General features: G+C 45.2%; 3 protein-coding genes across 4 annotated transcripts; 1 reads left to right on the forward strand and 2 right to left on the reverse strand.

Annotated features, from left to right (window-relative positions):
• The first annotated feature begins 24,404 nt into the window (after nucleotides 1–24,404).
• LOC109769948 (probable protein S-acyltransferase 1) lies at nucleotides 24,405–27,536 on the forward strand. 2 transcript variants are annotated; one of them, XM_045228850.2, is made up of 5 exons: nucleotides 24,405–24,731; nucleotides 24,858–25,119; nucleotides 25,346–25,660; nucleotides 26,176–26,409; nucleotides 26,779–27,536. In XM_045228850.2, exons 2-5 carry the CDS (start codon nucleotides 25,036–25,038, stop codon nucleotides 27,361–27,363), a joined length of 1,218 nt encoding a protein of 405 aa, XP_045084785.1. In that variant the 5' UTR covers nucleotides 24,405–24,731; nucleotides 24,858–25,035; the 3' UTR covers nucleotides 27,364–27,536. The 2 variants fall into 2 exon arrangements, with proteins under 2 accessions (XP_045084785.1, XP_020184243.1); XM_020328654.4 differs by having other exon boundaries at nucleotides 24,410–24,731; nucleotides 24,934–25,119.
• A 357-nt stretch (nucleotides 27,537–27,893) lies between these two features.
• LOC109769952 (uncharacterized) lies at nucleotides 27,894–30,567 on the reverse strand. Its single transcript, XM_020328658.4, has 2 exons — nucleotides 30,216–30,567; nucleotides 27,894–28,252 (listed from the first exon to the last, which is right to left on the reverse strand). The coding sequence occupies exons 1-2, from the start codon at nucleotides 30,414–30,416 to the stop codon at nucleotides 28,139–28,141; spliced, it is 315 nt and encodes a 104-aa protein (XP_020184247.1). The 5' UTR covers nucleotides 30,417–30,567; the 3' UTR covers nucleotides 27,894–28,138.
• A 3,054-nt stretch (nucleotides 30,568–33,621) lies between these two features.
• Nucleotides 33,622–36,986, reverse strand: LOC109769947 (uncharacterized). Its single transcript, XM_020328653.4, has 2 exons — nucleotides 36,560–36,986; nucleotides 33,622–36,364 (listed from the first exon to the last, which is right to left on the reverse strand). Exons 1-2 carry the CDS (start codon nucleotides 36,702–36,704, stop codon nucleotides 34,311–34,313), a joined length of 2,199 nt encoding a protein of 732 aa, XP_020184242.1. The 5' UTR covers nucleotides 36,705–36,986; the 3' UTR covers nucleotides 33,622–34,310.
• Nucleotides 36,987–72,089: the final 35,103 nt, after the last annotated feature.

The raw sequence follows: 72,089 nt of genomic DNA on the forward strand, positions 1-72,089 counted from the left end.
CAAGTATAGGGTATCAATGGTAGTCCTTTTGATAAGTAAGAGTGTCAAACCCAACGAGGAGCAGAAGGAAATGACAAGTGGTTTTCAGCAAGTTAATTTCTGCAAGCACTGAAATTGTCGGTAACATGTAGTTTGATAGCAAGATAATTTGTAAAAAGTAAAAAGTAACAATAAGTGCAGCAAGGTAGCCCAATCCTTTTTGTAGCAAAGGACAGAATGGAACGGTCTCTTATAATAAGCCAAGCGTTCTTATGGGCACATGGAATTTCATCTAGTCACTTTCATCAGGTTGGTTTGGTTCGCGTTCGCTACTTTGATAATTTGATATGTGGGTGGATCGGTGCTTCGGTGTTGTTCTTACACTTGATCATGAACATGTTGCACAATCTTGGGAGAGGATGAAATTGATGATAAGAAATTGCCCTACTCATGGTTTAAGTTTATGGATGATCATACAAATTTTTTATTCTGGATTGAATTTTGCATCTAGAAATCTTTTTGATTCCGCCGCAGGAGTTACTTTTATGGATATCACACTACGAGAAGCTACTAAACTCCTAGATAATATTATGGCAAATTACTCTCAATGGCATACCGGAAGATCGTCTACTAGTAAAAAAGTGCATGCGATGGAAGAAATTAGTACTTTAAGTTGAAAGATGAATGAACTTATGAAATTGATTGCTAGTAAGAGTGCTCCTATTGATCCTAATGATATGCCTTTGTCCACTTAGATTGAGAATGATAATGAATCTATGGATGTGAAATTTGTTGGTAGGGACAATTTTGGTAATAATGCGTATAGAGGAAACTTCAACCCTAGGACGTTTCCTAGTAATTCCTCTAATAATTATGGTAATTCCTACAACAATTCTTATGGAAATTATAATAAGATACCCTCTGATCTTGATAATAATTGTAAATATTTCATTAATTTTCAAAAGATTTTCCATGCTACGGTTGAAGAAAAATTGCTCAAGATGATGATTTGGACAGAAACGTTGATAGAATTTCTCATGAGATTGATTCCTTTAAGATTATATCTATGCCACCCAAGATTGATATTAATGAATCTCTGAAAGCTATTAAAATTTCTATTAATTAAAGTAGAGAGAGAACCGCTAGGATGCATGCTAAGAGAGATTGGCTAGAAAAAGCTTGTTCTTCTAGTTTTTTGATAATAATGATGAAGATCTTAATGTGATTGGTGTGACTCCTATTGAATCTTTGTTTGCTAATATAAAACTTGATAAAGAAGGGACTGGAGATGAGTCAACTTTAGCTAGAAGGCGTCCCAATAATTTGGAGAGTGAAGATCTTAATGAAAAACTTGATAAAGTGGGATTGGAGAGGTCAAAAGTTTAGGTAGCGATGAGCACACTATTTTGGATTTCAAAGATTTTAATTATGATAAGTGTTCTTTAATAGATCGTATTACCTTGTTGCAATCCATGCTTAATTCACCTCATGCTTATAATCAAAATAAGGGTTTTACTAAACATATCGTTGATGCTATGATGAAATCTTTTGAAGAAAAACTTGAGTTGGAAGTTTCAATCCCTAGAAATCTTTATGATGAATGGGAACCTACTACTAAAATTAAGATTGAAGATTATGAGTTCAATGCTTTGTGTGATTTGGGTGCTAGTGTTTCCACTATTCCAAAAACTTTATGTGATGTGCTAGGTTTCCATAAATTTGATGATTGTTCTTTAAATTTACATCTAGCGGAATCCACTATTAATAAATCTATGGGAAGGATTAATGATGTTATTATTGTTGCAAATAGGAATTATGTGCCCGTAGATTTTACTGTGCTTGATATATATTGCAATCCTACATGCCCTATTATACTTGGTAGACCTTTCCTAAGAACGATTGGTGCAATTATTGATATGAAAGAAGGAAACATTAGATTTCAATTTCTGTTAAGGAAGGGCATGGAACACTTTCCAAGAAATAAAATCAAGTTACCAGATGAATCTATTATGAGGGATACTTATGGATTTAATACCAAAGATGACAATACCTAGATCTTTGCATTATGCCTAGCTAGGGGCACAAAATAATAGTGCTTGTTGGGAGGCAACCCAATTTTATTTTGTGTTTTTTGTTTTTGCTTCTGTTTTTCAATAAATACACAATATTACTTCTGTAGTAATTGTGTTTTAGTGTTTTAATTAGTGTTGTACCAAGTAAGACCTTTGGGATGGTCCATGGTATAGTTGATTTCATTTTGCTGAAAAACAGAAACTTGTGCGCCCAGTAACAGAATTGATCTGATCTGATCTGCTGGAGCGACGAAAAATTCTGATTTTTTTTCACTTTGTTGATATACAAATTGCTAGATTGTCCTAATTTTTCATAATATGTAAAGTTAAATAAGTATACGAAATTTCCATATTACTACATATTGTTCTGTTTTTGACAGATTCTGTTTTCCTTGTGTTGTTTGCTTATTTTGATGAATCTACGGGTAGTATCGGGGGGTATGAACCATGGAAAAGTTGGAATACAGTAGATATAACACCAGTATAAATTTAAAATGAGTTCGCAACAGTACCTAAAGTGGTTATTTGCTTTATTATACTAACGGAGCTTATGAGTTTTATGTTGAGTTTTGTGTTGTAAAGTTTTCAAGTTTTGGGTAAAGATTTGTTGGACTACGGAATAAGGAGTGGCAAGAGCCTAAGCTTGGGGATGCCTAGGAACCCTAAGGTAATATTCAAGGACAACCAAGCATCTAAGCTTGGGGATGCCCCGGATGGCATCCCCTCTTTTGTCTTCAATTTATCGGTAAATTTACTTGAGGCTATATTTTTATTCACCACATGATATGTGTTTTGCTTGGAGCGTCTTGTATTATATGAGTCTTTGCTTTTTAGTTTGACACAATCATCCTTGTTATACACACCTTTTGAGAGGGATACACATTAATCGTGAATTTACTAGAATACTCTATGTGCTTCACTTATATCTTTTGAGCTAGGTAGTTGCTCTAGTGCTTCACTTATATCTTTTTAGAGCACGGCGGTGGTTTTATTTTGTATAAATAGATGAACTCTCATGCTTTACTTATATTATTTTGGGAGTCTTAAAAAGAGTATGGCAATTTGCTTAGGTTATGAATTTGGTCCTAATATGATGGGCATCCAAGAGGGATATAATAAAAACTTTCATAAAGAGCATTGAATATATGAGAAGTTTGATTCCTTGCATTTGCTTTGAGATATAAAGATGGTGATATTAGAGTCATGCTAGAGAGTAATTGTGTATTAGTAGAAATACTTGTGTTAAAGTTTGTGATTCCCGAAGCATGCATGTATGGTCTATCGTTATGCGATGAAGTTAGAGCATAACTTATTTTTTATTGTCTTCCTTATGAGTGGCGGTCGGGGACGAGCGGTGGTCTTTTCCTACCAATCTATCCCCCTAGGAGCATGCGTATCAGTACTTTCCTTTGATGGCTAAGAAATTTTTGCAATAAGTATATGAGTTATTTATGACTAATGTTGAGTCAACGAATTATACGCACTCTCACCCTTCCACCATTGCTAGCCTCTCTAGTACCGCGCAACTTTTGCCGGTGCATTAAACCCACCATATACCCTTCCTCAAAACAGCCACCATACCTAACTATTATGGCATTTCCATAGCCATTCCAAGATATATTGCCATGCAAATTCCACCGTTCCGTTTATTATGACACATACCATCATTGTCATATTGCTTTGCATGAGCATGTAGTTGGCATAGTATTTGTGGCTTGGCCACCATTATATTTTTTATACATGTCATGCTAGATCATTGCACATCCCAGTACACCGTCGGAGGCATTCATATAGAGTCATATCTTTGTTCTAGTATCGAGTTGTAATTCTTGAGTTGTAAGTAAATTCAAGTGTGATGATCATCATTATTAGAGCATTGTCCCATGTGAGGAAAGGACGATGGAGGCTATGATTCTCCCACAAGTCGTGATGAGACTCGGGACTTAAAACAGAAAAAAGGGCCAAAGAGCCCAATAAAAAAAGAGGCCAAAGAGCCCACAAAATATAAAAAAATGAGAGAAAAAGAGAGAAGGGACAATTTTACTATCCTTTTCCACACTTGTGCTTCAAAATAGCACCATGTCCTTCATGATAGAGAGTCTCCTATTTTATCACTTTCATATACTAGTGGGAATTTTTCATTATAGAACTTGGCTTGTATATTCCAATTATGGGCTTCCTCAAATTGCCCTAGGTCTTCCTGAGCAAGCAAGTTGGATGCACACCCACTTAGTTTTCTTTTGAGCTTTCATACACTTATAGCTCCAGTGCATCCATTGCATTGCAATCCCTACTCACTTGCATCGATATCAATTGATGGGCATGTCCATAGACCATTAATTTCCCTAGTTGATTGAGACTTCTTTTTTGTCTTCTCCTCACAACCTCTACCACCTTCTATTTCCACGTATAGCGCTATATCCATGTGTCGGTGGTAACGACACCTATGGGATCACGTGGATCCCTTCTACGGTTTGGCAGGGAAGAGGGGTGGTGCAAAGAGCAGATCTAATGATCAACACGATGGATTTTTACCCAGGTTCGGGCCGCTGAGAAGCGTAAAACCCTAGTCCTGATTGAGTGTGTATTATGTGTTCTTGAGCTTCGGCTCGCTGCTACGCATGCAAGCTGGGCCGAGAGGTTCAAAAGTCCGAATCCTCCTCCAGTACGCCGTGGGCCTCCTTTTATATGTCCAAGGGGCTGCCATAGTGGCATATAGGAGGTGTAAAGTAGTTACAGTTTCTATGTTTATCATCGCCGTCTTAGGATAAAAGCATTAAATGGGTTGCTTACGTGCCCTTCAGCTTTATCAGGGACAGGAGGAGAGCCCGTCCCATCCGTTTCCGCCCCGCTCCGTCTCGACGCGCATCCATGCCGATGAGGCATGCAGTGCCAAGTTGGCTAGCCAGCTGCTGCGCTGGAGAGGTGGCAGGATCTTCATGAAGATCTGCATGCCACCACGCAGGTGCTTGCCAGGCTGGCAGGTCGGCCATCGCGCTGGAGCGGTGACGGGGTGGCAGAGTCTTGCCGTGGTCTTGGCGATGTCCCCGACAAGGATCTTGTCGGGGCCCCGCGGACATCCTTGACAAGGATCTTGCCGGGTACTTCGTCTTCTAGCCTTCACAAAGATCTGCACGCCACTACGCGCGCCCCTGGGTCTGGGCCTTAACGTTGTCGATGGTGTCAGAGCTCTCAACCCCAAGGGTGGCGCTCTTGTTAGTGTTCTGTAAGTCGTTCCAGCAAGGATCTTGCCGGGGTCTCGCAAGCCGTCCCGGCAAGGATCTCGCCGGGGGTCCGGCTTGTCCTCTGTTCTCTGGCTTCTGGCTTGTCCGCTTCTCTTCATCTTGTATCGGTCCTCGATCGCCCCCTTCAGGCCTCGCCGCGGGTGTGGCTACGACTACCCGTGCACAAGTATGGGGTGCTAAAGGGCCCAAACTTTAGTGCACCGACAGGAGCCCCCGGGCCTGGGCCACACATGAGTGCGAAGCGTCGTTGGGCAAAGGCCCAAACAGTGCACGGGCACGCGTGGTAAGGGATAACTGCTATAATCTTCTCGTCTGTCGTGCTTTTCTGGCCCGTGAATAGCCTTTATTCACGGGATGATAATCGTCGTTTCACGCTTCCAACTATGCCCGCCTCTTTGGCCACGTACGCCGCATGCATGGCACGGGGTAGGTGGCAGACGCGCGGGATATGGGAAGGCGTGCCATGGCAGATACCCGTGCGCCTTTGCTTGGCGCGGGGAGGGCAGTCGACGACCTCGCTCGTTGCCAATGGCTTTAATGAGCCGGACTCGAAAGGGCCCTTCAGAGAAGGTATAGAGCCAGCCCCTAGCCCTTCCTGCTTGGCTATAAAAGGGGAATCATGAGGAGAAGGAGGGGCATCCCCTTGCATCTTCTCTTCTTCTCCGTTCTCCATCCACCATCATGCCGAGAGGGCACGGTCGCGGCCGTCCCTCTGCGGAGGCGACTAGATCTTCCTCTCGCCAGAGAGCCGCGGCGGTCAAGGAAGAGCCAAGCGCCCAAGGCGGAGGTGCTGGACGGGGTCGCGGTCGGCAAGGTGGTCGAGGCAGAAGTGGACGTGGAAGTGAGGCACCTGCGGCGCTGCCGTCTCCTCCCGCTTCGTCAAGCGGCCATGTCGGAGACACGGCGCCGGAGTTTATCTTGCAGCTGTGCGAACCGCTGCATAGCCGTCTTCGCCTTCTAGAGCCGTTCGCGAGGGTGCTGGAGGTTGACCAGCCATCGAGGTTGAGGCTTCACATGAAGGGATGTTGCAATGGCGATATCTAGGAGAACGTGGAGTTCCCCGTCCCTCATGTAATGCTTCTTCGTCGTGGTTGGAAAACCTTCGCACGCGCCCACTGCCTGATGAAGGGACACGTCTTTCGCTTCAAATTAGTGGAGGCTGACATGCTCTCCGTCAAGGTCTTTGGGTGCTCGGGAATCCGGTTAGGGTGCTGCGCGGAGAGCTCGACCGACGATGAAAGCTCCTCCTCAAGCGATAGCGACGAGGAGGAGACCGGTGGGGAGGACGATGGGGGCGGGTCCGACTAGACGTCGGGCGCCTGCAGCACCACCATCTGCACCTGGCCTTCTCCCCGGCGGAGCGATTGGCCAGGGGGTAGTTCTTGGCGGCGGCCCCTCAAGCCGACGCCTTTGTCTCATATTGCTGGCCCGCTGCCTCATCTTTCAGCTCCTCCCCCGGCGCCGTCATCACCAGCCCTCTTCTGGACGGCCGCCGGGATGTTCTCTTGGTGTCTTCTGCCACGTGTACCTCGCCTAGGCACTCTTTTTGCCCTCCTGCTATCTTGATCCACTTCCTGAGGAGAGGGACAAGAAAGGGATTACAGGCATCTTATCTTTTTTTAGAACTTAAGCCCGCGGGCACTTGCCGAATTTAAACTTTGTAACCCCTTGCTTATGCTTATATTCCGTATGAATTGTACTTGTTAATCGACGTATTAATGAAGAAAAAGGGTGTTTGTCAGGTTCTTTTGTGCGTGAGCAAGGCTCACACCAAGGAACGAATCCTTGTTATTATATTTTTTAAATAAACAACGTCACCCGGCAACAGGCCTTGCCGTCCTCCCGCTTCATACCACGACTACGCTCACGCCCTTGGCGGAGGTAGGGGCAAAGTAGGATTAGGCCCTTCGCCCATTCCCTTTCCACCGCAACTACAACCAAATCCCGGCCCAAAAAAGGGATTTTGGGCACAGGAAAGAGGGAGCACGGTGGCATGAGATAGAGCGGAGTTTCATACGTTCAAGTTTCATACGGAAGTACGTAGCTGGGGAAAAGGACTTATCTGAATCTGCTGCCCCCGACAGCCTTGGTTTGCTGGGGCCGGAGTGTTAGTTCGTCTCCTTTCCTCCAAAAAGTTCCGCTGAAGCGCTCGTGCGGCCTGCGAACCAAAAAGGGCTGGAAAGGACAAAAAGACGCATACAGAGTCTTGATAACCCACAAGTGTAGGGGATCGCAACAGCTTTCGAGGGTAGAGTATTCAACCCAAATTTATTGATTCGACACAAGGGGAGCCAAAGAATATTCTCAAGTATTAGCAGTTGAGTTGTCAATTCAACCACACCTGGATAACTTAGTATCTGCAGCAAAGTATTTACTAGCAAAGTAATATGGAAGTAACGGTAACGGTAGCAAAAGTAATATTTTTGGGTTTTGTAGTCATTGTAACAGTAGCAATGGAAAAGTAAATAAGCAAAGATCAATATGTGAAAAGCTCGTAGGCATTGGATCAATGATGGATAATTATGTCGGATGCGATTCCTCGTGTAATAGTTATAACCTAGGGTGACACAGAACTAGCTCCGGTTCATCAATGTAATGTAGGCATGTATTCCGAATATAGTCATACGTGCTTATGGAAAAGAACTTGCATGACATCTTTTGTCCTACCCTCCCATGGCAGCGGGGTCCTAGTGGAAACTAAGGGATATTAAGGCCTCCTTTTAATAGAGAACCGGACCAAAGCATTAGCACTTAGTGAATACATGAACTCCTCAAACTACTGTCATCACCGAGAAGTATCCCGATTATTGTCACTTCGGGGTTGTCGGATCATAACACATAATAGGTGACTATAGACTTGCAAGAGAGGATCAAGAACTCACATATATTCATGAAAACATAATAGGTTCAGATCTGAAATCATGGCACTCGGGCCCTAGTGACAAGCATTAAGCATAGCAAAGTCATAGCAACATCAATCTCAGAACATAGTGGATATTAGGGATCAAACCCTAACAAAACTAACTCGATTACATGATAAATCTCATCCAACCCATCACCGTCCAGCAAGACTACGATGGAATTACTCACGCACGGCGGTGAGCATCATGAAATTGTTGATGGAGGATGGTTGATGATGACGACGGCGACGAATCCCCCTCTCCGGAGCCCCAAACGGACTCCAGATTAGCCCTCCCGAGAGAGATTAGGGCTTGGCGGCGGCTCCGTATCGTAAAACGCAATGAATCTTTCTCTCTGATTTTTCTCTCCGCGAAACGGAATATATAGCGTTGGAGTTGAGGTCGGTGGAGCATCAGGGGGCCCACGAGACAGGGGGCGCGCCCCCACCCTCATGGACAGGGTGTGGGCCCCCTGGCCTTGATTCTTTCGCCAGTATTTTTCTTATTTTCCAAAAATAATCTCCGTGGATTTCCAGGTCATTCCGAGAACTTCTGTTTTCTGCACAAAGATAACATCATGGCAATTCTGCTGAAAACAGCGTCAGTCCGAGTTAGTTCCATTCAAATCATGCAAGTTAGAGTCCAAAACAAGGGCAAAAGTGTTTGGAAAAGTAGATACGTTGGAGACGTATCACATACTCGACCTCTATGCTATGGGTTACTTGCCGCTAAGCACTATCAACCCTACCAGAGAGAGACTCAACCTAACATGCATGCTAATTCTTAGGGCACCAGCGCTTCGTCTATTCATCTGTTGGTCAGGGTCTGTGCCTGGCTTTGTACAAAGGGTCACATGCCTTTCCGGCAAGGCTCGTACGAAAGGTGGTCTGCCGGGGGGGCCCGGCAACTGCGCCTCACGGGTAAAACTTGCGAAGATGTTCGATGTTCCAGGAGTTGCTCACTGGGATACCATCTTTGGTCTCCAGGCGGACTGTGCCGGGCCTGGTGACTCGTATTACCCGATAAGGGCCTTCCCACTTTGGCATCAACTTGTTGGAATTCTTAGCCGACTCAATGCGCCGAAGAACAAGGTCGCCTTCCTCAAAGCTTCGGGCATGAACCTTGCGGCTATTGTAGCGGCGCATGGCTTGCTGGTAGCGCGCAGCTCACATAGCACCCTGAAGACGATCTTCCTCAAGGAGCATAGCGTCATCTTGCCGCAACTGCTCTTGCTCAAGCTCATCATAAGCGAGCACTCGAGGTGACCCGTATGTGAGTTCCGTGGGGAGAACTGCTTCTGCCCCGTACACGAGGAAGAAGGGCGTCTGGCCGGTGGCTCGATTTGGCATTGTTCTGATTGACCAAAGAACCGCTGGCAACTCGTCAATCCAGCGTCTTCCGCACTTGTGCAGCCTGTCAAAAGTCCTCATCCTGAGGCCCCGCAACACTTCAGCATTTGCCCTTTCCCCCTGGCCGTTGCTTCATGGATGTGCAATAGAAGCAAAACATATCTTGCTGCCGAGGTCTTGGACGTATTGCATGAAGGTGTGGCTTGTGAACTGCGTGCCGTTGTCGGTGATGAGTCTGTTTGGCACACCAAAACGGCAAACTAGTCCTTTGAAGAACTTGACGGCTGATTGTGATGTCACCTTTCTCACTGCTTCCACTTCTGGCCACTTTGTGAACTTGTCGATCGCAACGTACAAGTACTCAAAGCCCCCGACAGCACAGGGAAAGGGGCCCAGTATGTCGAGCCCCCAGACCGAAAATGGCCAGGAAAGAGGGATTGTCTGAAGAACTTGAGCTGGTTGATGGAGTTTCTTCGAATGGAACTGACACGCTTCCCACTTGGTTACTAGTGCAGTTGCATCCTGGAGAGCAGTGGGCCAAAAGAAACCTTGCTGGAATGCCTTGCCGGCAAGGGCTCTTGATCCTATGTGAGAGCCACATATGCCTCCATGTATCTCTGCCAACAGCTCCAGTCCGTCCTCCCGGGGAATGCACTTCAATTTCACATCGTTCGGTCTTTTCCTGTACGCTTCTTCCTGTTCCTCAGGGAGTTCCCCTGTTTGGAGGAACTGAACGGTGTGTCGCGCCCATGCCGGAGCCTGAGGCTCGACGACAAGGACTAGAGGCATGTCTTCTGCCGTGGGAGCAGTTGTCTCTACGGCAAGGGCTTGAGGCCCTGCCGGAGCCTGTCGCTCCCCGACAAGCTTGGTGTCCCCGGCAACATCCTTGCCGGTGGCTCCTAGGAGCTCGGCGGGAAACTACTTACCGGGGTATGATTTTCTTCGCTTATTTTGTCCTGCCGACGGTTCAACGGATGGCTGAGTCAATTGGAGCACAAAGGTCCCTGGTTCCACAGGTAACTTGAGGGCAGCACATTTTGACAGGTCGTCAGCAATGTTGTCTGTGCTCGAGGAACATGCTCTGCTTGTAGACAGTCAAAATGCTCTTCCAACTTCCTCACTTCATCTACATAAGCTTCCATCAGTGGGCACTGGCAATCCTTGTCCACCTACTTCACTACGAGTTGTGAATCCCCACGAACGATCAACTTTCTGATCCCAAGGTCTGCCGCGGTCCTGAGACCGGCAAGCAGCCCCTCATACTCCGCGGTGTTGTTCGTCAATCTCTCCCGGGGAAAATGCATTTGGACTACGTACTTGAGGTGCTCTCCAGTGGGCGCGACAAGCAGCACGTCGGCACCGGCACCTTGCAGCGAGAAAGCCCCATCAAAGTACATAATCCAGTTGCGACTTGTTTCCTTGCCGGGGAGAGTGGTTTCTTGAATTTCTTCGTCAGGCGTTGAGGTCCATTCTGCAATGAACTCCGCCAAAACCCTGCTCTGGATTGTCGAAGTGCTTTCAAACCTGCGACCAAAGCTTGACAGTTCCAACGCCCATTCCACAATCCTTTCGGTTGCATCTGGGTTGTGCAAGATCCGTTGCAACGGGAAGCGAGTGATGACGGTGATCTCATGTGCTTGAAAATAATGACGTAGCTTCCTCGAGGCCATAAGGAGGCCGAAGAGCAACTTCTGCACACCAGAGTATCTTGATCTAGCCTCCTGCAAGAGGGAGCTGACAAAGTAAACTAGGTGTTATATCATCTTCTTCCTCTGTACCACTTCGTTTGCTTGTGTAGATCCCGCCTTGCCGGCGCCAGACTCTGTCGGGGCTCCTGCTTTGCCGGCACCACATCCTGCCGGGGGGGGCTTTGGCTCGTCATCCGACAGTCTTGCCACTACTACCGCCTCTTCGTTAACTTCCCTCTGCACCACTAGCGCAGCACTGACCACTTGATTCATTGCCACTAGATACAGTAGCAATGGCTCTTGCGGTTTAGGCGCAACTAGTATTGGCGTAGAGGAGAGGTACCTCTTCAAATCCTGCAGCGCTGCCTCGGCCTCCGGGGTCCATTTCATGGGCCCTGCCTTCTTCAAAATCTTGAAGAAGGGAAGGGCGCGCTCAGCAGATTTGGAGATGAACCTACTTAAAGCAGCAACGCAGCCAGCAAGCCGACGCACATCTTTGACTCGCCTTGGTGCTTCAATCTGTTCAATTGCCTTGATCTTGTCAGGGTTCGCTTCGATCCCGCGCTGAGACACAAAGAACCCAAGAAGTTTGCCGGATGGAACACCGAACACACACTTCTCAGGGTTGAGTTTGAGATTGATCTTGCGCAAATTTGCAAATGTTTCTTCCAAATCTTGCACAAGTGTTGCCCTGTCCTTGGCTTTGACCACTATGTCATCCATGTAAGCCTCCATATTTCTATGGAGATGGGGCTCAAAACCAATCTGAACTTCTCTTGCAAATGTCGAACCAACACTTTTCAACCCGAAAGGCATTCGTATAAAACAATGCGTACCACATGGGGTGATAAAGGCGGTCTTCTCTTCGTCTTCCTTCGTCATAAAGATTTGGTGGTATCATGAATAGGCGTCAAGGAACGACAGTAGGTCGCACCCAGCTGTGGAGTCCACGATCTGGTCAATGTGTGGCAAAGGGAAAGGATCCTTTGGGCAGGCTTTATTGATATCTGTGTAATCAATGCACAGCCTCCATTTCCCATTTGCCCTGCGCACCACCACCGGGTTGGCCAACCATGTTGGGTGGAGCACTCCTCTGACCAAGCCTGCCGCTTCTAACTTCCTAATCTCCTCGATGATGAACTCTTGCCGCTCCAAAGCTTGCTTCCTGACCTTCTGCTTGACGGGCTGCGCATGAGGACAGACAGCAAGGTGGTGCTCAATCACCTCCCTGGGAACGCTGGGGATGTCAGATGCTTGCCATGCAAACACATCGACATTCGCCCGCAGGAAGGCGTCCTCCTTGACGGGCACCTTCTTGCTCTCTGGTGGTGCAGCCTTGGATTTCTTGCTCTTGTTGGTGGAGCTTTCTGGCACGTCCTCAACGGGAACGCAGCACTCCGAGGAGGCGCATTTGCCGGAGTGGGTGCAAGAGGCTTGGCCGGGGCTAGAAGCCTTGCCGGCGACTGAGGTCTTGCCGGTCTTCTTCCCCTCGGGGGCTCTAGTTGCAGGAGCAAGTGCCTTGGCGGCAGGTGCTACCACCGCTTCCCGGTAGATCTGGCCGGCACAGATGAGTGCGTCCTTCTTATCGGAGCCGACAGTGATGATGCTCATTGGGCCGGGCATCTTCAGCGTGTTGTAGGCATAATGTGATGCTGCCATAAACTTGGCCAGTGCTGGGCGGCCAAGGATCCCGTTATATGGCAACGGGATCTTGGCTACATCAAAAACGATCTTCTCTGTCCTGTAATTCAGCTCGCCACCAAGTGTAACTAGTAGTGTGATCTTACCCTTGGGCTGGCTTCTCCCCGGATTGATCCCTTGAAACATGCCCGTCTCCTCGAGATCTCCCTTGGGGATTTGCAAACTCTTAATCACTTGGGGCGAGATCAAGTTCAGACTGGCCCCACTGTCCACTAGCATTTTTGTCACCTTGAGGTTGCGAATTGTTGGCAAAACCAACAACGGCAAGCACCCGACCACGGTTGTGTGATCAGGGTGATCCTCGGCGTCGAAAATGATAGGCGTCCTGGACCATTTCAGTGGCTTCTGGGCGTCGATCGATGGCTCCGCCGCATTGATCTCGCACGCCCACTGTTTAAGCTGGCAGTGAGAAGAATGCAACGAGGCGCCACCATCGATGCACATGGCTTCTGTGGCCTTTTGAAATTCTTGGTCACTGGACTCGTCGTCCTCTTCGTGGTCATCATCCCCCTCTTTCTTGTCACGGCCTCGAGTAGGCCTCTCTTGTTACTTTTCCTTGCCGTGGCGCCCCCTCGGCTACCGCGCTTCTTGCCGGACCCCTCGGCACCATCCTGGCCCTTCTCCTTGTCCCGTCTTTCATACTCAGCTTTCTGCCTCTCCACAGGCTGCTCAACTTGCCAGTAGTTCTGGAGGTCATGGCCCTTGGTGCGATGGATCTTGCAATATTGCTTGTCGGAGCCCTCCGACCTGTCAACAGCCGCCAAGTCCTGGCAGGCGGCACACCCGACAACTTCCTTGCCGGGGATGTCAACCTTGGCCTTCTTGGCGGTGCCGGGGTTGCCAGATTCCTTGAGGGCAAACATGGTCTTGCCCCTGCGTTTCCTATTGCGTCGTCGGCCTTTCTTTGCCGGGGCGACTATGTCTTCGTCTCCAGAATCGCTTCCCATGCCGGCATCTTTGCCGGGGTACTTCCTCCCTTCTTCAGCACGAGCACATCTGTCGGCCAGAACATATAGTTCGGCAACATCCCTAACCTTGTTCATGGACAGCTCTTCACGCATCTTGCGGTTGCGCATGTTCTGATGGAACGCGCTGATGACAGCGGCAGGATGAACATCTGGGATGTTGTATTGCACGCGGCTGAATCTCTGTATGTACTTGCGCAGGGATTCACCATCCTTCTGGGGAATGAGATGCAAATCACTTGCCTGTCCAAAAGCTTGATGGCCTCCGGTAAAGGCGCCAACAAACTCGTGGTACAGGTCCGACCAAGAGGGGATGGAATCTACCGGCAGGTGCATCAACCATGACCTGACGTTGGGTTTGAGCACCAACGGGAAGTAGTTGGCGAGCACCTTGCTGTCCCAAGCCCCGGCAGGTTGCATCGCAATGGTGTATATGCTCAGGAACTCGGACGGATGGGTCTTGCCGTCGTACTTCTCCGGGACCTCAGGTTTGAACGTGCGGGTAGTGGGCCACTGGAACTGCCGCAGCTCACGGGTAAAAGCTGGACAACCTACCTCGTAAGGCAGGTCACTAGAATCCCCCAGTGCAGGCATGTACGCAGTGGGCCCTGCACGCCTATCGGATTGATGGCGTGCTTCCCGTCGCCACTCGATGGTAGTTCGAGCGTCCTCTTAAACCCGCTCCCGAAGAAGTTGACATTGGTCATGACGAGCTCGTGGATCGGACAAAGCCGTGGATCCATCATCACGGGCGTCGACCCGTCGAGCTGGCGACCATTGCTGTCGTGGCGGAGGGGAGTGCACCGTGGTTGCGGCGCCTCCGGCCCTTCCGCCGTCGGCACGCGCCCGCTCTGTGGACCGACGCCATGAGGGGCCTGCCTCCTGGTATTGATCTTTATTGGCATGGCCAATAAGGCTCTGGATAGCAGCCCTCCACTCTTCTTGCTTCTCCGCAGCAGGAGGGAAGTCGAGGAGTAGCTGCACTCGCGCTAATGCTGAAGGAAATATGACCTAGAGGCAATAATAAAGTTATTATTTCTTTCCTCATATCATGATAAATGTTTATTATTCATGCTAGAATTGTATTAACCGGAAACATAATACATGTGTGAATACATAGACAAACATAATGTCACTAGTATGCCTCTACTTGACTAGCTCGTTGATCAAAGATGGTTGAGTTTCCTAACCATAGACATGAGATGTCATTTGATTAACGGGATCACATCATTAGGAGAATGATGTGATTGACTTGACCCATTCCGTTAGCTTAGCACTTGATCGTTTAGTCTACTGCTATTGCTTTCTTCATGACTTATACATGTTCCTATGACTATGAGATTATGCAACTCCCGATTACCGGAGGAACACTTTGTGTGCTACCAAACGTCACAACGTAACTGGGTGATTATAAAGGTGATCTACAGGTGTCTCCGATGGTACTTGTTGAGTTGGCATAGATCGAGATTGGGATTTGTCACTGCGATTGTCGGAGAGGTATCTCTGGGCCCTCTTGGTAATGCACATCACTATAAGCCTTGCAAGCAATGTGACTAATGAGTTAGTTACGAGATGATGCACTACGGAACGAGTAAAGGGACTTGCCGGTAACGAGATTGAGCTAGGTATTAAGATACCGACGATCGAATCTCGGGCAAGTAACATACCGATGACAAAGGGAACAACGTATGTTGTTATGCAGTTTGACCGATAAAGATCTTTGAAGAATATGTAGGAACCCATATGAGCATCCAGGTTCCGCTATTGGTTATTGACCGGAGACGTGTCTCGGTCATGTCTACATAGTTCTCGAACCCGTAGGGTCCGCACGCTTAAAGTTCTGTGACGATCGGTATTATGAGTTTTTGTATTTTGATGTACCGAAGGTAGTTCGGAGTCCCGGATATGATCACGGACATGACGAGGAGTCTCAAAATGGTCGATACGTAAAGATCGATATATTGGATGACTATGTTCGGACACCGGAAGTGTTTCGGGAGGTTTTGTACATATACCGGAGTACCGGGGGGTTACCGGAACCCCCCAGGGAGTATATTGGGCCTAACGGACCTTAGTGGAGAAGAGGAGGGGCGGCCAGGGCAGGTCGTGCGCCCCCTCCCCCTCTAGTCCGAATTGGACAAGGAGGGGGGGCGGCGCCCCCTTTCCTTCCCCTCTCTCTCCTCCTTCCCCCTTCTCCTACTCCTACTAGGAAAATAGGAGTCCTACTCCCGGTGGGAGTAGGACTCCCCCCTTGGTGCGCCCTCCTCCTTGGCCGGCCACCTCCCCCCTAGCTCCTTTATATACGGGGGCAGGGGGCACCCCAAGGACACAACAATTGATCATTGATCTCTTAGCCATGTGCGGTGCCCCCTCCACCATAATCCACCTCGGTCATATCATAGCGGTGCGTAGGCGAAGCCCTGCATCGGTAGCATCATCATCACCGTCACCACGCCGTCGTGCTGACGAAGCTCTTCCCGGAAGCTCTACTGGATCGTGAGTTCGCGGGACGTCACCGAGCTGAACGTGTGCTGAACGCGGAGGTGTCGTACGTTCGGTGCTGAGGATCGGTCGATCGTGAAGACGTACGACTACATCAACCACGTTGTTATAACGCTTCCGCTTAACGGTCTACGAGGGTACGTGGACGACACTCTCCCCTCTCGTTGCTATGCATCACCATGATCTTGCGTGTGCATAGGATTTTTTTTGAAATTACTACGTTCCCCAACAAATGCTTCCGCTGGCATAGGTGGCAGCACAAGCGCGAGGAACGAGAGGTGCTCGGACTTCTAACCATGTTAGAAGGAGCGCCATCACGGTTCCTCGACCGTGCGCCTTCTTGACCAGCATCTTGGCGTGCATGTCGGCCCTGTGCATCTCAAGAATGATGCAGAGGGCTCTTCCCGCGGCGGCGCCCTGGGTCACCTACGTCGCGGCGCTGCTCGTCGCGCACGACCTGGGAGGACCGCGGCGCGGGCGCCGGTGGGGGTGTCTTGGAGGTCGCCGTGCCGCCCGTAGGCAGCACGGCTCCGCCCTTGGAGGTCCCCGCACTGCCCGTGGGCGGCACAGCTCTGTTCTTGGACGCAGCGGCATGCGACTCGTCGTCTTGGGCACGAATGATACCGCTCGCCTGGCTTCGATTGCCAGAGTGTTGTGGATGCTCGCGAGCCACACCTCCGCCACCATCCGTGACTACCCCGTCGCCCATCCGCACTGGCACGGGTGGATCGGCTCCAGACAAACCGATCGCCGTGATCCCCTTCTTCTTGGGAGCCATGATGATCGAGGAAACGATGTGCTAACCTCTAGATCAGGTTTGCAAAACTCTCTGCCCCTACCTGGCGCACCAAAGATGTCGGTGATAACGACACCTACAAGATCACGTGGATCCCTTCTACGGTTTGGCAGGGAAGAGGGGTGGTGAAAAGAGCAGATCTAATGATCAACACGACGGATTTTTACCCAGGTTCGGGCCGCTGAGAAGCGTAAAACCCTAGTCCCGCCTGAGTGTGTATTCTGTGTTCTTGAGCTTCGGCTCGCTGCTACGCATGCAAGCTGGGCCGAGAGGTTCAAAAGTCTGAATCCTCCTCCAGTACGCCATGGGCCTCCTTTTATATGTCCAAGGGGCTGCCATAGTGGCATACAGGAGGTGTAAAGTAGCTACAGTGTCTATGTTTATCATCGGTGTCTTAGGACAAACGCATTAAATATGTTGCTTACGTGCCCTTCAGCTTTATCGGGGACGGGAGGGGAGCTCGTCCCGTCCGTTGCCACCCCGCTCCGTCTCGACACGTGTCCATGCCGACGAGGCATGCAGTGCCAAGTTGGCTGGCCAGCTGCTGCGCTGGAGAGGTGGCAGGATCTTCATGAAGATCTACATGCCACCACGCGGGTGCTTGCCAGGCTGGCAGGTCGGCCACTGTGCTGGAGCGGTGACGGGGTGGCAGAGTCTTGACGCGCTCTTGCCGTTATCCTCAGCAAGGATCTTGACGGGGCCTCGCGGATGTCCTTGACAAGGATCTTGCCGGGTACTTCGTCTTCTGGCCTTCACAAAGATTTGCACGCCACTATGCGCGCGCCCCTGGGTCTGGGCCTTAACGTTGTCGATGGTGTCAGAGCTCTCAACCCCAAGGGTGGCGCTCTTGTTAGTGTTCTGTAAGTCGTCCCGGCAAGAATCTTGTCGGGGTCTCGCAAGCCGTCCCGGCAAGGATCTCGCCGGGGGTCCGGCTTGTCCTCTGTTCTCTGGCTTCTGGCTTGTCCGCTTCTCTTCGTCTTGTATCTGTCCTCGATCGCCCCTTCAGGCCTCGCCGCGGGTGTGGCTACGACTGCCCGTGCACAAGTATGGGGTGCTAAAGGGCCCAAACTTTAGTACACCGACACCATGGCTCACACTCATGTATTGTGTGAAAGTTGAAAAAACTTAAGAACATTAAAAGTATGAAACAATTGCTTGGCTTGTCATCAAGGTTGTGCATGATAAATACTTTGTGTGGTGAAGATAGAGCATGCCAAGATTATATGATTTTGTAGGGATAACTTTCTTTAGCCATGATATTTTGAGAAGACATGATTGCTTTATTAGTATGCTTGAAGTATTATTGTTTTCATGTCAATATTAAACTTTTGTTTTGAATCTTATGGATCTGAACATTCATGCCACAATAAGAAAAATTACATTGATAAATATGTTAAGTAGCATTCCACATCAAAAATTCTGTTTTTGTCATTTACCTACTCGAGAACGAGCAGGAATTAAGCTTAGGGATGCTTGATACGTCTCCAACGTATTTATAATTTTTTATTGTTCCATGCTATTATATTATCTATTTTGGATGTTTATATGCATTAATATGCTATTTTATATCATTTTTTGGGACTAACCTATTAACCTAGTGCCCAATGCCAGTTGTTGTTTTTTCCTCGTTTTTGTCTTTTATAGAAAATCAATACCAAACGGAACGAAACTTTTTAACGATTTTTCTTGGACAACAAGACACCTAGGAAGCTTCGGGAGGAGGCCAGAAGACCCACGAGGAGGCCACAAGCCCTAGGGGAGCGCCCCAGGGGCACCCCCTAGGCTTATGGGCCCCTCGCAGCTCCTCTAACCCTAACTCCAGCACTATAAATTCCCAAATATTCCCCTTACGTCAGAGGGCAAACCAAAAATACTTTTCCGCCGCCGCAAACTTCTGTTCTTGTGAGATCCCATCTTGGGGCCTTTTCCGGCACTCTGCCGGAGCGGGATTCGATCACGGAGGGCCTCTACACCAACCTTGCTGCCCTTTCGATGATGCGTGGGTAGTTTACCACAGACCTAAGGGTCCATAGCTAGTAGCTAGATGGCTTATTTTCTCTCTTTGATCTTCAATACAATGTTCTCCTCGATGTTCTTGGAGATCTATTTGATGTAATCTTATTTTGCGGTGCGTTTGTTGAAGTTCGATGAATTGTGGATTTATGATCAGATTATTTATGAATATTATTTGAGTCTTCTGAACTCTTTTATGCATGATTAAGATAGCTTTGTATTTCTCGTCAATCTATCGATTTGGTTTGGCCTACTAGATTGGTTTTTCTTGCAATGGGATAGGTGCTTTATGATGGGTTCAATCTTGCGGTGTCCTCACCTAGTGACAGTAGGGGTAGCGAGGCACGTATTGTACTGTTGCCATTAAGGATAAAAAGATGGGGGTTTTACCATATTGATTGGATCTATCCATCTGCATCATGTCATCTTGCTTAAGGGTTACTCCGTTCTTGTTAACTTAATACACTAGATGCATGCTAGATAGCGGTCGATGTGTGGAGTAATAGTAGTAGATGCAGGCAGGAGTCGGTCTACTTGTCACAGACGTGATGCCTATATTCATGATCATTGCCTTAGACATCGTCATAACTTTGCGCTTTTCTATCAATTGCTCAACAGTAATTTGTTTACCCACGGTATGCTTTCTTCAAGAGAGAAGCCTCTAGTGAAACCTATGGCCTTCGGGTCTATTTCTCATCATATTTTTTCAGATCTATAAAACCAAAAACCAAAAAATACCTTGCTGCAATTTATTTATATTTACTTTATTTTCCCTTTTATTTATCTTTTATATCTATCTCTATTAGATCTCACTCTTGCTACTAACTGTGAAGGGATTGACAACTAGGGCTGCAAACGAGTCGAGTTCGAGCGAGTTGGAGTTGGCTCAGCTCAACTCATATGAAAATTCGAGCGAGCTCAAACTAAGTGAAGCTCAAAGCCGAGCTGTAAAAGATGACTCATGCTCAGCTTGTAACGATCTCGAGTCTATCTCGAGCTAGCTTCGCGCTAAATGAGATGGTAAAAATCATATATCTATGGTGAATATCCCAACTAGATAAGGCTCAACAGGACATGAGAAAGCACTAAAAAAATATTACTCCAATCAAGATGATGATAATATAATTTTTTTCAAAGTAGTTTGACCTATTCTCTCACAACCAAAAGTTTAGTACCCAAATAAGATAATGATTCGCGACAGACATATAGTTGGGAAAACAAACTATTGGCCAAAGACCATAATAAGGCCTAAACCTGTTTTGAAAGAAATATGGCCTAAATCTTCTTTACACTTAATTAAACTTTCATATTTGCTGGTAAATAAACAGGAGAAAATTGTGGACAACATATGTGGTAATAAATTAAATATATTTCCATTTAATATATGGCATGATCATTTAACATAGTGATATCATGTCAAGCTATCAAGCTAAAATCGAGCGAGCTAGTATTGCCTCAAGATCAGCTCGTTTCTCGATCGAGTTACATAAAGTGTTCAAACACAGCTCCTTTATTTTCGAATCAATCTTGAGTCGAGCTAAAATACAAGTCGATCTCGAGCGGTTCACGAGCCTCGAGGTTTTCTTGCAGCCCTATTGACAACCCCTTTTTCGCGTTGTGTGCAAGTGTTTGTTAGTTTGTGTAGGTGCGTCTATTGGAGACTTGCTTGTGCCTCCTACTGGATTGATACCTTGGTTCTTAACTGAGGGAAATACTTATCTCTACTTTGCTGCATCACCCTTTCCTCTTCAAGGAAAGAATCAAAGTAGGCTCAAGAAGTGGTAGGAAGAATTTCTGGCGGCGTTGCCGGTGAGGTTCTATATCAAGCCTACCAAGTACCTATCATAAACTCTCATCTCTTGCACTTATATTATTTTTCATTTGCCTCTTGTTTTCCTCTCCCCCACTTCTAAAACGTTTTCAGAAAAACACAAAAATATTTGCCCTTTTTTTCCTTCTTTTTCGTTCGTCTTTTCGTTTGCTTTGTTTGCTTGTGTGGTAGATTGCTTGCTTTGTCACGATATCTCAAGAAAATACCAAGTTGTGTGACTTTTCCAACACTAATAATAATGATTTTATTAGTACTATGATTGCTCTCGTCACTAGTGCAGAATCTTATGAAATTAATGTCGCTTTGTTGAATCTTCTTATGAAAGAACAATTTTCTGGTGGTCCTAATGAAGATGATGCATCCTATCTAAATACTTTCGTTGAGTTGTGTGATATGCAAGGAAAAAAATGTGTGGATAATAATATTGTTAAATTGAATCTATTTTCGTTCTCGCTACGAGATCGTGCTAAAACTTGGTTTTCATCTTTGGCTAAAAGTAGTATTGATTCTTGGAATAAGTGTAAAGGTGCTTTTATTTCCAAGTATTTTCCTCCCACTAAGATCATCTCCCTTAGGAACGATATAATGAATTTTAAGCAACTTGATCATGAACATGTTGCACAATCTTGAGAGAAGACTCTAGTGAAACCTATGGCCCCCGGGGTCTACTTCTCATCATATATTTTTCAGATCTATAAAACCAAAAATCCAAAAATACCTTGCTGCAATTTATTTATATTTACTTTATTTTGCCTTTTATTTATCTTTTATATCTATCTCTATTAGATCTCACTCTTGCTAGTGACCGTGAAGGGATTGGCAACCCCTTTTTCGCGTTGTGTGCAAGTGTTTGTTAGTTTGTGCAGGTGCATCTATTGGGGACTTGCTTGTGCCTCCTACTAGATTGATACCTTGGTTCTTAACTGAGGGAAATACTTATCTCTACTTTGCTGCATCACCCTTTTCTCTTCAAGGGAAAAATCAACGCAAGCTCAAGAAGTAGCAAGTGGGGCGGCCGCAGCGGGGAGTCGGGGCGGCAGCGGGAGGCGGTGGTGGTGAATTGGGGGCGAAGGCAGTGGGGATCTAGGCGGCGGCAGGAGGCGGAGCGGTGACGGATGAGAGGAGTCGGGGCGGCGGCGTAGGTGTGGCGGAGCGGCCGGAGGGGCCGGAGGTGGCGCGGGACGGCAGCAGCGTGGCGTGGTGCGGGGTGACTGTTGAGCGGTGGCGGCAGTTCGGTCAGTGACCGGGAGGAAGAGGAATGGGGGAGGGAAATGAAATGAAAGGTAGTCGACAGTTGGCGCGCGGCCGCCAGTTTTACATCTCCAGATGGTGGAGATGCAAATTTTCATCGTGAGGTGTTGTAGTTTACATCTTTTATTAGAGATGCAAAAGTTAGCTATTTTTGCATCTACATCTTTTATTAGAGATGCTCTAATAGGTTCAGATCTGAAATCATGGCATCTAAAATCATGGCACTCGTGAACATAGTGGACACTAGGGAACAAGCCCTAAAAAATTGACACAATTACATAAGAAATCCCATCCATCTACATCACCATCTAATATGCCTACAAAGGAATTACTCGCTCCCAACGGTAAGAATCATGGGATTGTTGATGAAGAAGGGTTGGTGATGACGGTGGCGATGAATCCTCCTCTCTGGAACCCCGAACGGACTCCAGATCGGGCCTCCCGATGATGAACAAGATGTGACGGCGGCTCCGTATCATAAAATGTGATAATTCTTTCTCTCTGATTTTTTCTTGGGAAGACGGTATATGTAGGCTTGGAATTAGGTCAGACGGCCGTTCGTGGGATCCACAAGGCAGCATGGCGCCTCTGCCTTGTGGGCTGCTGGTGGCTCCCCTCTGGTATCTTTGCACTAGTATTTTTTTATATTGCAATCTCCATGAAGTTTTGTCCAATTCTGAGGACTATTATTTCTGCACAAAAATAACATCAAAGTAGTTCTGTTGAAAACAACATCAGTTCGGGTTAGTTTCATTTAAATCCTGCAAATTAAAGTTCGAAACAAGAGCGTAAGTGTTTGAAAAGTAGATATATTTTGGAGACGTATCAGGGGGATTGAGGGGTGGTCGTTAATGCAGCAGGGGTCGAGGCGCGCGCCGAAGTATTGATGGAATGTTGCCCGAGTAGGGCCCGAACCCACTACCACACGTCATGTTGACCAACACTCAAACTTGACACGTGGTCTGGTTCGACTAGCTGGGGAGTCTGGTCCGGTGTAACTAAGACAAGACCGGGCTCGTGAAATTTAAAGGTGTTGCGCGAAAGCTCTCTTGCGTCGATCGGTCATCTCATCAACAAATCAAGACCGAAGTGCTTCATCTGACTTCGGGAGCAGGCCAGCCGTAGGAGGTCGGCGAGAAGCGTTCACTTTCAGGGAAGTTTCAAAGAACCAGTTTCAACCTCAGCAAGCGAAAAGGTGGCGTTGACGATCGGTGTCGATCGGGATGCAACCAAGCTTGAAGAGCGGTTTGGGGGCCACCGATGGTGTTTACCGTGGTCGACTCATGGGCCCTACAGAAGGAAGACTCTGGAAGCCTTGCCATTCAAGACAAGGAAGTCGGAGCCATGGAGGACTCCCCTCCACCGACGTAGCCGACTAGGTCCTTGTAAACCTATGGTTCTCGATATCATATATATGTCAGGATCGAGCTAGTCGATAGACAAATTAGAATCTCTCGGTAATACCTATGCTTTGTACAACCCAATCGCAATATGCCCACAAGCAAGGGTGGAATGTTACCACATACGAAGGGTCTGAACCTGGGTAAATCTTGTCTCATGTTTCCCCTCTAATCTACTCACCTCGTCGAGACACCCTACCGTTGGAATCTACTCCGACATATGGTGCATTTTGTACCTGCAAAGGGAAATTTTGAGTTTCCCCAATGATGCAATCGAACAACTTTCATGGAACTTCCGATTCCTAAGTTTCTTTATTCATCGGTTTTTAGAATTCCAGGAATCAAATAGAACCTCTCCAAAAAGGAGGAAATGGAAAGAAACTACAAAAACGTAAACAATTGACAACGTTTGTGCTTATTTCACAAAAATGTCCATACGCGTCCATGATGTTTCTAGAATCCAACATGCGGGCCCCGTGGATCGGCTTGATGTGTATAGGCTGTGTGTTGCTGAACAAATGATCTCCGGGCATATACTACCGTTTATCCTAGCCGTTGCGTGGCTTGGCGACCATAATTTCACGAAGTGCGTGGGAAAATGGAAAAAAGACAAGTGTACACATCATGGCCGATCGGGATCGCCGCCCTGTCCTTTGTCTGCGCCTAACCAACCGGACGAGCAAACAAACAAACTTCTCCCTCGCTTTCCTCTACGCTCCAAAGTCCAAACTTTGTCCTGCCTGCAACCACGCCTTAAACAAGAGCGAAGTACTCCAGCGTAGCAGCGGTGTGCGACCATCCCAACGACGGCGGCCTCAATGTCATCGCCATCGTCCCCACCGCCGTCGCCTCACTGGCCAGCATCGGCCCGTCTCGTCGACTAGAGCCAGGCACACACAGAAAAATTCCAAACTTCCCCATGCTTGAGGGCTGAAGCAGCAGCGAGAGGAGGGGCAAGATGATGGTGCCGTCGGAGGCTGAGCCGACGTCGTCGCCGCCGCAGCCCAAGCGGCTCTACCAGGCCTGGAAAGGAAACAACGTACGTACATCCTTGCTCGACTCCCCTCTTCGCCTTCTTCTCCGTGCCTTGGTCAGAAGAGCTTTGGCGCGCCGTGCAACTGTAGATAGCCTTTCAGCTAAAATCAGGGATTCATGAAAGCTGCAGGTTTCGTCCCCCAGGTTTTTCACATGTGTGAGAGAGCAGAGTGTACCACGACAGATCATTCTTCGCTTCTCTGCAGGTATTCCTGTGCGGCGGACGGCTTATACTCGGGCCGGACGCAGCCTCCCTGCTGCTGTCATCGTTCCTCGTCGCCGGCCCAGCCATCGTCTTCTGCTACCAGATGCAGTCCAAGTTCTTCCGCTCCAACGGGCAACCACACATGCACCGGGCTGCGCTACTGATTGTTATCATCACAACACTAGTGGTTAGTCTTCATCTTGCTGTCTGCATACCTTCGGTGTCACCTTCTTCATCAGCTCTACCATCATACCCACAATAATCACAATGGCTGGAGTCAACAACAGTTCCAGCCTTCAGGCCTGAGGCTGAAACCAACAGGACGTGGGTTTCAAACTTACGATTCCAGTTGCCACTATATATACCAGATGCAACGCTGAAAAACCCTTGTGATCTTCGCCAAAAAATTGCAGGACCTGTTCTTCCTGTTCATGACATCGGCCAGGGACCCAGGAATAGTGCCACGGAACACAAGAGCCCCGCCGCCTGAAGCTGATGAACGGAACCTCCCCGCCACGCCATCTATGGAGTGGAGCGTCGGGGGCACCCCGCGGATGAGGTTTCGCCGGACCAAGGATGTCAACGTGAATGGCGTCACGGTGAAACTCAAGTTTTGCGAGACCTGCCTCAGGTACCGCCCACCACGATCCTCGCACTGCTCCATCTGCAACAACTGCGTCCAGAAGTTTGACCACCACTGCCCATGGGTTGGCCAGTGCATTGGACTCGTAAGTACACACGGTTATTGCTTATTCCCTACCATTAGTCATATAGAATATCATTATGATAAGCATCTAGCAGAGCAAAAAAAAACTAACCTTTCTTGATTGAACTTTATCTTCAGTAAGAGCCAGGAAGAGAAAAGATCAAACAATCTTTCTTTCCAAGTAAAAGTCCAGACCTAGCCTAACTCCCTTTAATCACCTCTTAGTTTTCTTTCAGTGCAAAGTTAAGGTATATCTAAAGCTATGTAGTTTACGAAAGATATTTACATTCGGGATTGTAACAGTACTACAAAACTTTTCTTAACCAATTAAGTTGAATGAGAACATACAGCTAGTGGCAGCAAGTCGTTAGTGTATTCCATTATCTGACTAGATTTGCAGGTAAGGTTACCGAACAAGCAAACAGATTTGTGAACTAAGTCCTGAACTATACCTAACATATATCCCACTAGTTGACTTTTGAGGCCTCAATTGCAGTTGGCCCATCATAATCACAATGTTTTTTATTTGCCTTGCAGAGAAACTATCGCTACTTCTTTCTATTCATCGCCACATCGACATTCCTGTGCATATCCGTCTTAATCTTTTCATGGTTGAATGTCCACGGCGAAATGCAAGACAACGGCGGCTCTATCTGGAAGGCCTTGCGCAAGGAAGTCTATTCTTTTGTTCTAATCATCTACACTTCAATTGTTGTATGGTTCGTCGGTGGCCTAACAGTACTGCATCTCTATCTGATCAGTACTAATCAGGTAAAATTTAGTTCATTTTGCTGCAATTTTAGATAATTGTTGTAGTTTCTAGTCCTTCTAACTGTAACTGGAGTAATGCACTTGAGTACACTACACAATACTCATAGGTCTAATCTCTTGAACTAGCTGCTCCATATACCATGATGGAGGGACAGGAAAATGTGAGTTTCCTGCCTTGGTCGATTAAGTAGAAACAGCGTGAAAATGTGAGTTTCCTGCCCTGGTGAAAAGGTGGGGCAGAGCCGTATGACGTGAGTGGATTGTTTGTGATGTCTGATGGTGTAGGAGTTAATTGCAATGCATATTACTGTTGTATTTTATGTTAATATGCTTGCATAATTTTACTGATATCAATTACAAATTCTGCAGACAACATACGAAAACTTCAGATACAATTATGACAAGAAGGATAACCCTTACCGAAAGAGCATTACAAAAAACTTTGCCGAAGTGTTCTTCACCAAGATCCCTCCTCCACTGAACGACTTTCGATCACATGTAGGTGAGGGTGCACTGGAAGCTGGGTTCTACACTCCATATATTGGGTTGGATGTGACCAATACAAGGGAAAAGATTGATACAGATATGAGAGAGAAAGAAGTACTCGTAGGGGGGATACAGATTCCAACAGTATTGCAGAATATAGACTATGGTTCCTTTGAAGATGGTTTTTATGACAAGAACAGGAACAATGGCAACAAAACAGTGGCTTTTGCTCCAGCTTGGGCACAAAAAGGAAGTGAAGATGCTGGAACATCTGCAGCAGCTACCACAGCATGCAAGGAAGAAACTAGTGAGGACGATGCTAAGGAAATTACTAATTCAAATACAAGTTCCGCACGGACATCTACAGAAGCTAACACGATATCTGAGGATGAAATAGTTCAGGACGATGCTAAAGAAAGTAACACCCCAGATAGAAGTCCCGCCCAGTCATTGAAAGACATGAGCTGATAAGTATCGCTCATATATGTTTAGGAATTTGTCTATAGATATGGCCACTGTGAGTTGGCATCATTCTTTACAATGTATAGAAAAGGCAAGTGCAAGACTATTCAATTACGTCAGCAAATGATTTAAGGAGTGTAATGAACCAAAGTATTATCAACATTGTTTGTACATTTTTACATTAGATGTTCCTAACTCTTAAGGCATGTTGACCTTGCATGACAAAAGTTGACATAGCAAGAGAAGAGTTTGAATAGTTCTATTGATGAACTCAAGCAGGTCAGATGATATAATGAAGTGCTCCCCCCGTACAGAGGGAGTACTTCACAAAAATAAATAACAGAAATATATACTCCCTCCGTCCCAAAATTCTTGTCTTAGATTTGTCTAGATACGGATGTATCTAACACTAAAACGTAACTAGATACATCCGTATTTAGACAAATCTAAGACAAGAATTTTGGGACGGAGGGAGTATAATTTAAGGGTAAACAGAAAGGAGCAACCTACCATACAACAATTCAGATTTGTGCAAATTACAACACGAACATGATGGATGCACATAACTTAACTTCAAGAGTACAGCTGAATTTATAATTTAAGGGTAAGCAGACGCCATGGAACAAGGTAGTACAAAGCATCAACAGAATCAATGCCACTGGTCGTTATTGGGGAGAGTACAGCTGCTTACAGCTATAGCACACTTAACTATCCAGAACAACTGGAAATTTGTAACTCAAGCAAAGTTGCCCAAAAGCAGTACCACGGGTCGCCCAAGCTCTCAAGGCTGGTAGACATCTGGAAGCTGAAGGCCTACACTGGCAGCAGATTTGTTCAATATCTTCTTCATTTCATCAGATCGATCCACGGCTATATTGTACGAGAATAGCAGTTCCTGGACGATCAAGCATATTTTGCAGTTAGTGGAATACACGGTGCATGAAAAGCCAAAGGTGCTATGACCACTATTACAAGGATGTGATCATGTGAATGACTTGTTCAATCTAAAATAGGTTGTGTTCTGGAAATCAGTAATAAAGCGAGCATATTCTGGTATTATAATAGTATCGTTTACTTATAACGCAAATTCTATTAGTTAGATATCACCATTCAAACTAGACTGCCAGAGCAATATCGCTCTAAAATGGTGATCTAACGAGGTTGCATCATGGAATTTAGGAATTAGATAAGCTTTGTTGTCTATTCTAATACACTTCGGACGCAAAACTTTTTTGTTGCATGGACAAAACAATTAGCACATATCAAAAGTATAGAAAGACAGGTCGATCAGCTAAATGCAAATCCAAAATATCTCAGTCTCGACCGCGTGGGCGGTGAGTCGCCAGCAGCAGGCGTGGCGGCGGCATCTTCCGGCAGACAGCGCCCACTGGTGGTGGCTGGCTAGAGTCTCGACCGCATGTGCGGTGAGTCGCCAGCAGGAGCTGGTCACGGCGCGGTTCCCTTGCGTCAGATCTGGGGGTGCGTGCTCCCCCTCTGCAACTTCTCTCCCGCCGCACTTGGCGGCTTGCGGTCTCGACTGTCGGCCTTGGTGCATCGGGGACCGAGGGAAACTCTGGTCGGCCCGTCCGTCCCGGCGGTGGCGACGGCCTTGGTCGCCGTTTTCCTCCATGGAGGCACCGTTGAGGTCCCCTGTCCCCACCCCGACCCCATGCCTGGGTGAAAGCCCAAAATCCTCTCGAATTGGGCGGCGGTGGCGCCATGTGCGCCGTGCCCTTTTTGGAGGCGTTGCCTGGGGTGTTCGGGTGCTCGGAAAATAGGAGCTGCAGGCGGAGGGGTTGAGTACTCTGGCTTCGAGTTGGTGTGGAGGAGCTGAGTGGCGAAGGTGTCTGCATGTTTTTGAATGGTGCTCCCCGGTGGCGGCTCGTGTCGCCCAATTCCGGTGGTGTGGCGCCCTCAATCCAGGCGGAAGAGGATGGGTTCCCCTTTTCTGGCGGTGGCGGCATGGTGGAAGCCATAGGCACCCGACCTTCAGTTGTGGCCCGACTCAGCCGGCTGCCTTGCTCGCTCTTGCTGATCTTCGTTCTTCTCGGTGATGGTGGCTGCCTCGTTCGATGGCGAGCGCTCCTGGAAGCTCTCCAGCTCCTCTTGGTTGTTCTTGGACAGTGGCAGTGCGGCTAGCAAGGTGTGCTCGATTAAGGGTGGTCGATCTGTGGCTGCGTCAAGGATGGCATCCTGCTAGCTCTCGGGCTCATGGCGCCTTTCGAGCCAAGGCGAGGGGATAGGGTTCCCCTTCAGAATAGAGAAGGAAGATGTTGTGTTCCTCTAGTCGCACGATCTGTTGTCCGGCTGTGCTGGTTGGCTGTTCCAAGCTTTGCCGCATCTGCCATTTCTTCTTTGGTGCAATTGTGAGGAGTGCATCTGCATTCAAGCTTTGTTCTTTCTATTCCCTACTCTAGGATGCTTGTAGTGGATCATGTTGTTGTTAGCTTTCCAGTTTGCTCCATTGCATCAGTTTAGCCGATTTGGTTTGTACTCCCTCTGTTCCTAAATATAAGTCTTTTTAGAGATTCCAATAAGAGGCTACATACGGATGTATATAGACATATTTTGGAGTATAGATTCACACATTTTGCTCCGTATGTAGTCACTTATTAGAATCTCTAAAAAGACTTACATTTAGGAACGGAGTGAGTACTTGTAAGAGTGTTGTAATTCCTCGCCGGTTGATGGCTTTGTTAATTCAGAGCCGGCCTCATTTAGAGTCTTTCATCTAAAATATCCCAGTCCCAAATTAACCACAGCAGTAAGCTCCCACGAACTACCGTCTTCATTAGCATTTCGGCGAACACAAGCAGACCTTTCTAACCGGAAGCACCAACAGAAAAAATTCGTCATACCTTCTGGTGTTGGATGCTTGTGAGATGGTAGGCGTAGTCCCCGGCGAGCCGCAGTCTCGCTCTGGCGTCGGCCTCCGTGCCGGCCGGGCTGCGGAACTCGGCGGCCACGAACTCGCGGAAGTGCTTCTTATCGGCGCCCCCGCCGACGTGCTTCTGCACTGCCTTCATGACCCTCCGGTACGCGGCTGCGGTGCCCGCCATCGGTTCGTCTCGCTCAAAGCTGGCACGACGCGGCGGCGGCGACGGCGACTGCGATGCGGGACGGCTGCGGGCCTGCGGCGGCGACGATCTGCTGCCCCACGCTCTCCCTGATTCCTGTTCGGCTAGGCGGCCGTTTGATCAGAGCATTTGCGGCCCAGATCGAACGAGGAAATGGCCCATGGCGTTTTGTCGAAACACCCTCGTAGTTACTCTGAATAATCATTTGGACCCAAGCGGTCGATTTGAGATTATTTTTTTCGAAACGGCGACAAAAGATTTGTCTAGCTCCATGGAGGCCTTAATTTAAAAACTTCAAAATGCAAACCTTTTCGTTTCAAAAAAATCTGAAAATTTTATATATACCTAAATACATAATGTACATGGGTGCAAATTTTCAGGTCGAAAAACGTTAAAACGAGAGCTCCACAAAAGAGAGAAATCTGAGACTTTTTAGTATATGTACTGTTCATTTTCAAAGTCCATGATTTTTTTTGTGCAGCCAGCAGTTCAAGATATTTCATCTTGAAAATTTTCACACATACACATTACATCCTTGCATACATGTGTACTGTATTTCTTTTCAGATTTTTTGAAACTGAAAATTTATAAATTTGAAAATTTCAAAATAAAAGTCTTCATGGAGCTCGGTCTCCAAAATGGCCTACTCATATCTATATCTATACCAATATAAAAAGAGCCAAAGAGGCAAATTCAATTAATCTCGGCCATTAAACCAGGTCAATCCAACAAACCAGACTGCTCTAATGTCAAGAGCTCAACATGCTTAGCGTGGCGAACCAACCTGTGGTTTGATGGTTAGGATGACAGTGATATCCCCGGCCCACCAGGGTTCAAGTCCTGGTGCTCGCATTCATAAAGGTGAGAGTCTCTCAGAGGTGCTCATAGGGGTAGAGTGTGCGTGTGTGCATTCATAAAGGTGAGTGTATGAGCATATATATAAGTGCTTACGTCTATATTGTGTTAAAAAACATATTTAATGTGCAATTGATATCATATCAAATACTAATATGGACACTAACCACATATTAATGTGTAAATAATATACTACCTAATATTACATGCACATAATATATGCCTAATATCAACTATCCTACACAATCTACATGCAATTTATATACTCTCAAATATCAACGTGCATTGCACATACACATTACTAGTAAAGAAGAAGGGTGACAGAAGTTTTTTAGGGCGAGGTCATTACTCCTTAATAAATGAGACAAAAGCCTACTCTCGCGGCATAATAGAACCCAGGTGCTTCGCACCGGCGATCACCCACAACCCAGCTTCGGCCCTAACATGTGTGAAGATGATGGAAGGTAGTGTAGACTTGTTGCGAAAAACCTGCATGTTCCTCTCGTTCTATAGGGCCCACGCCACAAGCATGAGTGTGGTGACAATAACTTTCCTCTTGTGACCCTGGGTGAGCACTACGACATTTCACCAAGCATGCACCAAAGGCATACCACCCCAATGGTTAAGACGCAACTCCGAGCCACCAAGCCACTCCTTCACGGCCTCCCACACCCATAAGGAGTATCTACACTTGAAGAGAAGGTGCGCCGCGGACTCCGGCTCCCTACGACACAGCTGGCAAAGGCCACGGCTAGGCAAAAGTACACACGTATGTATATACTCTCGCCGTTCATAAATACATACAACATACAGACTCAAATAAATGAACAAATGCATTAAAACATGTTTATATGCATATAATTCATAAAAAAATATAACATCTTATATTTGTGAACGAGGGAGTTTTTTTTTCAAGAAATAGACATTTTAGTTAGTTTTTATACAATCTTTTTCAAACATAATTCTTTCTTATATAACACCCAAAAGCCGTTAAAAAATACCCAAAGGCATCTTATAACTGAAGTTTATCCTGAAAAGCATACAATGAAAAAACCAGGAACTCCTGAGGTGAGACTTGAACTTAGGTTGGCGACATCCCCATCGGGTATTGTCTACCAGTTGGCCCCTGCTTAATTCTCAGGAAAACATACAATGAAAAGACAACAAAACACAAAATGACTAGAAAAAGTAAAATTACATTTAAAAACATATTGACCGTCCCCTTCCTTCAATTGTACCAGCAAGGAGGGAAAAAGACACATGCATACACCAATCTCATACCCTACTTTGAAGACCGTATCACTCGTCTCTAGAAACAAGATACAATAACCGCTAGAGAAATATCGGTTGGGGCATCACTCCATGCAACATAGAATTGCAATCATTCGTCATCAGTCCAGAAGGTCGGAGAAACCGGATCATGTCACAGAAGAGGTCATAGTCGATGTACCAAGATCCGATCAACTGCCGAGATTTAAAGAGAGCCAACAAATTTGGCAACGCCTACCCTCACAGGTATGACGTCGTTGAGGTAGGAGAGACCGGAGAGACCTTATTCCAATGTATCATCGTCGCCACCACTCATCGATGTCGCCGCGAAAACAAAAACCTAGGAGAAACAACAACTAAGAAAAAGGGAAGGGAAAGATTCCCACTCCCCTAGCCACCGATGAACCACCAGGCAGGAAAAACCGAAAGAGGAGAGAGGCAGCGGCGTGGAAGAAACTGTGACAGCAAGAGTTAGGGACAAGGGGCTGTTGTTGCCATAACACAATTCTTTGGCTGACTCACGCAGGAAATGTGTTCTGTGCCATCTACTGGATAATATAATTCTTCTTTTTTTGCGAGAAAACAATATAATTCTCCTTTTAACTAGACAGTATCATAAGACTTCTGATAAAGTTCAGCACAAACATTAGACCAGGAACAAGCTTTAACAAATTCCCAAAAGGACAAGAAAAAAATGTTTTAGCAAACATGGATAACAAGTTCACTTGGCACCAGTTTAACATGTGTGTCAGGGAAGAATAAACTACTGTACATTGATGTACAGCTAGTATAAACTTGGACTGGAGAACATGATCCAGTCATCGTTACAACCAGGCAAACGTTTCAGAGATCATTGGTGCTCAAATTTACAAACATTTTTTGTAGTGATAAAACCAGGAACAGCCTTATTTTCATCAAGATTATAGCACAACAATATTCATGTTCCTCCAGAGAGAAAATACGGCATTCACACCTCATCCTACGGTGAAAGAGTCTTTTATTGCAGCAGAAGTAAAAGAAAACAGACACCAAAACATACTCCACGAATAGTGCAAAGAGACAATTCAAACCAAAACATCACAAGAATATTTCTCCACGCACAGGCAAAGTCAGGGTTAACGCACAAATCAACACCCAGCAATTGCAGGACAGGAATTTGAACGGCTGAACCGTGACCAGCATTTACAAGAACTTGGGTGCACCTGACCACTGCGCCCCCTCACCAAAAGAATAATTTAGTCAGAACAAAATGCTGCTAACTATGCCTCACCACCTCTAATCACAATTCACAAATCCATTCTGGTGCAATTTCAAAAAGAAAAGTGAGCACAAATTTGCTGACTATACCACACTTTGAGATCCACATTTGCCTACCACTTATAAGTTTCAACATTTGATTGAGGCACTGGTCAAGACGACCGATGACATCAGCCAAAGAGCAGCTCACCAACTTGGAGAAGAGCATTTCCAGAACACATCCTGTTGCAGATATCCTCAAGGATCTCTACTGCATTCTTGGGAGGGTATACAGTCAGAAATCCAAGTTGAGATCGGCAGCAGGTCGCCAGATTGGACGTTTTCAAGTACCCGTCAGGTGAAATGGATCAAGACCGACAAGGGTACTATGAGCTATATGGACCTTTCACAAGACCTACAACTCTACAGATAAATTATCTACAACAACAATACAAGGTATGAAACACTGTTCTTCATCTTCCATGTTGCAATTTTGTAAGAGCATGTGCTGCAGTACTAACTTGATGTGTCAACCTCCTTCCCATGATCTTCATTTATTGTTCTTCGGAACCTTCGTAACCATATTTCATAGTCCATTGGGTACGGGGTCCCACAAAGGCTGTCAACATAATCTGCAAATGCTTTCAAAACTGCTGCAACATCACCCAACTTCTGTTGTATAACTCTCCTTGACCATGATGTCTCTCTCCATTGAAGTGCACCTTCAACCGAGTCAAGCTCTGGGCAGACTCCACCACACGAGAAATATAAAAGGTATATTAAACTTTCAGCATCAGATGCGGCACATAGCTTCCCTTCCTGAAGAGCAAAAGTAGATGAAAAGAATAGATTCATCAAAGGTCGATCCCTATCTTCTAGGATAGCATGACCCCATCCAATAAGTACAAAATGTGGTTGCCTTGAACCATTGCTGACACGGATCACATTTTCTGGCCGGATATCACCGTGACGGATTCCCGCAGATGATGCAGCAGCAAGAGCAGATAAACAGTCATGGCAACATCTCAGAGCCTCCTCAACACCAAACAATCCGTTCCGTATCAGATTTGAAATGGTCTCCCCAACTGGTGAGGTGACAAGGATTGGAGTGCTGCACAGTGGATGACCACAACTCCCACTGGAGTTCGGCTTGTTGCACGGGCCTGGATGGCCTACACGTCCAGAAGCTACCATCTGTGGTATGTATCTGCTAGAAATGTCCCTTTGCTTCATCAAGGTCAGTACTTTCGTCTGTCTTTGAACTTGGTACCAGGAATTCATATCCTCCCATGCTGGCTCCAGATGAGAAGGACTGGAACCTACATACAGCAAATAGGATTTGGTAGGCTCTTCCACAGGAACAGCACCATAAATAGGAGGCTCACTTTCTGTTCGAATATCATTGATTTGAAAACCCTTCTGGCAGTTAGAATCTTCCATGAAGACAATGGACCCTATCTCAAGCTTCAAGATTTCATCTGGTTTTACATCTACAGTGCCTTCCTCCTGCACTTCAACAATTTCAGGAGAATGACTTCGCTGCTGGAACCGAAACAGACCGTTTCCATTGGATTGTCTGTCGACCAAGTGTCTCTCCGATCTTCGACTCTGTAGCCTGGAACTATGCTCTGTGGCCAGTTCATCGAGAGAATACTTTGGTGCTCCGCAGAATTGGACCATTGAGTGGTAAACTGCAAGGAGAACTTGAAGGGTCCCAATGTCTCCCCAGTTAGCATTCCCAAGTTTATTCCATACCCGGTCAACGGAAGAAACTGTAATTTTGGCATCCTTTTTTATCCATTCAGCAGCACACTCATAAACATTGTTCAAATCAAAGTTTAGCTTGTTCAGATCGCCTTGGACATTGACCACTCCTCCAAACTGTGAGTCTACGAGGAGCACGTAAACAGAATCTGAATTTCGAAGGACAGTGGAGGACCTGCTGAGGCTCCGAGAAAGCAATACACGAAGTGCAAAGAATAGCGCCTCCCCCAGGACAGCAGGAGACAGATGCTGGTCACTCTGCACAGAAACCATTCCAATATCAGGTCTCAACAAAGCCAACACAACAATATGATCCCATCTCCCTTGCGAATGCTTTGAATTCTTGAGCAGCACAGCTGTCGCACAGACACCATCGAGTTTTCCGCTGCCAATAGCCTTCTCGGCAGGGTAAAATCTGGAGCTCGTGCTGTGTATGCAAGCAACAGAGAAAGGCATAGCTTCCTCAGGACCCCAGAAAGCTTCCCAGAGTCCCTTGATGCCAGCGTGCAGAAAATCCTCCAGGGCAAGGTGCGCAGTAGCTTCAAAAACATCCGATGTGGACGCATGAAGAGCGTTGGGCATCCGCACTAGCTGCTGAAAAGTAACACCTTCCAGAGCATAGTCAAAATTCTGCAGCTCGGCAAGGTCAAAAGGAACATCGAAAGCCGGCTTCCGGAAACCGCAGTCCTCGCTGTCCCCAGAAAACCAATCCTCTAGGCTTGCCGTCAGAAGCTCGTTGTCCACGAACTTCCGGAGGAAGTCTTTACAGGCGGATGATGATGAACCGCGCCGGTCAGGCGACTGGCCTGCGAGATACCACAAAATTCTCCAATTACAGTGTGTAAAGTTTGCACGGCAAATATGCCAAGTGATCGAATTTGAAGGACTTGAGGAAAGTACATGATTCAAGTTACTAGTATTAAGTAGTACTAGGAAATAGCAGGACAGGGCAAATAGGAGCACTCTAGAGCAGAGAAAGGAAGTGGATCACGGGTGCTAACCTGACGGCGTGGCCGCGTGAGAGCCGTGGCGAGGGCGGGGCCGGCGAGATCTTTCGGCGGCCAGGGCGAGACCGGCGAGATCTCGCGTGGGCGGGGCGGCGGGGTCGAGGCGCGCGAGATCTCGCGGCGGCGGGGTCGATGCCATCGTCGGCCCGCACCACACCTCACCGCCTTGTCACTGACTCACTGTCACCGTCGTCCTCGGCGGCGGCGTCGTCTACGTCTCCGCGGGCCGGGGGCCGAGCAACCGCCGCCTCCTCCGGCTCCTCTGCCGGTCGCCGCGCCGGATGCGGAGGGGGGGAGGCGGCGTGGGGAAGAGAAAAAAAGGAGAGGGGATTGGGGATCGAGCCGACTCGAGTGGCTGCTCTGGTTGATGAGTGCGTTGTGTGCTGCGGCTGCGGCTGGTGGGGCGAAACACCTGGGCCACATGGCAAACACTCCCATCCCCATGTAGAAAGCGATTGTTACTGTTCCGCTGTTCGCTCGCGCTGCCAATTTACAAAACCTTGCGAAAATGAGCTCCAAAACCCCCGCAAAAAACGAGTTTCAAAAATTAAAACTCTGCAAACGGTGAAAGTTCAAAATAAAAACCATGCAAACCCTATGAAATTCGGCACAGACAAATTTATTTTTATTCCGCTTGACTTTTTCTTGCGAGTAAACCAGTCGATGGCCATAGAGCCATGAGGCGCAGTGTACCCCGGCCTTTGCAGGCGAAAGGGTTCCTGCTACTTTTTCTTTATATATATGGTTTGGTTAGGGATTTATATTTTGCTCAAGGCGAGGCAGCGGCGGCTCCCTGAAGATGTAATAAAGTTCTCCTCGCCTAACCCTCGCCCTGGCGGTACATCTAGCATCGTCGAAGGGTGTGTTGAGGTGTAACTCTGAAGGATCTCGCAGGATTCGGCCAGTGTTTGTCTCCGGCGGATCTGCTTGGTTCTAGTCTTCGTTCGGGTGCCTACGAGTTGGATTCGTCCAATTTTCACTTCTCTTTGTCGACGACGGTCGTTACTATGATGCGCTGGTCTGGTGGGATCTTAGCATGACGACCTCCGAATGTTTGCTACAATAACATTTGTCTGACTCCAGTGAGGGAGGAGTGGACGACGCGCCTTCGGTTCGCTCTAGTGATTGCAATTGTCGTCGAACGGTCTACAGACTTGGATGTAATTCTTGTTACTTTCTTACTGCCATGACAATTGATGAATATGTTGAAAAAATTCCCATAAAATAAATAAGGAATTGGATTAAAGTTGTTTTCACATGTCTTACAAAGCTGATCAGAACCTAACCAAACAACTGTACGTTGGGAACTCTCATATGAGCCATAAAATGTGCAGAGCCACTGGTTGACCTCCGTACGTGCATAAAGTTGTGTCGTTGTATTCAATGAAGGAGGCCCTTTGTCTCCTCTACCAAGCCAGACACCAAGGATCCGTCGATGCTACTCTCCACAAGGGTGTCCACCCCTTTCTTGCCACAATGCTCGATGATTAGGAGCTTCATTCTCTCTAGCTTCACGGACGTACCCTGGAGAAACACTGAGATTTTCGCCTCCAGCTAGGAACGGTGGGACCAAAGAAACATCGAGAAAATCACTTCACTTGGAAGTAAAGATATTGACACATTAAGAAAATCACGTCTCTTGGAAGCTAGGAAAACACTTTTCAACTTTGATTCTTCATTTGCATTCGTTTTTTTTATTTCAATCATAACTATTTTAGCTTTACTCATGCAAATTCCTGATATCGGTTGGAAAAGAATTAACCTAAGATGGTCATCAGATGTCTGGGAACGAATCAAACTAGATGGTTATGTTTTCTCAAAATTTCTAACTCAACCCTAGAGAGCATAGGTTGAAAGGGTTGAAATGGTCAGTGATTCACACTTAAGTGATGAAGAGTACTAAACCACCATTATGGACTTTAAAAGGTGTCACCTTACGGCCACCAACTCTTGAAACCTGATAAAACATATCCCTCGTCTTTAGGAATGTGCCTTCAACATCGGTTAATGTGGCAATTGTGTGGACATATCTGTGTTAGCATTTAGTCAACATATGCATGAGGTAATACATTATGTCTTAGCTAACCAAGAAATATGTATTTATCGTTTAACCGTGATAGCCATATGATCAAGGTCTCCATATCCTCTTGCACTCGCATTCATGATCGTACGCTCGTTGAAAGGCCGATAGAAATAATTATCTTTCAATTGGCCAAAAAGCAAATTAATTTATATAAACATATAATACTTTGTTGTTAGAATGCTACGTCGATATCACATACTTAAGGGGTTACATTTTGGTCAAATTATAGCGTAGAGATCATGCGAAGTGGCCATTTCTTATAGTTGAACGTATAATTGTGTCAAACAAAATATATCCATTATGGCAATACCATTTATGAAAGTATTTCCCATAATTTGTATTTAATTCTTCCAATATCAACCAATCTTTGGAAGAACATTTCCAAGGTAAGCTAGATATCCATCCCCAAGAATGAGAAACTCATTGGCATTGTATTGCCAAAAACTGGCACTGCAACTTATAGTCTTGTCTTAGAATTTCAACTGGGTTTGCTTTCCTTTTCATTGCAATGCGCTCAAGGAGGTATTTCCTAGGATTTTTTTTTTACCTATTGTAATTACCCTCCTTTACCAAGTTTTCAGTTGACATTGTTTTTGTGTGAATTACATGATTTTTTTACTCTAAAACGGGTGCTAGAAAGTCAGGCCTCTCACAGGGCATAGTTGTCACATAAACAAAAGTAAAAAAAAACTTTATATCAATCGGGTGAACATTTTCCTTTGAAATTGTGTATGAAATACTAGATCATAGGAATAATTTCTATATTTTTTTATTGCAAAAAAGACCTATATCTATCATAAAGATGCACTAGAAGTACAAAAGGTCATCAAACATAATAAAAATTACATCAAGGTCTCTGGACCACTAAACGACTATTGCCATCAAAAGAATGAGCCGTCGACTCGATGTTGTCGTGGCTCCCTTATCGAAACCGGCATGTCCTCCTCGATGGCAATGTCGGAAGTTATTTAAGAAAGAGTTGGAAAATACCCCCTCCATAAAGAAATATAAAAGCGTTTAGATCAAGAGAGTATAAATTATAAAGGGGCGATGATTGCAATGTTATCGATATGCTGTACGGCGCCCCTGAAACAAAAACAGACATCAAGAACAAGAAGGACACGCGCGAGCATTTTCTCGCTGACCCTGCCCGTCCTTGAGATGCCATGTTCTTTAAACATGGAAACTGAGCACCACAAAATGAATGAACACGTAAAGATTTGAGTCCACCATTATTCGCATCACACCTGGAAAAGTCGAGAATGTCAAAATACGTACAGTTCCTACCTACGAGCGCTGCCGCTGTGATCAGGCACAGCTACCTAGGAGCTAGTATACTACTCCCTCCGTAAAGAAATATAAGAGCGTTTAAATCATTACTTATATTTGTTTACAGAGGAAGTACTACTGACTGAATCAGGAACCGATGGAGATGGATAAACTAACTATTGGGAGGAGAAGTAAACAAGTCATGGGTGGCGTTAACCTGTTCCTAGTGTCCGATGTGCTGAGAAAGCGAGCGGACGGAATCATGGAGGAGGGAGAGGCGGGTGCGCTCGATCGATCGGCCAGCAATCCTCAAAGGCGTCGAGACAGGCACGCGCTTAGCTGTGCCAGGACAGAATGATGGGATACGGCGTGCAAAAGAGAGGCATAGCATGCCGCGTTGTATAGTTTGATCTTTCCTCCATGCCAGCTGAAGCTGAAAGCAAACGCATGCGACCAGACGCAAAAGCGCGAGAGCTGCTCGGAGTAGTTTGGTTGGGGGCGTCCGTCCGTCGTGGTGGGCGGGCTACTGAGCTGGGACCATGAGGGCACGTACGCACGCGTGTGTATAATTATGCGGAGCCGGTGAGGCGAAAGGAATGGGTCGATCGACAGGTACGGCGACCGCCTCACTTGGAGCACACGCTTGCCAGCTTCTGTGCCCTGTTTTGTTCCTTGTAAATCTGCATGCCTAGCTTTAGCAGATAGCGGCAGCTCGCGTCAATCATCGCTGCTGCCTTGCTTCGAGGCGATTGTCGGGCTTTGCTCTTGCACGATGATTATCATGTATACTCTCTCCGTTTTTAAATATTTGTCTTTCTAGAGATTTCAACAAATAACTACGTACAGAGAAAAATAAGTGAACCTACACTTTAAAATATGTCTAAGTATGTGGTAGTTCATTCGAATCTCTAAAAAGACAAATATTTAAAAACAGAGGGAGTATACGACAAGTCTCCTAAGAGAAGTTTTGGCTAGTATGATTTCCTTTTTTTACTTTTGAAAAAAAAATAGGTAAAAGCACTGCCTAAGGAAAAAATAAATAAAGAAGTGTATGCCGGTGATTTTACTTTTCATATTTATATTTGAGTTCATAGGGCAACCACACTATTAAGATGAGGTGGACCTTGAAAATACAAAGGGAATCAACTTCACGTACACCTAAATATTATGCATGGAGTTCATACTCACTTCCAGAGGACAGGAGCTTTGAATCCCAAAGTTACCATGTTTTCTGTTACCTCGTAACTTCCGGTGCAACGTTCGACCAGCTTTGTTGAAATACGAGGTGGTAATTAGGCCCATGTAATAATTTCAGAAAAATCTCTAAAGGTCCATGTAGGTGTCATGACAAGGGGTGGTGGGAAGTTTAGTACAACCTTGCTCGTTGGAGAGGAGGGACCTCCTTGAAGCATCTCTAGCAGACCCCGTATAAAGCCGACCCGCAAAACACGTTTGCAGTTCGCGGAAAAACAGCTTTGCGAGCCGGTGCGGGCGGCGGCAGAGGCAGACCCCGCAAAACGGACCCGTATAAAAGGATATTCGCGGAATATGCTCTTTTACGGGTCGGCTTTGCGGGGTCTGCTCGGGCGCCGCTCCTGCCAGCCCGCAAATCCAAAATTTGCACTTCAATTTGACACAAGATAATATATTACTTTGCCTTTTCAACAACATTGGATACATTTCTTCGCAATTGAACCAAAGAATACGGTACCAAAGCCGAATGAAAACAACGCATACCTCGTCGTTTTCGCATTTGAAGAACACCCATCCGGGGTGCTTCGGCGTGCCCGAAGTTAGCCGCAGCACTGTCCGTGTGCAGTCGTCGCACTGTATGAGCGGCATCGGCGAGCCGCGGAGCCGCTGCGCGAGCGCCAAGCCCGGCGGACGGCCGGCCGAATCCATGCCGGCAAACCGTCGGCGACAGCGACAGGATGAACCCGTACCTGCATGCAGCGATGGGGCTTTGCCAAGGTTGCGCGGGGTGCTCCTCGACCATTCCATCGCTTGGCGCAGCCACCGCCGGCCGGAAAAGCCAAATCCGGCCACCCGCGACGAGCGGCCGCAGATCTGCAACTTTCCGGCCCGCCGACGCAGAAGGGGGTGGCGGAGGGCAACATCGGGCGTGTGGCGGCCTTTCAGCGTGATCCCGCCGGCTACTCTCGCCGGAATCGTGGGCGGCGGCCCGGCGGCGTGGCGAGGGGGAGAGGGGTGGTGGTAGGTGGGGAAAAGCGCGGGCTGAAATGTCCTCCCCGCCAATCGCTCCCGCTATATATAGGGCCCCGACGGGGCGGGGGGGGGGGGGGGGAGCGGACACCCGCGTATTCGCGGGTTGAGGTCGAGATTTTGCCGCTCCTCTCAAAAATATTTACGGGCCGGACGCATTTGCGGGGTCTGTTCGGGCAGATTTTTCGCGCCGACCCGCATTTTGGCAGTTATTTTGCGGGTTGGGGCTTTTTACGGGGTCTGCTAGAGATGCTCTTATAAGGGATTCTCTTCCACATGCTATTGGAGCTTGAGAAGAGAAGTGGTTCTCGCGCGCTCCTCCCTCGCCGCCCACGGTGGCGCGGCGTGGGTTGCGGGATTGAGCCGAGCCGAGCTCATACCTATGCGCTTATTGCTAACGTGAGAGCAGGCCTCCGAAACCCCGCCTCTCCGGATCTTGTACGGTAGAGGGGCGATTAGGTTTCTGAGGAGCGACTACGCGACTGCTCGCTTCCGATCGACTACTTCCTCTACTTCCGCGTCGCCTTCATCATCACCATGTCCACCGACGCCAAACGTTTCGCTGCCGAGAAGAAGGCCACCGAGGACGCTGCTGCTGCCACCGCCGCCGCGGCCTCTGCCTGGCCGATCAGAGGGTATAACATGTTTACCCCTCACCTATTTATTTCTGTCTTAGTAGTACTAGCTATGTGCGTAGATGTTTCTACTATATGTGTAGTACATGCTTACTTGGTTTGTAATCAATATGTTAGTAACTTTGTCAATGCCATGATCGTAGCTCTTTCCTGATTAATTTAATCAAAAAATTGCCTATTTACTCGGCAGCTTCCGGGTGGTCAGAGAGCTTGCACATTTTCTGCAAAGTCTCTGGATAGCCCGGAACCTACCTGGAAATGTCGGGGGGAGGGGGGCTGTCGGGGGAGGGGACTTCTGTGGCCAAGTCTGACCAGCTTCCTGGATCACTAGAGCAGTTACAAAAGTTGTGCAAAGCCCCTGGTTAGCTCAGAACCTGCCCAAAACTTCCAGGGTTCACAAAAACCATGTTTAACGGTTGGATTGGGAGGCACCCTATAAATAATCTTCTTCTTCTCCACGAAGAACTCGATGACTCAATTTCTCTGCCCTTCATTTGTAGAACTTGATTTCTTGGAAATCTCCCTCCCTAGCCACCTAAAGCTCTTGATCTTTTGGCGAGTGAAGGAGAAGTGCCCGATCTACACATTCACCAAAAAAAAGTTGATCCCCCCTTGTGTTTTGTGGTGCATCTTGTATTCTTGGAGGTTGGAGACTCCTAGGCGGTAGGAGTGCTCCGGTGACATTACAAAAAAAAGCACTTCCATGATGACACGTGTTTGTCACAGTAAGTCACGTTTTATGTCATGCATGTACATTCGTGACGATTTTATGACAGAATCAAGATAGTCATAAATCTACTGTCATACAAGTGTTCCATGACAATACTCAAATTATCATCATGGAAGTGTCCACTTTCATGACGATAAATGGCGTGTCATGGAAGTGTTTTCATCAAGGGTAACCGACACGTGACATCCACCATAACGGGTCGCCGTTGAGCTATTGGGTGCGGGTTTGGATCCGATAACCCGTTAACATCCAGGACCAATGAAAATTTTCCATATGTAAAATTCTTATTGGCCAAAGGAACCACGTGTCACCTTAGCGTTGGGACAGATGTCATCGATTCAATGGACGAGAGGCGCCTATGATACGTCGACACGTGAAACGGTCCAACAGTAGCCCATTTAGGTTAAATGGGCTGGCCCAACCAAAGGCCCACAAGATTTTGTCAGACTCTAGTGGGTCGGGTCGTTTACAGTCTGCCATGTTTTGGTCCAAATTATGGCCCATGTTAGATCCGGCCCGTTAACAGCCTGCCATGTTTTGGTCCAAATTACGGCCCATGTCAGTTCCGGACCGTTAAGAGTCCACTATGTTTTTGGGCCCATTGAAGTCCGGTTTGTATTTCGGCCCCTTAAGGGTCCATTGAACAGCTTGACCCAGTTCGGCTCGATGTTTGTTTTGGCCTGTTAACGACCCTTGGTGCAATTGGGTCGTTTTCGGCCCGGTTTACCTTTCGGCCATTTAACGACATGTGTTGCATGTGGGCCTATTTCTGGTCCGAATTGACTTTTGGCCTCTTAACGCCCCGTAGACTTCGTGGATAAGTTTTAGCGTAACTTGATTATTGGCTTGTTAAAGGCCTATGATATAGTTGGGCCTAATTATGGTCCGCTTTGCATCCGGCCTACTTACAACACATAATGTTATTAGGCCAACCAAGGCCCGAGATAAATTTTGGCCTGTTAACGGCTCGTATGTAGGGGCCAATCATGGACCTAAATATATTTCGGCCTGCTGTCGGCCCCTGAATTGTTCGGCACAATTCAAGTCCAATCTACTTTTCAGCCTGTTAAAATCTCATGGCATTTTCTGGCCCAACTAAGACCCGTGTTTCACTCGACCTGTTAAAGGCCCAAAACTACTTTACGTTTAGGCCTGCTAATGGTCCGAGACTATTATAGGTCCACGTTTTGGCCCATGTATAGTGAGTACGGGCCGGCCTATTTGCGTAGCATAATTTCTTTTTATATACTGCCAACGGACCGATAACATATTAGGTTGTTGGGCTTCATTGAAGCTTTTGGCCTAAATTACAGCATACTGACTAAGAATAAACCTAGACTATACAATAAAGAAATTACGGCACATTACATTCACTGGGCATCAAAGCTCGCCACCAGTGATAATGAAGCGCAACCAGACCGCAGAGTACATACATTGGGCATAAAAGGTCGCCACCAGTGCAAACAAACGCGTCGAAAAAATAACATACAAAACCGACAACACTTCAACACAGTTCAAGAAACGTTAGCCCTGCGCCGGAGCTGGAGCGCAAGCAGCTGAACAAGCTGATGAGACCTCGGGTTTCTGAACCTTATATCCTCCAGCTCTAGCTGTGTAGAAATAAAGCACACACGGGTGTCCTTTGTGATCTTCGTTAGGGAATGGACTTCAAGTCAGACCTGAGCCGAATCAAGTCTTTCCGCTTGAAGTTGAGACTGAAAAAGTTGAACTGATTCGGGCAACAACTTCACCGAGATTGTGTCACAACCGCTGGTGATTAGCTTGAACTCACTGTCTTCATCAAGACATGACCTTGGGGGTCATCTTGCTCTCTTCAAGATAGTTTGCCTTCTTTGCTGCAATATAAGTGATAAGTACCATCAATGAGTTTGGCTCACTATCTTCCCTAAAGTTCTACCTGGCGTTAGAGATACTACTCTGAAAGAAAAACAAGGAGACAGATAACAGGTTTCACAAATATATAAGCATCGATGGTTAGTGTCCTGACAATCCCATCCCATTTTATATTGGCAAATTCAGAGATAAAATTTAAAATGGCATTAACATAATATGGCATTGTTCGTATCATTGGCAAAATCAGTTAAGACAAAACAGGAAATGAGATGGTGCATGCATGGGCAGCTTCACCACACCACCGGCTTAGAGATCTAGAACACATGCATACATGTAAGGCTAAAGAAAATCATTGGATTTGTTCTGATTAATGTAGATGGTATGAATAAGGAATGTGTTTTTACAACTACAATCTGAAACTAACAGTTGTTGCAAACATGCAATCTGATGCAACCACCAAAGTAAATAGCAGTGGAGGAAATCTTGCATATCCAAATCTATACTAGAACAAAGTGTTAAGGCTTGAGAAGGAGGGACTTACATTACATGTTAGCACGGGCTCTACAAAGCCTTTCCCCATGTCGATGGAAGGATAGGTCAAGAAATTCCCCAAAGAAACTTCTTCATATGCGTTGTATTTATTCTACATTTTGTAAAGAGTAAATATAGATTTAATAATATTGGAAGAAATAGAGGATAATGAAGCTCAAATGTAGAGTGATGATACATAATCAAATAGATATCAATTAAGTACAATGTTACAAGGCAAAAGGTACTGACAAGAGGAATGCAGACCTCAACTTGTGCAGTGGCATTGGCTTTATTCAACATTTTGGTAAGAGTAAATGTAGATTTGATAATTTGGAGAAAATGGAGGGCGGGGCAGATAAGATGCAGAGTAATGCTAGACAGTCAACTATCTCTCAATGTAAGTACAGTAATACGACCTCCTTCCGGAATTACTTGTCACTAAAATGGATGTATCTAGCACTATTTTAGTTCTAAATACATCCAATTGAGCAACAAGTAATTCGATGAGGGAGTACATGACAATAGGTACTTACAAGAGCAATCCAGAACTTCATAACCACTGGGTTTATTCTACATTTATTTAAGAGTAAATATAGATCTTATAATTTTGACCAAATGGTGGATAAGGAAGCTAACATGCACAGTGATGTGATAACCCACAAGTATAGGGGATCAGTTGTAGCCTCTTTCGATAAGTAAGAGTGTCGAACCCAAAGAGGAGCTAAAGGTAGAACAAATATTCCCTCAAGTTCTATCGACCACCGATACAACTCTACGCACGCTTTACGTTCACTTTACCTAGAACAAGTATGAAACTAGAAGTACTTTGTAGGTGTGATAGGACAGGTTTGCAAGATAATAAAGAGCACGTAAATAAAATCTAGGGGTTGTTTAGATAAAGACACGACTAAGTTATTTTTAGTAGAGAGCTCTTTGTCACAAGAAAGTTATTTGTCCTTAGGCAATCGATAACTAGACCGGTAATCATTATTGCAATTTTAGATGAGGGAGAGGCATAAGCTAACATACTTTATCTTCTTGGATCATATGCACTTATGATTGGAACTCTAGCAAACATCCGTAACTACTAAAGATCATTAAGGTAAAACCCAACCATAGCATTGAAGTATCAAGTCCTCTTTATTCCCATACACCATAACCCACTTATCCGTGTTTGTGTTTCTATCACTCACGCAACGCACACAATAAGCAAACCATGAACATATTACAAACCCTACAGCGGGGATCCCTCACGCTTGCGCGACACGGAGAGCACCATAGGACATCACCAATAATAAAACATGCAACTCAAACCAATCACGATCATCAATGAACCCATAGGACAAAACGGATCTACTCAAACATCATAGGATAGCCATACATCATTGGGAAATAATATATAGCGTTGAGCACCATGTTCAAGTAGAGATTACAGCAGGGAGAAGGGGTGTTACACCGCTGCATAGAGGGAGAGAGAGTTGGTGATGACGGCGACGAAGTTGTTGGTGTAGATTGTCATTGCGATGATGGCCCCGGCGGTGTTCCGGTGCCACCGGGAGAGAGCCCCCCTTCTTCTTCTTCTTCTTCTTCCTTGACCTTCCCCCTAGATGGGAGAAGGGTTTCCCATCTGGTCCTTGGCTTCCATGGCGGCGGAGGGGCGGGAGCCCCTCCGAGATTGGATCTCTCTCTCTCTCTCCCTCTCTCTCTCTCTCTCTCTCTCTCTCTCTCTCTCTCTCTCTGTTTCCTTCTGTTTCTGCGCTCCCTGTTTCTGGCCTTTCACCATTTCTTAAATTCCCGGAGATCCGTAACTCTAATTGGGCTGAAATTTTAACACGATTTTATCCGGATATTAGCTTTCTTGCGCCAGAAGAAGGGCACGAACCGCCTTACGGGGTGGCCACAAGGACCAGGGGCGCGCCCTTCGTCCATGTGGGCCCCTCAAGCATCGTCTCGCATTGATTCTTTTTCCCAAAAATCACATATATTCCAAAAAAATCTCCGCAAGTTTTTATCGCGTTTGGACTCCGTTGGATATGGATTTTCTGCGAAACAAAAAACATGCAACAAACAGGAACTGGCACTGGGCACTGGATCAATATGTTAGTCCTAAAAATAGTATAAAAAGTTGCCAAAAGTATGTAAAAGTTGTAGAATATTGACATGGAACAATAAAAAATTATAGATATGACGGAGACGTATTAGCATCCCCAAGCTTAATTCCTGCTCGTCCTCGAGTAGGTAAATGAAGATAATTTTTGATGTGGAATGCTACCTATCATAATCTTGATCATATAATCTAATCATGGCATGAATAGTAAGACACAAGTGATTCAAAGCAATAGTCTATCATTTGACATTAATACAACAATACTTCAAGCATACTAATAAAGCAATCATGTCTTCTCAAAATACATGGCCAAAGAAAGTTATCCCTACAAAATCATATAGTCTGGCTATGCTCCATCTTCATCACACAAAGTATTAAATCATGCACAACCCCGATGACAAGCCAAGCAATTGTTTCATACTTTTGATGTTCTCAAACTTTTTCAACTTTCACGCAATACATGAGCGTGAGCCACGGATATAGCACTATAGGTGGAATAGAATATGATGGTGGAGGTTGTGTGGAGAAAACAGAAAGGGAGAAGGTCTCACATCAACTAGGCAAATTAATGGGCTATGGAGATGCCCATCAATCAATGTCAATGCGAGGAGTAGGGATTGCCATGCAACGGATGCACTAGAGCTATAAGTGTATGAAAGCTCAAACTGAAAACTAAGTGGGCGTGCATCCAACTTGCTTGCTCATGAAGACCTCGGGCATTTGAGGAAGCCCATCATCAGAATATACAATCCAAGTTCTATAATGAAAAGTTCCCACTAGTATATGAAAGTGACAACATAGGAGACTCTATCCATGAAGAACATGGTGCTACTTTGAAGCACAAGTGTGGTAAAAGGATAGTAGCATTGCCCCTTCTCTCTTTTTCTCTCGTTTTTTTGGCCCTCTCTTTTTTTGGCCTCTTTTTTATTTTTTTTATTTTTCGTCCGGAGTCTCATCCCGACTTGTGGGGGAATCATAGTCTCCATCATCCTTTCCTCACTGGGACATGCTCTAATAATGATGATCATCACACTTTTATTTACTTACAACTCAATATTACAACTCGATACTAGAACAAAGATATGACTCTATATGAATGCCTCCGACAGTGTACCGGGATGTGCAATGATCTAGCGTAGCAATGACATCAAAAACGGACAAGCCATGAAAACATCATGCTAGCTATCTTACGATCATGCAAAGCAATATAAAAATGAATGCTCAAGTCATGTATATGATGATGATGGAAGGTGCATGGCAATATATCTCGTAATGGCTATGGAAATTCCATGATAGGTAGGTATGGTGGCTATTTTGAGGAAGATATAAGGAGGCTTATGTGTGATAGAGTGTGTCGTATCACGGGGTTTTGATGCACCGGCGAAGTTTGCACCAACTCTCGAGGTGAGAAAGGGCAATGCACGGTACCGAAGAGGCTAGCAATGATGGAAGGGTGAGGGTGCGTATAATCCATGGACTCAACATTAGTCATAAAGAACTCACATACTTATTGCAAAAGTCTAGAAGCTATCGAAACAAAGCATTAGATGCATGCTCCTAGGAGGATAGATTGGTAAGAAAAGACCATCGCTCGTCCCCGACCGCCACTCATAAGGAAGACAATCAATAAATAAATCATGCTCCGACTTTGTTACATAACGGTTCACCATACGTGCATGCTACGGGAATCACAAAATTCCACACAAGTATTTCTACAATCCACAATTACCCACTAGCATGACTCTAATATCACCATCTTTATATCGCAAAACCATTGTATGGAATCAAACATATCATATTCAGTGATCTACAAGTTTTATGTAGGATTTTATGACTAACCATGTGAATGACCAATTCCTTTCAACTCTCTAAATAGATATAAGTGAAGCATGAGAGTTTAATTCTTTCTACAAAAGATATGCCCACGCTCTAACAAATATAAGTGAAGCAAAAGAGCATTCTACAAATGGCGGTTTTCTATGTGTAGAGAAACAGGCAATCCAAACTTCAAATGATATAAGTGAAGCACATGAAGCATTCTATAAAGCCATACTCAAAAGATATAAGTGAAGTGCAAAGAGCATTCTATAAATCAACCAAGTACTATCTCATACCAGCATGGTGCATTATTAAAATAAAAATAAAAAGCACACGACGCTCCAAGATTTACGCATATCATGTGACGAATAAAAATATAGCTCCAAGTAAAATTACCGATGAGTTAGAAGAAAGAGGGGATGCCTTCCGGGGCATCCCCAAGCTTAGTTGCTTGGGAGTCCTTGAATATTACCTTGGGGTGCCTCGGGCATCCCCAAGCTTAGACTCTTGCCACTCCTTATTCCTTCATCCATCGTGATCTCACCCAAAACTTGAAAACTTCAATCAAACAAAACTTAACAAAACCCTCGTGAGATCCGTTAGTATAATAAAACAAATCACCACTTTAATTACTGTTTCAAACTAATTCATATTTTATTTTTGCATTTTAGCTACTATAATATAACTTTTCCATGGCTTATACCACCGATACAATCGATAGTTTCATCAAAACGAGCAAAACAATGCATCAAAATAGAATCTATCTTAAACGGGACAATCTGTAGTAATCTGAACATCAACCATACTTATGTAACTCCAAAAATTCTGAAACATTAGGACAAAATAAACAATTTGTATAGAAGTATTGTGCAAAAAGTTTCAGAAGCGTTTGACTTTCTAGTAAAAATTGTAAAATCGCGCACTACAGCCAAAGTTTCTGTTTTTTGCACCGCACAAACCAAACAAGCAATCTAATCATCCTAAAGGCAAATCTTGGCACATTATTTTTATAATACAATGTATTTATACAAGGGGATAATTATTTTTGTTGAAAAGTTTCCGTAATTAAGATTCACAAAGTTTCCATGGGCATGAACAAAGTTCAAGGCATGCTCCAATTTTAACAATGCTCGTCTCTCTTACTTTCACTTTTCTTTTTGAAAATTTTTTAGGTTCCCCTCTTTATTTATTCTTTGTTTTTAAACCTTTTAAAAGCACTCAACAGAAATAAATGACTCTCTAAAACTTCTGGGTTGTCTCCATGGCAACGCTTTCTTTAAAGCCATTAAGCTAGGCATATAGTGCTCAAGTAATGGATCCACCCAGATCCCAAGGTATATCAAAGCCAATTTTAATTAACAATGATTTGTGATTTAGTAGGGAGCACATAGTAATATATATCATGTAATGACGAAGCCTAACTCTCTTCCTATGCATCGGCATGTCATAAAAGGACAATTCATGCACACAAAGTAAAGGCCAATGCATAGTATAAACCGTTTCTTGCAATTTTATCGTATTGGAAACATAGAGAGGCGGAGATGTAGTTCCTCTCTCATAATAATTGCAAGTAGGAGCAGCAAGCACATGGATATTATATCTATCAAAATCATCATGTGCAATAGTAGAATGCAACCCATCAATATAGTCCTTAATACGCGCAAACTTCTCTGATATAGTGTAGTTGGGAGAATTCAAAAAGATAATAGGACTATCATGCGTGGGTGCAATAGCAACAATTTCATGTTTCACATAAGGGACTATAGCAAGTTCATCTCCATAAGCATAATTCATGTTGGCATCTTGGCCATAAGCATAGCAAGCATCAAGTTCATCAAAAAGGGATATTTCAAACGTATCAAAGGGATCATAGCAATCATCATAGCATTCATCCTTTGGTAAGCATGAAGGGAAATTAAACAATGTATGGGATAAAGAGTTACTCTCATTAGAAGGTGGGAACGGGTGATCAATCCGCTCTTCCTCCTTTTGTTCTTCGCTCTCCTCCTCATCTTTTTCATGGAATGAGCTCACAGTTTCAGCAATTTCTTCTTCCATAGTTTCCTGCAAAATATTAGTCTCTTCTTGGACAGCGGAGGACAACACGACAGAGATCACACGGGCAGTTTTTACCCAGGTTCGGGCCACCGTGGGGCTTAAAACCCTACTCCTGCTTTGGTGGATTGATGGTGGAAAAATGGTGGTGAGCGCAACATGCTTGCCCGACAGGGTTGCCTCGGGGCGAAAGCGGCTACGCGCGTATGAGTGTGTGAGGGGGTGGATTAGCCAACTCTTTCTACGGTTGCCTTGGGCCTCCTTTTATAGATAAAGGGGTCACCACAGTGGCAAATCAGTCATTATGCATTGATTAGATAGCAAACCATGCTATCATACCTAACTCTACAGGCTGACAGAGCGCATTAAATGCGTCGCTCAACGTCACATCACAGCTTGCCCGGCAGGCCCTACCGGGCTATTTTGCCAGCTTCGCGCCTGCTCGCTTGATGATACGTCTCCAACGTATCTATAATTTTTGATTGTTCCATGCTATTATATTATCTGTTTTGGATGTTTAATGGGCTTTACTAAGCACTTTTATATTATTTTTAGGACTAACCTATTAACCGAAGGCCCAGTGCAAATTGCTGTTTTTTGCCTATTTCAGTGTTCCGCAGAAAAGGAATATCAAACGGAGTCCAAACGGAATGAAACCTTCGGGAGAGTTATTTTGGAACAAACGTGATCTAGGGGACTTGGAGTGGATGTCAAGAAAGAAGCGAGGAGGCCACGAGGCAAGGAGGCGTGCCTGCCCCCCTGGCGCGCCCCCACCCTCGTGGGCCCCTCGCAGCTCCACCGGCCTACTTCTTCCTCCTATATATATATATATATATCCATATACCCCGAAAACATCCAGGAGCACCACGAAACCCTATTTCCACCGCCGCAACCTTTTGTACCCATGAGATCCCATCTTGGGGCCTTTTCTGGCGCTCCGCCGGAGGGGGAATCGATCACAGAGGGCTTCTACATCAACACCATGGCCTCTCCGATGATGTGTGAGTAGTTTACCACAGACCTTCGGGTCCATAGTTATTAGCTAGATGGCTTCTTCTCTCTCTTTGGATCCCAATACAAAGTTCTCCTCGATCTTCTTGGAGATCTATTCGATGTAACTCTTTTTGCGGTGTGTTTGTTGAGATCCGATGAATTGTGGGTTTATGATCAAGATTATCTATGAACAATATTTGAATCTCCTCTGAATTCTTTTATGTATGATTTAATATCTTTGCAAGTCTCTTTGAATTATCAGTTTGGTTTGGCCTACTAGATTGATCTTTCTCGCAATGGGAGAAGTGCTTAGCTTTGGGTTAAATCTTGTGTTGCTCGATCCCAGTGACAGCAGGGGAAACGACACGTATTGTATTGTTGCCATCGAGGATAAAAAGATGGGGTTTATATCATATTGCTTGAGTTTATCCCTCTACATCATGTCATCTTGCCTAATGCGTTACTCTGTTCTTATGAACTTAATACTCTAGATGCATGCTGGATAGCGGTCGATGTGTGGAGTAATAGTAGTAGATGCAGAATCGTTTCGGTCTACTTGTCGCGGACATGATGCCTATATACATGATCATGCCTAGATATTCTCATAACTATGCACTTTTCTATCAAGTGCTCGACAGTAATTTGTTCACCCACCGTAATACTTATGCTATCTTGAGAGAAGCCACTAGTGAAACCTATGGCCCCCGGGTCTATTCTCCATCATATAAGTTTCCAATCTATTTTACTTTGCAATCTTTATCATAAAAATACCAAAAATATTTATCTTATTATCTCTATCAGATCTCACTTTTGCAAGTGGCCGTGAAGGGATTGACAACCCCTTTATCGCGTTGGTTGCAAGGTTCTTATTTGTTTGTGTAGGTACGAGGCGACTTGCGTGTAGTCTCCTACTGGATTGATACCTTGGTTCTCAAAACTGAGGGAAATACTTACGCTACTTTGCTGCATCACCCTTTCCTCTTCAAGGGAAAACCAACGCAGTGCTCAAGAGGTAGCAAGAAGGATTTCTGGCGCCGTTGCCGGGGAGATTTACGCACAAGTCGAGACATACCAAGTACCCATCACAAACTCTTATCCCTCGCATTACATTATTTGCCATTCGCCTCTCGTTTTCCTCTCCCCCACTTCACCTTTGCCGTTTTATTCGCCCTTTTCCGTTCGCCTTCCTCCCGTATGTTTCTTTGTTTATGTTTCCATGTGACTTCTCTTTGCTTGCATCCTTGCTTGCTAAAAATCTATTGATATGGATCCACTTAAAGTGTTCTACTTGGATCATCTTCGATCCTTATGCGCTTGTGCTAAAACCCCAACTAGCCTAGTTGATGGGAAATCTTTAGATGAGTATGCTCATTTTGTGCGTCACCGTTTGTCTGAAAAAGGGAGACTCTTATGGGATCAAATAAACAGATTTTGTGTTATGCTTGGAATCTTTGTGAAATTTATGATTTTACTTGTTGCTCTAAGAACCCTAAAAAACACCTTCCCTATCTATGTGAGTTTAATGATAATGAAATCTTATCTTCTTATGCAAAGGGTGTTTATAGTTACTATGTTATCGAGCAAATTGAATTCGTTGCTTTTAAGGGTGCTTATGAAGTTGCTTCTTTGATTGAAAAGTATGATATTACTCTCTACGAATCTGAAAGTTTTGACATACTTAAATATTGCTATGAAAACTATGCTCATAATGTCTATGTCAAAGAATTTATTGAGAGAATGACCGTTGCTTTGGAAGAAAATAATGATATGCATGAATATATAGATAAAGATGATTCCGATGATTTGATTGAAATTTCCCTTGATGAACATGATGCTTGCTATTCTTGTGGCCATGATGCCAATATTTTTGAAGACGAATTTGCTATAGTTCCTTATGTTAAACATGAGATCATTGCTATTGCGCCCATACTTGATAGTTCCTTTGATGAAAAGCATGATTGCAATGATGTTATTATAAATTCTATTGATGTCAATTGTGTTAATGATATGCAAAACCTCAAGTTTGGGGATGCTAGTTTTGCTATGACTACTATTTGTTGCAATGATCATGATTGGGGTGATTCTTCTTTTGATCTTGAAAATTTATTTAAACTCCATGATGAATATGAGATTGATAATAGTGTTTGCAATATTATTGAAAGTGGGTTTGGAAGAGTGTCAACTTTAGATCCCACGTATTTGGAGAATGTTCAATCTTATGAAATTTTTGATAAAAGTGGGTTTGGAGAGGTCATGACTTTAGTTCATGTTAATCCCACTATTTTGGAAGAGTGTCAACTTTGCATACATGTGGATCGTGTTAAGAATATGTTTTGTGATATCTATATTGTTGAATTTTCTTATGATCCTACATGTAATTATTATGAGAGAGGAAAATATGGTTGTAGAAATTTTTATGTCACTAAATTTCCTCTCGTTATGTTGAGATTGCTATTGTTTCTTTCTTCTTCCTTGCATATGCTAGATCTTGCTTGTCTTGCTAATTTGTTTTCCTATAAAATGCCTATGCATAGGAAGTATGTTAGACTTATATGTGTTTGTCACGTGTTTCATGATGCTCTCTTTGCGCTTCAATTCTTGTCTTTCATGTGAGCATCATCGAAATCTCAATGCCTAGCTAGGGGCGTTAAACGATAGCGCTTGTTGGGAGGCAACCCAATTTTATTTTTGTTTCTTGCTTTTTGGTTCTGTTTAGCAATAAATATTTGATCTAGCCTCTAGTTAGATGTGGTTTTATGTTTTAATTAGTGTTTGTGCCAAGTAAAACCTATAGTATCTTCTTGGATGGTAGTTATTTGATCTTCCTGAAAAAGTCAGAAACTTTCTTCTCACGAAAACAATTGTTAAAAATCGCCAGAACGTGATAAAATACTGATTCCAATTGCAGTAGATCAATAAACAAATTATCTAGGTCGTCCTATTTTGGGATTTTTCTGAGTTACAGAAGTTTGTGTTAGATACAGATTACTATAGACTGTTCTGTTTTTGACAGATTCTGTTTTTTGTGTGTTGTTTGCTTATTTTGATGAATCTATGGCTAGTATCGGAGGGTATGTACCATAGAGAAGTTGGAATACAGTAGGTTTAACACCAATATAAATAAATAATGAGTTCATTACAGTACCTTTAAGTGGTGGTTTGTTTTCTTTCACTAACGGAGCTCATGAGATTTTCTGTTGAGTTTTGTGTTGTGAAGTTTTCAAGTTTTGGGTAAAGATTTGATGGATTATGGAATAAGGAGTGGCAAGAGCCTAAGCTTGGGGATGCCCAAGGCACCCCAAGGTAAAATTCAAGGACAACCAAAAGCCTAAGCTTGGGGATGCCCCGGAAGGCATCCCCTCTTTCGTCTTCGTCTATCGGTAACTTTACTTGATGCTATATTTTTGTTCACCACATGATATGTGTTTTGCTTGGAGCGTCTTGTATGATTTGAGTCTTTGCTTTTTATTTTACCACAATCATCCTTGCTGTACACACCTTTTGGGAGAGAACATGAATCAGAATTTATTAGAATACTCTATGTGCTTCACTTATATCTTTTGAGCTAGATAATTTTGCTCTAATGCGTCGCTTATATCTTTTTAGAGCACGGTGGTGGCTTTATTTTATAGAAATTATTGATCTCTCATGCTTCACTTATATTATTTTGAGAGTCTTCTAGAACAGCATGGTAATTTGCTTTGGTTAAAAAAAATCAATCCTAATGTGATGAGCATCCAAGATAGGTATAATAAAAACTACCATATAAAGTGCATCGAATACTATGAGAAGTTTTATACTTGATAATTGTTTTGAGATATGAAGATGGTGATATTAGAGTCATGATAGTTGAGTAGTTATGGATTTGAGAAATGCTTGTTCTAAAGTTTGTGATTCCCGTAGCATGCACGTATGGTGAACCGTTATGTGATGAAGTCGGAGCATGATTTATTTATTGATTGTCTTCCTTATGAGTGGCGGTCGGGGACGAGCGATGGTATTTTCCTACCAATCTATTCCCCTAGGAGCATGCGTGTAGTACTTCTTGTTGATAACTAATAGATTTTTGCAATAAGTATGTGATTTCTTTATGACTAATGTTGAGCCCATGGATTATACGCACTCTCACCCTTCCACCATTGCTAGACTCTAATACCGCGCACCTTTCGCTGGTATCATACACCCACCATATACATTTCTCAAAACAGCCACCCTAGCTACCTATTATGGCATTTCCATAGCCATTTTGAGATATATTGCCATGCAACTTACCACCGTTCCGTTTATTATGACACGTTCCATCATTGTCATATTGCTTTGCATGATCATGTAGTTGACATCGTATTTGTGGCAAAGCCACCTTTATAATTCTTTCATACATGTCACTCTTGATTCATTGCATATCCCGGTACACCGCCAGAAGCATTCACATAGAGTCATATTTTGTTCCAAGTATTGAGTTGTAATTCTTGAGTTGTAAGTAAATAAAAGTGTGATGATCATCATTATTAGAGCATTGTCCCAAGTGAGGAAAGGATGATGGAGACTATGATTCCCCCACAAGTCGGGATGAGACTCCAGACAAAAAGAAAAAAAGAAAAAAAGAGGCCATAAAAAAAGAGAAAAAGGCCCAAATAAAAAAAGAGAAAAAGAGAGAAGGGACAATGTTACTATCCTTTTACCACACTTGTGCTTCAAAGTAGCACCATGATCTTCATGATAGAGAGTCTCCTATGTTGTCACTTTCATATACTAGTGGGAATTTTACATTTTAGAACTTGGCTTGTATATTCCAATAATGGGCTTCCTCAAAATGCCCTAGGTCTTCGCGAGCAAGCGAGTTGGATGCACGCCCACTTAGTTTCTTTTGTTGAGATTTCATACACTTATAGCTCTAGTGCATCCGTTGCATCGCAATCCCTACTCACTCACATTGATATCTATTGATGGGCATCTCCATAGCCCATTGATACGCCTAGTTGATGTAAGACTATCTTCTCCTTTTTGTCTTCGCCACAACCACCATTCTATTCCACATATAGTGCTATGTCCATGGCTCACGCTCATATATTGCGTGAAGATTGAAAAAGTTTGAGAACTTCAAAAGTATGAAACAATTGTTTGGCTTGTCATCGGGGTTGTGCATAATTTAAATACTTTGTGTGATGAAGATAGAGCATAGCCAGACTATATGATTTTGTAGGGATTGCTTTCTTTGGCCATGTTATTTTGAGAAGACATGATTGCTTTGTTAGTATGCTTGAAGTATTATTATTTTTATGTCAATATTAAACTTTTGTCTTGAATATTTCGGATCTGAACATTCATGCCACAACAAAGGAAATTACATTGAGAATTATGCTAGGTAGCATTCCACATCAAAAATTCTGTTTTTACCATTTACCTACTCGAGGATGAGCATGAATTAAGCTTGGGGATGCTTGGTACGTCTCCAACGTATCTATAATTTTTGATTGTTCCATGCTATTATATTATCTGTTTTGGATGTTTAATGTACTTTACTAAGCACTTTTATATTATTTTTGGGACTAACCTATTAACCGAAGGCCCAGTGCAAATTGCTGTTTTTTTGCCTATTTCAGTGTTTCGCAGAAAAGGAATATCAAACAGAGTCCAAATGGAATGACACCTTCGGGAGAGTTATTTTTGGAACAAACATGATCCAGGGGACTTGGAGTGGACGTCAAGAAAGAAGCGAGGAGGCCACGAGGCAGGGAGGCGCGCCCCCCACCCTCGTGGGCCCCTCGCAGCCCCACCGACCTACTTCTTCCTCCTATATATATCCACATACCCCGAAAACATCCAGGAGCACCACGAAACCCTATTTCCACCGCCGCAACCTTCTGTACCCGTGAGATCCCATCTTGGGGCCTTTTCCGGCGCTCCGCCGGAGGGGGAATCGATCACGGAGGGCTTCTACATCAACACCATGGCCTCTCCGATGATGTGTGAGTAGTTTACCACAGACCTTCGGGTCCATAGTTATTAGCTAGATGTCTTCTTCTCTCTCTTTGGATCTCAATATAAAGTTCTCCTTGATCTTCCTGGAGATCTATTCGATGTAACTCTTTTTGCGGTGTGTTTGTCGAGATCCGATGAATTGTGGGTTTATGATAAAGATTATCTATGAACAATATTTGAATCTCCTCTGAATTCTTTTATGTATGATTTAATATCTTTGCAAGTCTCTTCGAATTATCAGTTTGGTTTGGCCTACTAGATTGATCTTTCTCGCAATGGGAGAAGTGCTTAGCTTTGAGTTCAATCTTGCGTTGCTCAATCCCAGTGACAGCAGGAACGACACATATTGTATTGTTACCATCGAGGATAAAAAGATGGGGTTTATATCATATTGCTTGAGTTTATCCCTCTACATCATGTCATCTTGCCTAATGCGTTACTCTGTTCTTATGAACTTAATACTCTAGATGCATGCTGGATAGCGATCGATGTGTGGAGTAATAGTAGTAGATGCAGAATCGTTTCGGTCTACTTGTCGTGGACGTGATGCCTATATACATGATCATGCCTAGATATTCTCATAACTATGCACTTTTCTATCAATTGCTCGACAGTAATTTGTTCACCCACCGTAATACTTATGCTATCTTGAGAGAAGCCACTAGTGAAACCTATGGCCCCCGGGTCTATTCTCCATCATATAAGTTTCCAATCTATTTTACAATCTTTACTTTCAATCTTTATCATAAAAAATACCAAAAATATTTATCTTATTATCTCTATCAGATCTCACTTTTGCAAGTGGCCGTGAAGGGATTGACAACCCCTTTATCGCGTTAGTTGCAAGGTTCTTATTTGTTTGTGTAGGTACGAGGCGACTTGCGTGTAGTCTCCTACTGGATTGATACCTTGGTTCTCAAAACTGAGGGAAATACTTACGCTACTTTGCTGCATCACCCTTTCCTCTTCAAGGGAAACCAACGCAGTGCTCAAGAGGTAGCACCTGACATTTCGTAGGACGGGTGTTGCTTGGAGGCATTTCCTGTGGGAAGTGGCTGCCATGTGGAAAATAGCAGCGACTTAGTCACTTTGGAGCTTGACACCGCACTGATCGACGATTTTCATCATGATGAGGTGGTGCGGTGAGGTGGTTTTTGTTGGAAATATGCCCTAGAGGCAATAATAAATGGTTATTATTATATTTCTTTGTTCATGGTAATTGTCTATTGTTCATGCTATAATTGTATTGTCCGGAAATCGTAATACATGTGTGAATACATAGACCACAACGTGTCCCTAGTAAGCCTCTAGTTGACTAGCTCGTTGATCAACTGATAGTCATGGTTTCCTGACTATGGACATTGGATGTCATTGATAACGGGATCACATCATTAGGAGAATGATGTGATGGACAAGACCCAATCCTAAGCATAGCATAAAAGATCGTGTAGTTTCGTTTGCTAGAGCTTTTCCAATGTCAAGTATCTTTTCCTTAGACCATGAGATCGTGCAACTCCCGGATACCGTAGGAGTGCTTTGGGTGTGCCAAACGTCACAACGTAACTGGGTGACTATAAAGGTGCACTACGGGTATCTCCGAAAGTGTCTGTTGGGTTGGCACGGATCGAGACTGGGATTTGTCACTCCGTGTGACGGAGAGGTATATCTTGGCCCACTCGGTAATGCATCATCATAATGAGCTCTATGTGACTAAGGCGTTTGTCACGGGATCATGCATTGCGGTACGAGTAAAGAGACTTGCCGGTAACGAGATTGAACAAGGTATTGGGATACCGACGATTGAATCTCGGGCAAGTAACATACCGATTGACAAAGGGAGTTGCATACGGGATTGATTGAATCCTCGACATCGTGGTTCATCCGATGAGATCATCATGGAACATGTGGGAGCCAACATGGGTATCCAGATCCCGCTGTTGGTTATTGACCGGAGAGGCGTCTCGGTCATGTCTACATGTCTCCCGAACCCGTAGGGTCTACACACTTAAGGTTCGGTGACGCTAGGGTTGTAGAGATATGTGTATGCGGAAACCCGAAAGTTGTTCGGAGTCCCGGATGAGATCCCGGACATCACGAGGAGTTCCGGAATGGTCCGGAGGTGAAGAATTATATATAGGAAGTCAAGTTTCGGCCACCGGGAAAGTTTCGGGGGTTACCGGTATTGTACCGGGACCACCGGAAGGGTCCCGGGGGTCCACCGGGTGGGGCCACCTATCCCGGAGGGCCCCGTGGGCTGAAGTGGGAAGAGAACCAGCCCCTAGTGGGCTGGGCGCCCCCCCATGGGCCTCCCCCCATGCGCCTAGGGTTGGAAACCCTAGGGTGGGGGGCTTCCCACTTGCCTTGGGGGGCAAGGCAACCCCTTGGCCGCCGTCCCCCACCCTAGATGGGTTTGGCCGGTGCCCCCCTCCCAAGGGGCCTATATAAAGGGGGGGGGGGAGGGAGGGCAGCTAGATCACAACCTTGGGCGCCTCCCTCCTCCCCTGCTACACCTCTCTCTCTCTCGTAGAAGCTCGGCGAAGCCCTGCCGGCATCCCGCTACATCCACCACCACGCCGTCGTGCTGCTGGATCTCCATCAACCTCTCCTTTCCCCTTGCTGGATCAAGAAGGAGGAGACGTCGCTGCACCGTACGTGTGTTGAACGCGGAGGTGCCGTCCGTTTGGCACTCGGTCATCGGTGATTTGGATCACGGCGAGTACGACTCCATCATCCACGTTCATTGGAACGCTTCCGCTCGCGATCTACAAGGGTATGTAGATGCACTCCTTTCCCCTCGTTGCTAGTATACTCCATAGATGCATCTTGGTGAGCGTAGGAAAATTTTAAAATTATGCTACGATTCCCAATAGTGGCATCATGAGCCAGGCCTATGCGTAGTTACTATGCACGAGTAGAACACAAAGAAGTTGTGGGCGTTGATGTTGCCAATTCTTCTTGCCGCTACTAGTCGTTTCTTGTTTCGGCGGCATTGTAGGATGAAGCGGCCCGGACCGACCTTACACGTACGCTTACGTGAGACAGGTTCCACCGACTGACATGCACTAGATGCATAAGGTGGCTAGCGGGTGTCTGTCTCTCCTACTTTAGTCGGAACGGATTCGATGAAAAGGGTCCTTATGAAGGGTAAATAGAAATTGGCAAATCACGTTGTGGTCATACGTAGGTAAGAAACATTCTTGCTAGAAACTTACAAACCACGTAAAAACTTGCAACAACTATTAGAGGACGTCTAACTTGTTTTTGCAGCATGTGCTATGTGATGTGATATGGCCAGAAGATGTGATGAATGATATATGTGATGTATGAGATTGATCATATTCTTGTAATAGGAATCACGACTTGCATGTCGATGAGTATGACAACCGGCAGGAGCCATAGGAGTTGTCTTTATTATTTTGCATGACCTGCGTGTCATTGAATAACGCCATGTAAATTACTTTACTTTGTTGCTAAACGCGTTAGCCATAGAAGTAGAAGTAATCGTTGGCGTGATGACTTCATGAAGACACGATGATGGAGATCATGATGATGGAGATCATGGTGTCATGCCGGTGACGAAGATGATCATGGTGCCCCGAAGATGGAGATCAAAGGAGCATAATGATATTGGCCATATCATGTCACCATTTGATTGCATGTGATGTTTATCATGTTTTGCATCTTATTTGCTTAGAACGACGGTAGTAAGTAAGATGATCCCTTATGATAATTTCAAGAAAGTGTTCACCCTAACTGTGCACCGTTGCGAAGGTTCGTTGTTTCGAAGCACCACGTGATGATCGGGTGTGATAGATTCTAACGTTCGCATACAACGGGTGTTGACGAGCCTAGCATGTACAGACATGGCCTCGGAACACACGCAATACACTTAGGTTGACTTGACGAGCCTAGCATGTACAGACATGGCCTCGGAACACGGAGGACCGAAAGGTCGAGCATGAGTCGTATAGAAGATACGATCAACATGGAGATGTTCACCGATCTTGACTAGTCCGTCTCACGTGATGATCGGACACGACCTAGTTAACTCGGATCATGTTTCACTTAGATGACTAGAGGGATGTCTATCTGAGTGGGAGTTCATTGTGTAATTTGATTAGATGAACTTAATTATCATGAACTTAGTCTAAAATCTTTACACTATGTCTTGTAGATCAAATGGCCAACGTTGTCCTCAATTTCAACGCGTTCCTAGAGAAAACCAAGCTGAAAGATGATGGCAGCAACTATACAGACTGGGTCCAGAACCTGAGGATCATCCTCATAGTAGCCAAGAAAGATTATGTCTTAGAAGCACCGCTAGGTGATGCACCAATCCCAGAGAACCAAGACGTTATGAACGCTTGGCAGCAGCGTGCTGATGATTACTCCCTCGTTCAGTGCGGCATGCTTTACAGCTTAGAACCGGGTCTCCAAAAGCGTTTTGAGAAACATGGAGCATATGAGATGTTCGAGGAGCTGAAATTGGTTTTCCAAGCTCATGCCCGGGTCGAGAGATATGATGTCTCCGACAAGTTCTTCAGCTGTAAAATGGAGGAGAATAGTTCTGTTAGTGAGCACATACTCAGAATGTCTGGGTTGCACAACCGCTTGACTCAGCTGGGAGTTAATCTCCCGGATGACGCGGTCATTGACAAAATCCTCCAGTCGCTTCCACCAAGCTACAAGAGCTTTGTGATGAACTTCAATATGCAGGGGATGGAAAAGACCATACCTGAGATATATTCAATGCTGAAATCAGCGGAGGTGGAGATCAGAAAAGAACATCAAGTGTTGATGGTGAATAAAACCACTAAGTGCAAGAAGGGCAAGGGTAAGAAGAACTTCAAGAAGGACGGCAAGGGAGTTGCCGCGCCTGGTAAGCCAGTTGCCGGGAAGAAGCCAAGGAATGGACCCAAGCCCGAGACTGAGTGCTTTTATTGCAAGGGAAGTGGTCACTGGAAGCGGAACTGCCCCAAATACTTAGCGGACAAGAAGGCCGGCAACACCAAAGGTATATGTGATATACATGTAATTGATGTGTACCTTACCAGTACTCGCAGTAGCTCCTGGGTATTTGATACCGGTGCGGTTGCTCATATTTGTAATTCAAAACAGGAACTACGGAATAAACGGAGACTGGCGAAGGACGAGGTGACGATGCGCGTCGGGAATGGTTCCAAGTTCGATGTGATCGCCGTCGGCACGCTACCTCTGCATCTACCCACGGGATTAGTTTTAAACCTCAATAATTGTTATTTAGTGCCAGCTTTGAGCATGAACATTGTATCTGGATCTTGTTTAATTCGAGATGGCTACTCATTTAAATCCGAGAATAATGGTTGTTCTATTTATTTGAGAGATATGTTTTATGGTCATGCCCCGCTGGTTAATGGTTTATTCTTGATGAATCTCGAACGTGATGTTACACATATTCATAGTGTGAATACCAAAAGATGTAAAGTTGATAACGATAGTCCCACATACTTGTGGCACTGCCGCCTTGGTCACATTGGTGTCAAGCGCATGAAGAAGCTCCATGCAGATGGACTTTTGGAGTCTCTTGATTACGAATCATTTGACACGTGCGAACCATGCCTCATGGGTAAGATGACCAAGACTCCGTTCTCCGGAACAATGGAGCGAGCAACCAACTTATTGGAAATCATACATACCGATGTGTGCGGTCCAATGAGTGTTGAGGCTCGCGGAGGATATCAATATGTTCTCACTCTCACTGATGACTTAAGTAGATATGGGTATGTCTACCTAATGAAACACAAGTCTGAAACCTTTGAAAAGTTCAAGAAATTTCAGAGTGAGGTTGAGAATCAACGTGACAGGAGAATAAAATTCTTACGATCAGATCGTGGTGGAGAATATTTAAGTCACGAATTTGGTGCACACTTAAGGAAATGTGGAATAGTTTCACAACTCACGCCGCCTGGAACACTTCAGAGAAATGGTGTGTCCGAACGTCGTAATCGCACTCTATTGGATATGGTGCGATCTATGATGTCTCTTACCGATTTACCGCTCTCATTTTGGGGCTATGCTTTAGAGACTGTCGCATTCACTTTAAATAGGGCTCCGTCGAAATCCGTTGAGACGATACCGTATGAATTATGGTTTGGGAAGAAACCTAAGCTGTCGTTTCTAAAAGTTTGGGGATGCGATGCTTATGTCAAGAAACTTCAACCTGAAAAGCTCGAACCCAAGTCGGAAAAATGCGTCTTCATAGGATACCCTAAGGAAACCATTGGGTATACCTTCTACCTCAGATCCGAAGGCAAGATCTTCGTTGCCAAGAACGGGTCCTTTCTGGAGAAGGAGTTTCTCTCGAAAGAATTGAGTGGGAGGAAAGTGGAACTTGATGAGGTGATAGTCACCCCTTCCGAGCCGGAAAGTAGCGCAGCGCGGGAAGATGTTCCTGTGGTGCCTACACCGACTGGGGAGGAAGTTAATGATGATGATCATGAAGCTTCGGATCAAGTTACTACTGAACTTCGTAGGTCCACAAGGACACGTTCCGCACCAGAGTGGTACGGCAACCCTGTCCTGGAAATCATGTTGTTAGACAACGGTGAACCTTCGAACTATGAAGAAGCGATGGCGGGCCCGGATTCCGACAAATGGCTAGAAGCCATGAAATCCGAGATAGGATCCATGTATGAAAACGAAGTATGGACTTTGACTGACTTGCCCGATGATCGGCGAGCCATAGAAAACAAATGGATCTTTAAGAAGAAGACGGACGCGGATGGTAATGTGACCATCTACAAAGCTCGACTTGTCGCTAAGGGTTATCGACAAGTTCAAGGGGTTGACTACGATGAGACTTTCTCACCCGTAGTGAAGCTGAAGTCCGTCCGAATCATGTTAGCAATTGCCGCATACTATGATTATGAGATATGGCAGATGGACGTCAAAACGGCATTCCTTAATGGCTTCCTTAAGGAAGAGTTGTATATGATGCAGCCGGAAGGTTTTGTCGATCCTAAGAATGCTAACAAAGTATGCAAGCTCCAGCGCTCAATCTATGGGCTGGTGCAAGCATCTCGGAGTTGGAACATTCGATTTGATGAGATGATCAAAGCGTTTGGGTTTACACAGACTTATGGAGAAGCCTGTGTTTACAAGAAAGTGAGTGGGAGCTCTGTAGCATTTCTCTTATTATATGTGGATGACATACTATTGATGGGAAATGATATAGAATTCTTGGAAAGTATAAAGGCCTATTTGAATAAGTGTTTTTCAATGAAGGACCTTGGAGAAGCTGCTTATATATTAGGCATCAAGATCTATAGAGATAGATCAAGACGCCTCATTGGTCTTTCACAGAGTACATACCTTGACAAGATATTGAAGAAGTTCAATATGGATCAGTCCAAGAAGGGGTTCTTGCCTGTATCGCAAGGTGTGCAATTGAGCACGGCTCAATGCCCGACCACGGCAGAAGATATAGAAAAGATGAGTGTCATCCCCTATGCCTCGGCCATAGGGTCTATTATGTATGCCATGCTGTGTACCAGACCTGATGTAAACCTTGCCGTAAGTTTGGTAGGAAGGTACCAAAGTAATCCCGGCATGGAACACTGGACAGCGGTCAAGAATATCCTGAAGTACCTGAAGAGGACTAAGGATATGTTTCTCGTTTATGGAGGTGACGAAGAGCTCGTCGTAAAGGGTTACGTCGACGCTAGCTTCGACACAGATCTGGATGACTCAAAGTCAGAAACCGGATACGTGTATATTTTGAATGGAGGAGCAGTAAGCTGGTGCAGTTGCAAGCAAAGCGTCGTGGCGGGATCTACATGTGAAGCGGAGTACATGGCGGCCTCGGAGGCAGCACAGGAAGCAGTCTGGATCAAGGAGTTCATTACCGACCTAGGGGTGATTCCCAATGCGTCGGGCCCGATGACTCTCTTCTGTGACAACACTGGAGCTATTGCCCTTGCGAAGGATCCCAGATTTCACAGGAAGACCAGGCATATCAAGCGTCGCTTCAACTCCATTCGTGAAAGTGTTCAAAATGGAGACATAGATATTTTTAAAGTACATACGGACCTGAATGTAGCAGATCCGTTGACTAAACCTCTCCCTAGGGCAAAACATGATCAACACCAGGACGCAATGGGTGTTCGATTCATCACAATGTAACTAGATTATTGACTCTAGTGCAAGTGGGAGACTGTTGGAAATATGCCCTAGAGGCAGTAATAAATGGTTATTATTATATTTCTTTGTTCATGGTAATTGTCTATTGTTCATGCTATAATTGTATTGTCCGGAAATTGTCATACATGTGTGAATACATAGACCACAACGTGTCCCTAGTAAGCCTCTAGTTGACTAGCTCGTTGATCAACTGATAGTCATGGTTTCCTGACTATGGACATTGGATGTCATTGATAACGGGATCACATCATTAGGAGAATGATGTGATGGACAAGACCCAATCCTAAGCATAGCATAAAAGATCGTGTAGTTTCGTTTGCTAGAGCTTTCCAATGTCAAGTATCTTTTCCTTAGACCATGAGATCGTGCAACTCCCGGATACCGTAGGAGTGCTTTGGGTGTGCCAAACGTCACAACGTAACTGGGTGACTATAAAGGTGCACTACGGGTATCTCCGAAAGTGTCTGTTGGGTTGGCACGGATCGAGACTGGGATTTGTCACTCCGTGTGACGGAGAGGTATCTCTGGGCCCAGATCGAAACGTCAAAAACCAGGGCGGGTGACAACCCAAGCATACATATGACCAGACATGAGGATTTAAAAAGTTAGAATCGAGGCCATATGAGACGACATATACTGGCGACTTAAAGTCCAAAGATAGAACGGGTTTAGCAAACCCAAAGATTTACATAACAGTAAAAACATACCTGTATAGTTGAATCATGCTAGTCGGTTCAAATATCAACAGCCAGCGCGGATGATAACCCAAAGGCCTGCCATCGCATGACCTCAATTGCTCAAACCAGAGCACACTGGCGACTTAAAGTTCAAAGCCAGGACGGGTTGTAACCCGAAACAGCCAACCAGCACCATCAGAACCCGGAACCAGGCAACTCAGAGAGTCATAATCTAGTTTTAAAAATGAAACTTGAGAACATAAAAGCATCTGAAAATCAAAATAGAAAATACACAAATCTCAAAATTCACTAGGCCAGCTTTTAAGGCATAGTCGAAAAAGGTGGCTTATAAGCCGCATGTTTGCTTTCAAGGCTGCAACAGCCGTTTGGCACTCAGGCATCATGTTTGCTTTCAAGGCCACAACAGCCGTTTGGCACTCAGGCCACATGATTACTTTCAAGGCCGCAACAGCCGTTTGGCACTCAGGCCACATGATTACTTTCAAGGCCGCAACAGCCGTTTGTCACTCAGGCCACATGATTGCTTTCAAGGCCGCAACAACCATGGTTTTACCTAGCTCACTGTAAGCCGGTTCTCACGTGACATAAGCCGCCGTTACAACCTTAACGAGTCCAGAGTCTTTGAAAAGATTGACTGTTAAGAGTTCGGCGGGTCACCTGATAACAAGTTGCAAACAGGCAGGTAAAACCTATAAAAGGTGGCATTCAGGCCGGTCAAGAGGGTATGAAAGCTAAACCCAGTGGTTGGAAGCCCCCAAGTGACCTTATGATCAATCAATAAAGGCTCAGATACTCAGAAATGAAACGACAGAGGCCCCGTAATTTGGGGATGCCGACTTTATTATATTGATCATAAAGAGTTATATACATTGACAAAAGTATGTACAAAGAGAAGAGTTGGCGGCTCAAGTGTAGTAAGGTCAAAGATGTGCAATATTCCACGGATGGCGGGTCTCCTCCTCCGATTTGCAGGAATCCTTGTGCTCACACACATCAGTGAGGTAATATGACCCATTATTCAGGTTCTTGCTGACCACAAAGGGTCCTTCCCAAGGCGGGGATAGCTTGTGCATATCTGTTTGATCCTAGATGAGCCGGAGTACCGAATCGCCTTCTTGAAACTCCCAGGTCTTAACTCTATGGTTATGATAGCGACGCAGGTCTTATTGATATATCGCCGAACGAGCCGCCGCCAGGTCACGCTCCTCATCCAAAGCATCGAGTGTGTTTTGACGTGCTATTTCATTATCAGCTTCAACATAAGCCGCCACACGAGGCGAGTCATGACGGATATCACTTGGAAGAACCGCCTCCGCCCCATAAACCATGAAGAAAGGCGTATAACCTGTTGGGGTGGTATTGATACTCTAGAGTACTGAAGGTAACTCTTCAACCCAACAACCCGGCGTTTGATGCAAAGGAACCATAAGCCAGGGCTTGATACCTCTCAAGATTTCTTGATTAGCCCTCTTAGCTTGACCATTAGACTACGGATGAGCCACAGAAGAGGATCAAGAAGAATATGCTCTCGTTGACAGAATTCCTTCATAGCACCTTTAGACAGGTTAGTGCCATTATCAGTTATGATACTATGAGGGTAACCAAAACGGAAGATCAATTTTTTAGCAAACTAAACTGTCGTTGCCGCATCACACTTGCTGACCAGCTCTGCTTCAACCCACTTGGTAAATTTGTCAACCGCCACCAAGAGGTGGGTTTTCTTATCCTTAGATCTCTTGAAAGGTCCAACCATATCAAGCCCCCAGACTGCAAACGGCCAAGTAATTGGAATCATCCTCAACTCTTGAGCCGCACATGAGCCCGTCGAGAAAATTTCTGACATCCATCACACTTACTGATGATATCCTCTACATCAGCATGAGCCGTCAACCAATAAAATCCATGACGAAAAGCTTTAGACACTAGAGACTTAGAGCCGGCATGATGACCACAATCACCTTCGTGGATCACTTAAAATCTCACGGCCCTCTACAGGAGAAACACAACGCTGGAACACACCTGTGATGCTGTATCGGTGTAACTCGCCATTGACAATAGTCATAGACTTAGTCCGCCGGGTTATCTGCCTGGCCAAAGTTTCATCCTCAGGTAACTCGTACCGGGTCATATAAGCCAAGTAGGGAAGTGTCCAATCAGGAATAGCATGGAGAGCCGCCACCAACTACGCCTCCGGGTCAGGAATAGCAAGATCCTCTTCTGATGGTAACTTGACTGAAGGATTATGCAATACATCAAGAAACACATTAGGGCGTACCGGCTTATGTTGAGATCCAAGCCGACTCAAGGCATCAGCCGACTCATTCTTCCTTCGATCAAGATGCTTCACCTGATAACCCTTGAAGTGACCAGCAATATTATCAACCGCCCGGCGTTAAGCCGCCATGAGCGGGTCTTTAGAATCCCAAGTGCCTGAAACTTGCTGAGCCACCAGATCTGAGTCGGCAAAACACCTGACCCGGCTTAAATTCATCTCTTTGGCCATTCAAAGGCCATGGAGCAAAGCCTCATATTCAGTTGTGTTGTTAGTACAAGGAAACATCAACCGTAAAACATAGCAAACAAAATTCACCTCATGGGGAAGTCAAAATAACTCCGGCCCCCGAGCCTTCTAATTTTCTAGGCCCATCAAAGTGAATAGTCCAATATGTGTTATCAGGCTTCTCCTAAGGCGTCTGCAACTCCGCCCAGTCATTGATGAAATCCACAAGAGCCTGAGACTTAATAGCTGTCCTTGGCACATACTTCAAACCATGGGGTCCGAGCTCAATGGCCCACTTAGCCACTCGGCCTGTAGCCTCTCCGTTCTGAATAATATCCCCCAAAGGAGCAAAGCTGACCACAGTAATAGGATGACCAAGAAAATAATGCTTCAGCTTACGATTGGCCATGAACACCCCATATACCAGTTTCTGCCAATGTGGGTATCGCTACTTAGACTCAATTAACACCTCACTAACATAATAAGCCGACCTCTGGACTGGGTACTCCTTACCCTCTCCTTGCGTTCCACCACAATCGCTACACTGATAGCCCTACTGTTAGCCGCCACATATAAGACCAAGGGCTCTTTCTCAATGGGAGCCGCAAGGACAAGCGGCTCAGCTAACTGCCTTTTAAGTGCCTCAAACGCCTCATTAGCAACGCCACTCCAGACAAAGTGATCTGTTTTCTTCATCATCTGGTACAGAGGAATTGCCTTCTCACCCAGGCGGCTTACGAATCGGCTTAAAGCCACAATACGACCTGCCCAGCGCTGGACATCATTGACACACGCCGGCTTAGCTAGTGAAGTGATGGCTTTGATCTTCTCTGGGTTAGCTTCAATGCCCTTTCTGAGACCAGAATACCCAAGAGCTTGCCTGCAGGCACGCCAAAAACACACTTGGCCGGGTTAAGTATCATCTTATAGACCCGGAGATTATCAAAGGTCTCTTTTAAATCATCTAACAAAGTCTCCTTCTCTCTGGACTTGACAACGATCATATAAGCATGAACATTGCGTCCAATCTGGTTATGAAAGCAGTTTTGGACACAATGCTGATAAGTCGCCTATGCACTCTTGAGCCCAAAAGGCATAGACACATAGCAGAAAGCCCCAAAAGGTGTGATAAAAGTTGTCTTCTCTTGGTCTTTAACTGCCATCTTAATCTGATGATAACCGGAATAAGCATCCAGGAAGCACAAACGCTCACAACCCGTCGTGGCATCTATAATCTAATCAATACAAGGAAGAGAAAAAGGATCAGCTGGACAAGCCTTATTGAGATCTGTATAATCCACACACATACGCCAGGTGCCATTTTTCTTAAGCACCAGTACAGGGTTGGCCAACCACTCAGGGTGAAAAACTTCAACGATGAACCCGGTAGCCAAGAGCCGGGCCACCTCTTCTCCAATAGCCTTACGTCGCTCTTCAATAAAATGGCAAAGGAACTGTTTCACCGGTTTAAACTTAGGATCAATATTAAGAGTGTGCTTAGCGAGTTCTCTCGGTACACCCGGCATGTCTGAAGCCTTCCATGCAAAGATGTCCCGATTCTCACTGTTGAACTCGATGAGCATGCCTTCTGATGACCCACAAGTATAGGGGATCTATCATAGCCCTTTCGATAAGTAAGAGTGCCGAACCCAACGAGGAGCAGAAGGAAATGACAAGTGGTTTTCAGTAAGGTATTCTCTCCAAGCACTGAAATTGTCGGTGACAGATAGTTGTGTGATAAGATAATTCGTAACGGGTAACAAGTAACAAAAGTAACTAAGGTGCAGCAAGGTGGCCCGATCCTTTTTGTAGCAAAGGAATAGCCCGACGAACTCTTATATAAAGCAAAGCGCTCCCGAGGACACATG

The sequence above is a fragment of the Aegilops tauschii genome, chromosome 5, assembly GCF_002575655.3.
Source record: "Aegilops tauschii subsp. strangulata cultivar AL8/78 chromosome 5, Aet v6.0, whole genome shotgun sequence".
In the NCBI taxonomy this organism is placed as follows: domain Eukaryota; kingdom Viridiplantae; phylum Streptophyta; class Magnoliopsida; order Poales; family Poaceae; genus Aegilops; species Aegilops tauschii.

Excerpts from the sequence above, each read along its gene's own strand:
- LOC109769952 (XM_020328658.4), bottom strand. The coding sequence starts at position 30,416 with ATGGCGGGCACCGCAGCCGCGTACCGGAGGGTCATGAAGGCAGTGCAG. Across the intron at positions 28,253-30,215 it reads CAAGCATCCAACACCAGAAG|GAACTGCTATTCTCGTACAA; the intron begins GTATGACGAATT and ends TTGATCGTCCAG.
- LOC109769948 (XM_020328654.4), top strand. The coding sequence starts at position 24,651 with ATGATGGTGCCGTCGGAGGCTGAGCCGACGTCGTCGCCGCCGCAGCCC. Across the intron at positions 24,732-24,933 it reads AGGCCTGGAAAGGAAACAAC|GTATTCCTGTGCGGCGGACG; the intron begins GTACGTACATCC and ends GCTTCTCTGCAG. Across the intron at positions 26,410-26,778 it reads ATCTGATCAGTACTAATCAG|ACAACATACGAAAACTTCAG; the intron begins GTAAAATTTAGT and ends CAAATTCTGCAG.
- LOC109769947 (XM_020328653.4), bottom strand. The coding sequence starts at position 36,704 with ATGGCATCGACCCCGCCGCCGCGAGATCTCGCGCGCCTCGACCCCGCC. Across the intron at positions 36,365-36,559 it reads TCACGCGGCCACGCCGTCAG|GCCAGTCGCCTGACCGGCGC; the intron begins GTTAGCACCCGT and ends GGTATCTCGCAG.